At 38.3% G+C, this 72089-nt stretch overlaps 3 protein-coding genes across 3 annotated transcripts; 1 reads left to right on the top strand and 2 right to left on the bottom strand.

Moving 5' to 3' along the window:
* Positions 1-17256: 17256 nt before the first annotated feature.
* On the bottom strand, positions 17257-45503 carry rnf144aa (ring finger protein 144aa). Its single transcript, XM_014992154.2, has 8 exons — positions 45038-45503; positions 29761-29911; positions 28800-28904; positions 26708-26768; positions 25105-25321; positions 24640-24787; positions 23523-23612; positions 17257-20116 (listed from the first exon to the last, which is right to left on the bottom strand). Exons 2-8 carry the CDS (start codon positions 29893-29895, stop codon positions 19985-19987), a joined length of 888 nt encoding a protein of 295 aa, XP_014847640.1. The 5' UTR covers positions 29896-29911; positions 45038-45503; the 3' UTR covers positions 17257-19984.
* A 1411-nt stretch (positions 45504-46914) lies between these two features.
* On the bottom strand, positions 46915-50371 carry rsad2 (radical S-adenosyl methionine domain containing 2). Its single transcript, XM_014992156.2, has 6 exons — positions 49959-50371; positions 49719-49880; positions 48690-48919; positions 48455-48604; positions 47721-47753; positions 46915-47538 (listed from the first exon to the last, which is right to left on the bottom strand). The coding sequence occupies exons 1-6, from the start codon at positions 50269-50271 to the stop codon at positions 47374-47376; spliced, it is 1053 nt and encodes a 350-aa protein (XP_014847642.2). The 5' UTR covers positions 50272-50371; the 3' UTR covers positions 46915-47373.
* A 2078-nt stretch (positions 50372-52449) lies between these two features.
* cmpk2 (cytidine monophosphate (UMP-CMP) kinase 2, mitochondrial) lies at positions 52450-57585 on the top strand. Its single transcript, XM_014992155.2, has 5 exons — positions 52450-53070; positions 53801-53915; positions 54158-54359; positions 55409-55642; positions 56787-57585. The coding sequence occupies exons 1-5, from the start codon at positions 52489-52491 to the stop codon at positions 56905-56907; spliced, it is 1254 nt and encodes a 417-aa protein (XP_014847641.2). The 5' UTR covers positions 52450-52488; the 3' UTR covers positions 56908-57585.
* The last annotated feature ends 14504 nt before the right edge of the window (positions 57586-72089 follow it).

Here is a 72089-nt window from a genome sequence, read left to right as displayed (position 1 = left end):
GCTTGTCAGCACTAAACTTAGTTTGGTTTTCTGCTCTCTGCTGACAGCTGAGGGGTGCTGAGTGGCACTCGTTCTTCTCTGTGTCTGTCTGTCCATCCCCACCTGTCTCTCTCTGCCAAAGCTTTCAGGAGCTTCCCGCACAAATCTGTCAGGCAGATGGGGGGCTGGCTTTTTACATGTCACTTGAGGGACGCCCAGGCAACACAATCTGCGGCCCACAATGCAGCGTGTTTGAACCCTGCGAAATCCAAACAGAGAATCGATGCGGCGACATGCACAGAGCAGATTCTCTGAAGAATGCCTCCATCTCTGCCTGTCTGTGCCTACCTTCTGCCGGGCTCCTTTAGAAGAACTCTGCATCTTTTATTTATCCCTCGAAATAAGGCTGGACTCTGACAAGAGCATAGGCTGCACACAAACACACATACACACGCACAAATGGGCCTCCTTCTGTTACGGAAAAAAAGTCTGCAATTATGGAGAGAGAGGGGAGGGACAGTTGGGATTTGCATATGTCGTTGAGAGAAGAAACTACATCTCCCACAAGGCCCGGCGGTGGAAATGAACCAGCTGTCCATGGTTTGTAGATCAGATCCCATCCTCTTGATTACGAAATCACAGAATAATAAGGACCAAAAAGTTGTGGGCCACGCTGTTTGTTCCTCCTTTGTTGTTCCCTAGAACAGAAGTTATTTTGCTTCCGCTGCCTCCGAGCTGTTCGCCATGTGCCAATGTTTGGTGCACTGTGCTCCACTTGTTCTCCTTCTCACACAGAAAAATCAGAAGGCTCCAGCCCTGCCCCTCCAAAGCTGTCATGTGAACTCCCGCCTTTTGTTTAATTTACATTTTGGAGGCACAGCCCATCAATTCCCCCTCTTCCTGCTGCCCCCTGCCAACACCACACCAACTGGCTCCATCCAAAATGCTCAGTTCAAACTAATTAGTGACATTTGGCCATTTGTGAAACTTTTTCCTCTCCAAACTCAGCTCTGTCAAGCATGGCCTTACAGCTCACAAAGTCATGCAGCCATTTTCATCAGGGTAATGCGTCACAAGCTAGCTGAGACCAAAAGAGATTTATTCTTCTTCTGAAAGTCTGGATTGTAGCGGTCACGACAGGGAGCAAAACGAGCCATTTTCTCGTATGATGGTGTTCAGTGTTTGGCTCCATATGCTGCCACCTACTGGAAATCCAATGCAAGTTCACAAAAACAATACTGACACCACCTAATTTTGCTGCCATTATGCAAACAATTAATTTGTTGGTTTTGCTCTCAAATAGATTTAACAGTAAGGAGAGAATAGTAAAGTTTTGGGAACTACGGTGCAAAAGGAAGCAATCACAAGGTTTTGGGTTAATTGCATCCTCACATTTAATTAAATAATTGTTTATGGATGCATTGCAGCATGATGTCACATGTGCAGCTGGGTGATATCATCACCCAGCTGCTTACTGGCTAGCCAACGATGACTAGCATCAGTTTTAGCTTTCAAGTTGTGCGCTTTGCTAATAATCGTCAACAATACGACAACTACGGCAGATAAAAAGGTCAGTATAGATAGCTACAGAGAGAGAAGTTATGTCAGTTATGCTAGCTTGACTTTGACAATCTTAACATGTAGCTGCTCTGCAGAATTTGGTGTTTCGGTTCAGTTTGAAAATAAAAATGGCGACCCACATCTCTGACAGATCATCAGCAGAGAAGGTGTTTCAATTAGCTGAACAACCATTGTTGTTAGCTTAGCTAATAGCAGCGGTAGCTAATATACCAGTGATCACTTATTAATAATTGCAAAATAAACATCAAGCCTGAATTTATAATACTTTTAACGGACTGAATGTTCTGTGCTTTGACTGGGAAATGTTTGCTTGTTTTCTTAGTCTTAATACATTAGTGGAGCTGTTGTCAGTCAATTGCTATGGCAACGGGTTAGTGTGTAGTGCAGCCAGCACAGAGTGAGATAAAAGAATATGAGTGGTTTTGAATTGTTTATCAATGCCTTTTCTGCGTTATTTTACCCTTTGTTTTGACAAACTACACTAAATTAATACCTACATCTCAAGGTTTCATTTTGCTAGCAGGATTGTTCTAGCACTGTAAACGTGTGAAATTTGGACGTTAACTGAAACATGCAACGTTATGCAGATCTGCATGTCGCTGTGTGAATGGAAGAATATTCTCCTCCCTTAAAGAGCTTTAGGTTTTAATTTACTGTCGCACAAACAAATCATATAAATTTGGGTATTTACCCTGCAACTTGGTGAAATTTAGCAAAACTGGACCCAAGTCTGACTGCGAAATGCCTCCAATATTTTTACGTTGATTTAGAGATTTTACTCAGTAGAATTTTAAATAAGTCGGTGATGAGTTTCAAAGTCTAAAGACTCTGGAAACAGTTGTTAAATGCAGACTTTTAAAGAAACTTTTTAGACATGAGACTGAAAACAAGAGGTTATCATCATTTATGCATGAAATGAATATAAGACTTTATTATCTGCATAATGCAGTGTGAACATAGCTTAACAAAATTACCTTTCACAAGTTTTGCGTCTGTGAACATCTGCTGTTAGCAAATGTAAAGGTTAGCTGTTGTCACTGGGGACGCCGTTCATCATAAAGACAAATAAAAGTTGTTCTCACTAAACATCTGTGGGGTCAAAAATAAACAAGTTATGTGACAAGATTACGTAAAAACTGATGTGAACTGAGCAGCGATGGAGATAAAATACAAACTGTGATGTTTTTTAAATACAGGAACTGAACTATTAATTTAGTTGGTTCAATAATCAATATTGCTGCTAATAAAAGAAAAAGGAAAAAGAAAGTAAACTCTGGATCGAGTGATTAAAGAGTTCTTTTAGTTTTAGAACAAAACAGGAAATAAAACATTTATTTACAGTGATTACCAGTAATATAAAGTAGCAGACAGAAACTGGTGCTAATAAATTTATTTTAGTTTTGGTGTTTTACTTAAAGTTGCTACATAGAGTCTGAAAAAGTCGGAACATTTAAATTTCTCATTTAATTTATCCCCAATCCCGTTTTCTAAACTTCAGGATTCTGAAACTTTTAAAATCCTCCAGAGCCGATTTTGCTCTCAGTTCAGCCAAATACTCATTTAGAGCCACAAATGTTTCATGATCTTGTTATGTTTGATGAATATTTACATTTTATTTTTTTTTTGTTTTTAAATAGAAAAAACATTAAAGAAAAGAAAAAAAGTTTCCCATAACTTCTGGGAGAATTTATCACCCAGCAGAATTTGTTGTTTCTGCTGTTTTTTTTAATTTATTTTGAATATTTAAAATGTCTTCCAGCTCCAGTTAAAGTGTATTCATCTTTATGAACATTTTGTTGCTTTATTTTGTCATTATTTTAACTTCTGGGACAGCAGGCCTGTTGGTGCTGCTTTGTTTTTGGATTTCTAGTCGTGTTTAGTGATTTATTGAAGTGGTTCGCACTGTAAAAAGTAACTAGTTATGATCAGAGGGAGGTAAAGTAGCGAAAAATGTAATCATATAGCAGTAGCACAACTTCAACATATTTTACTAAAGTGAAAGTAAAGAGGATCCATCCAAGAAATTACTCAAGAGTAAAAAAGTATTTGGTAAAAAATCAACTTAAGTACTGAGTAACTTTTAATCATTTAATATTTATAAGTTACATCATTAAACAGACCAAAATATATAATTAAGTGAAAATTTTGGTATTTTAAGGATATGACAATAATTCATGTAACAATATGTAATAAAATCAAACAAAGTTTTTCCAAATGAGTTTCTTTAAATAAAAAACTTATGAAACTTTAACACCTGCAGGTGTGTGTCTGTCTGGTTTTGGTTGAAACACGTTTGTTTTTCATTTAGTGGGTAGAAAATCCAGAAATTTTACTCAAGTAAGAGCAGAAATACTTCATAGTAAAATTACTCAAACTACAGTGTAGTAAAAATACTCCTAACAGAACATTTACTGAGGTAAACGTAGCTTTTATGATCCAAGCTGACCAGAAATGAGCAACATCCAGTTCTTTTAGAGCGATTACTCTGTTTTTTCCAGGAATCTATAAAATTTGGAAAGTTTCTGCCAAACTTTGTTGCATTACGCCTGAAAATGAAGACGGTAAGAAGGGAGGGTTGCAGGTGAAGAGAGGCAAAAAGCTGACAACGTTAATGTGGAACCAGAAGAAGAGCGCAGCCTGGCAGTCACTCAAATCCTGCACCTGCACTTTGATAAAACAAGCTCTCCAGCGAGCCTCTCTGGCTCTCTCTTTGCTTCTCCTGCCTTTCCATGTGCTGTGGCTCGGGGCGTTGTCATTTTCTGCAGCTTTTCTCCTCACTCTGCACTCTGTGTGTGCGCTAATTGCGGCCATCCTCTGAGAAAGGGAAGGCAGAACGATGAAGGAACTGAGAACAGACGAGCCAGCGTCTCTGCTGGAGTTACAGACACCTGGTCTGCCTGAAGGGCAAGAAGAAGAGGAAGGTAGACGCTTTCTCCTCCTCTCACTTTCAGTTTGACCTTTCTCCCTCTCTCACTGATGCTCCTCCATCTTAGAGAAAACAGCTGCTGTACAGCTTTCTGCAGAGGCGGCCCGGGTTTCCAGCCCGGCCCAGATCATCCATCAGAACTCACTGACTGCTGATTTCATGGATGGAAGCTGAACTTTGGAAGTCAATCGCTTCAGAACAGTTTCACTCCAATGCAGCCAAAAGTTGCATCACTTAAAGGGCAATTCTGTCATTTATTTGAATAACAAAAATGCAGAAAACTGAAGGTTTGAAATGTCAGAACACTTTGACGTGTTTTCATGAATGTCATTCAGTAAATAATGACACTTTAAACACAAAGTTGCATCAAAACTTTCATTAAAAGTGACAACTTTGCACAAAGTTGTATTAAAAGTGTCTATTTATAGAATGACTCTTCCTAACAAACATTCATGAAACTCCTTCATGTTTATGACAGTGTTGGGTCAGTTTTATGCTCTGACCTTCAGATAAAGTGTTACTGGAAACTCTAATGGTCCCGTAAACGTTTAAACATTTGTTAAATTTCCAGCTGCTACGTTTCTCCTTCACACAGGACTAAAGCTGAGTCTGTTTATATATGTTTATATGGCTCCAGGAACCATATAATTGTTATAAAAGTATGAAAATATACTTTTATACCAATTATAAAATTGGTATAAAAAAGATACCAATAATAAAAAAGGATTAAAAAAAACAAGCACACTTTTTTGACATAAAGTATAAGGTATTTTTGTAAAACTGCAAGAGACAATTAATCACGAGTCACATGATCAACAGGATGTTACTGCTGGCGAAAATGACAAAGACAGGAAGTGGTTGGAGGATGATGTTTGATTTTCTTTTTTCCATCACAGCTCTCACAGTCCATAAAGAGTTTTGTGTCCAACATGTTGAATCCATAATTCCTCTGTAAAATGGCTGATTACAAAAGTCCTTTACATTCAACGCGACGTCTCCTCTGATTGGCCGAAAGATCAGCGCCAGATCCATCACTGAATTATGAGTATATATCGTTTGTTTACATCCGTTGCTGCCGTGATTTTTAATGACAAACTTATTTATTTAATGGAAACACTAGAATTATATAATTATGTTTGATGATTTGTCATCGCGACAGGTCTATCTGCACTCTTAAATGTATTTTAATCTTCATGTTTTACTTCAGAATTGCTGTATATTGACTGGAAAAAATCTGAAAAATCTAATTTCTCCTTAAATTTATCCCCTGTCATAATCTAAATCAAGATTTTCTAAAATCCTAAAAAAACAAGTTTACTTTCAGTTGAGCAAAATAAAACTAATTCAGAGCCACAAATGTCACATGATCGTATTTTTGATGGACATCTGCATTTCATTTCTATGTTTATGTTTTTAGAGAGACAAAATATTAAAAATAATCAAAAAGTCTCCATTATTTCTGGGACAACTTATTATCCAGTTAATTCGTTACGATGACAGTCTCAGTTTGTTTTAATCTTTATGTTTTACTTCAGAATTGCTGCATATTGTCTGGAAAAATCTGGAAATAATTTAACGAGCTTTGGAAAATGTATCGTCCAGAAAAATGTGTCATTGTGGCAGGCCTCGTTACAACAGCATTTAATTTCTTTTGGGATCAATAAAGTATTTTAAAATGTAATTTAAATATAATCCTTGATTACAGGTACTATTGTAACTGAATCTCTTTGCTTCCTTGGATCATTGGTAAATAATTTTTCTGATTTTAAGAGTTTGCTGATCAGACCTGCTTCATTCTGGCTCCAGCTTTACGTTTGAACAGTATTTTATCACCATTTCACCACATTAAACCTCGGTAAATGTAAAATAACACGAGTCTGATCCGTTCTCAGGATGTAGTGCAGCATGTTGCCACTGTGTGTCTCAGATTTAGTAGATTTGAAGAACCGCTCCCTGGGTTTCCACTCCGTTCTGACATTCACCATGGGCTCTGTGGCCATATGCGCACATGGAGGAAGAGTGATGAAAAAGTTGCCCGTTTTCATATTCAAGTCTGACATATTGAGGAATGGAAAGATGCTCATGGAGTGCTTGTGGGCAAAGACAGTGACATACGGACTCGGCTTCGCTCTCTCTCTGATACACATGCGCACACAACTCTTGGTCAGCAGCACAGATGAGTTCTGGGAAAACAAGCAGCTGCAGGAGGAGGAAAAGACCATAAGGCTGGACGGCTTGCCAAATTTCATCATCTATTATGGATTGCCTGCAATGCACACACTACTGCAACCAGAGCCATCTCTCAGATTCACATGAAATCACAAATTTGAGTGCACTCACATGCATTTCACATGCATAAATTTGCATATACAAATGGTGCTTTGCTTCAAAGTCCGACGTTTTATAAAAAAGCACAACCTGAACGGTGAAATGTCAGCAGACTGGAGCGGTGTGATGCTTCATTTCAGGCTCCAAAAGAGTAAAGATATAAAGAAACTGCAAAGCTGAATACATGGGAGCCGACAGAGTGACGGCTCAGGATGTTTTTAAACTAAATTAGGTTTTATCGCCACTCCAGAAAATAAAAAAAACAATCATCCACTGTCAAATACCTGCACTTCAACTCCCATCTACTGTTAGCTTCATGTCACTGAATCAGCAGCAGCGTTTCCATTGACCATAAAATTATGTAATTTGACATTTAAAAAATAAATTTATTTAAGGGAAACATGCCAATTTAAAAAAAACTCACGTTTCCACTGGGATGAGGTGGTTTTTCATTTATGTAGAAATTGTTTTATTTAGCAAAACAGGAGTAGAAACATTATTTTGCATCACCGGAGTCATGTAATTTACAACAGGATGTTACTACTGGCAGAAACAACGAACAAGACAGAAAGTGGCAGGAGGATGATGGCTCAGCGTGAACGTGATTTATAATGTGAACAAACTTATTCACATATGATTTTAATCCCATTATTTATATGGAAACCCTGCAAAGCACCAAAACTCTGTTTCTTCCACATTAGCAGAAAATTGTTAATGATGATTAGTTGTTTTTTTGTACACGTTTGTAAAGGAAATGCAGCTGGTTTGGACATGGGCTTTGTTTACCAGCCAGTGCTCACTTTAACTGTTGGTTTGTTGTGTGAGCAAACTTATTCCTGTGTGATCTTGATTGCATTTTCTACTTTAAAGGAAAAATCACATTTGTGAAACCGAGTCTTTTTCAGCTACTAATAATCCCTAAAATATCAAATTAATGCAGGGAAAACATTTATATTTTTTCTGATATCAACATCAACCTCCTGGTATTTTTTCCTCACCTTTCCTTTTGTCTACAAAAGAGGTTGAAATCTTACTTTTTCTGGTTTTATTAAAATAGAAACATGTTTCTCAGGCCAATCAATGGGTTCAAGTTCACAAGCTTATGCAATGATTGTCTAGCAGGGTGAGGCATGAACTGAATTATACACAGCACAGGCTCAGACATGAAGAAAGTGCTGCTAGCTGCAGAACAGAGAGCTGAAAAGCTACTGGGACTCCTGTTGTTGTTGGTGGTGTTGAAATATGCAGCAGGTCACATCAGTGGATGGATTTTATGCAGAGGAACATGACAGAGTTCAGAGTTATTACAAAGATCTGGAAGGAGAAAACTGAGTTATTAGAATCAATTCTGCAGCAGGTTATCATGATGGCAGGACTTTGTTCTGATTGGTGGCCTTGTGGCCAATCAGGTGAGGATACAGGATTGAACAGAAGTTTCAGAAAGAGCAGGAGCTTCTTAAAGAGACAGAGACCCAATTTCACAGCGTTAAATCAGGAAGTCAAATTAAGTTATATTTAATACATATAGCATTTTTAGAACACTTGACGTTAGTTACCTGGTTGTGCTATAAAATGTCATTATGAGCCTGTTAAACACACAGTACTGCCCCTTTAAGAGCCGTTTGGGACAGAAAGACCTGAATTTCCAATTAATCACATGAGTTAACTGTAACTTAAGATTTGATCAGGCATTTATGGGAACAGTTTGGTGTGAAGTTGTGGAGCACATACGGTCACCTGGATCAGCCATTTGTTTTCTTCCTGTACATCTCAGACACGGTTCTCACATTCTTGGTCCCGTCTTCAGTAAACGGGACAACTTGTTGTCACACATCTTTTCAGGGGAACACTTTGGCAGACGCCATTACCGCCCAGCACTAAATTGCCTTGTAAATCACAGTGGCCAGGTAATAAAGCCAGATTTGTATATCACCGGGAGTGGAGACTGTGTCTGTCTTGTAAATTTAATTAAACAGCAGGTGCAAAATCAGGTCATATGGCTTTGATGTGCCCCATGTGAGAATGACAACCAGACAAAGATTCAGATACGAGCTGCATTAGCATATTTCTGCATGCGGTGGGCGGCTTGTTGCGACGCAGGCCGAGGCTCGCCCGTCACCTTGTACGGCATTAAGATTGACCAAATTAAAGAGGATTCAAATTAGCCGTCACCTTCAGCTTTAATGGATGGAAAGTAAAAAGAAAAAAAACTACAGTTAATCTCTGAAAAAAATGACTCTTGATTGTGTAAAGTGGGCATAAACACAGTGATTAGTGACGACTGGAACACTTTCAGAATAATTGGCTCACCTCTTTACTGTACGGCAGAGATAATCTGCTCACGACTCCAAATGAAGAATAAATTCACCAGCAGCAGAAACGTTTATTGTAATAAAAACCAGGTGGATCAAAATCTTACCACGTCTTTTTGATGAGTTTTTAGGACAAATATCTTGGTCCACTTGCATTGCTGCAAAAAATAACTGTTCAGTACAATAAGAGAGAATGTTTTAAATGAATAATTATTACATATTGATATGGAAAAAATTTCTGTCTACAAGTAAAAAACAAAAAAAAATCAGCCAATGAAAAACTTTTTCATTTTTAGGTGCAGAATTCAAAAACTGTTGTATTGATTGATTATGTTTACATCGACTGGGTAACGACTACTCATCAGATGAAACCATTTCAAAATACGTTTTTAGTTATTGTTGAAAAACCAACTGACTGGTGTTTTTTCCAACTTTTGCCATAATTTGCTGATGTAAATATCAGTCTGAAAGGCTAATAAACAGATTCATAATAGATTCTCATATTTGTTGAAATTGCCACCATGTTGAGACAGTTTGCTGTCTGAAGAAATGCACCAAAAACAACCAATCAGAGCCAGGAGGCGGGTCTTAGCGCTGTCAATCAACCTGATCTACTTACTGCTAAATGTGCTAATGATAGGGAAACAATTTAGAGTTACAGAAAAACTGCAGTCATCTGTGGCCATGCTAAATAGCTTTAGCATCCATGACGGAGGGTGATTGACAGCGCTAAGACCCGCCTCCTGACTGACTGGCTGTTTCTAAGTAGCACTGGAAGAAGGCAGAGGTGCTCATTCTTTCACAGATTATCTGTCTCATAACATACTGTCACGATATAGTGAATTTTAACCAATATTTAAATATATATTCCATAAAACCTTCATACTGCAGCTGAAATCAAGCTCAGATTTTGCTAAAAAGTTAGTTTTGTCTGATTCCAACTGTACTATATTTGCACTAGAAACCAGATCAAAAGTACTTGGTAGTATTTAGTGTTTTTGCAGTGGGTAGTAATACAGATCTCCCTCAGGCTGATGTGCAGTGAAGCCAGAAATCATCCTGTTATGGCGGTGCTGACCTGTGACTCTGTCAAAGGGCTGTCTGCGCTCCAGAAGGCCCTTCGCCGCACTTCGGTTTGAGCTAACGGCGCGCCAGCGTGTCAGCCACATCAGTTGACCTGTCTGCAACACCTCCACTTGTTCCTTTTCTGTTTTTTTCACTGGGAGGAACTGGTTGATAATTACCACCTAGGATGTAGCCATCTGTGCCGCCCTTTCACGGCCTGTTAAGCTCGCTTTTCAGAAAGTTTACTGTTGACAGAGGGCAACGCGAGAGGAGCGAACGCTGGAGAGCAGCGAACACTCAGGCGGTGTTAAAGGCAGCGGTAAGCAGGTGATTTACAGACTGGAGGAAACGGAGTGGGTGTTGAGTGGGAAACGAGGTCGTGTGCGCTCATTAATGGGCGGGGGACTGTTACAGCCATGGAGGCAAATTAAGGTTTTAGTGATTTCAAAACCACGAAGGTCTTCAGTGAGAACATTCCAGCTGTTTAAAGTCGACTTAATGAGATGCAGTAGGAAAAACCTGGCAACAGAGCAGTGGTGTCCAAATTTTTACCACAAAAAATTCACATTTTGGACATTTTTGTTCTTCCACTTGGGTTTCTACTGCTTCTAAAAGCAGTCCAAGAATTAAAAGAAAAAAAACAAAACAAAACAAAAGACAGGCAAAAAAAACCTAGCAACCAAGAAACCAAATGTCCAAGGTGAGGTCCAGGACATTTACAGGCAGAACTGACCAGACTGAAACCTCATGTAAGAATTATTGTATTATTAACTTTAATAAATGTGTTTTGTTTACCCCGTAGACCTATCTAACCAGTTCAAGAAGCATAACAAGTCACATTTAAACTACCGACTTCATTAAATAAAACAAAAATACAATAAAAGCACAAATTTTTGATTTTTTTTACCAGCTTATCCAACAAAATGTTAAGAAATCTGCAAAATATTAAAAATCCAAAACAAAAAACGGTTTTGGACTCGAGGCTTAATTTCCAAATGACCACTTCTCAAATTAGTCGGAGGCCAAACAAAATCATTTCATGGGCCACAAATAGTCCACACTTTATCCACTGCTGCAATAGAGCATAAATCAATGCAGTCCTGCCCCTCTCCCACTTGTTGCTGCTGATGGTTAGCTTGCTGAAGAAATTTAATTTTTTTTTCTTGACAAAAACCTGATTCGTTTGGATGCTTGTAAATATTTCTAAACAGTCTTCACCTACTTCAAAATAAGAGCATGAATACAAATATCTAACTACTTGAAGAAATCTTTAGATGATAACCAAAACTTCAACAACTTCAACTTTAATCAGCTAAAAGTTTTCAAAACAGCAAAATGAATAAGTGCTTTAAAATTTATTCCGAAAAGCTAAGCTAGTTAGGTGTGCTAGACGCTTTTCAAAGTTAGCACAAACACTAAAGCGGTATCAGGGCATGCCAGTTATCATTTATTTAGGTTTTGTATTTTTAATATTTTTGCATTTTCTGGCTAAAATATGAGCTGCAGGTTTAGCTTCAGCTATAAGCTGAAATGTTTAGCAGATGCTTATTCTTTATTTTCTATGTAATATGTAAAAAATAGCAAATAAATCCCAGAGAAACTTCTAATCACTAATCAAAACCATAATATCTCTGGCACTTCTAATTTTAGCTTAAATGATAAGCAGTAGCTTATTTCTACAAATGGTTACTTCATAATAATCTTATTAATGAGTTAGGAAAATAAATGTACACACTGAACTTTACGTTTGACCTCAGATTAAAGCAAAAGTTCACGACCTCTTATTTTTATCCCAGCATGAACTGTTTCCCTCCTTTTTCCTGATCTGCAACGTTTCATAAAACCTGTCCATCACTCACAGCTGCCTATTGTCATCAGCCACAGGGGACACCTGTGTGTGTGTGTGTGTGTGTGGGTGTGTGTGTGTGTGTGTGTGTGTGTGTGGTAAAGAAGCGGTTTTCAACAAGCTGTCAGATATCTGTCACCTTGGCAGGATCTGTGTGGAAACCCTCACTGTCAAAACCTGTCAGATTTCCCTGAGTCCTTAATGAGGGAAAGAGCCGAGCTGAAACCAGAGGCGCTGACGTGAGTGTGTGTGTGTGTGCGTGCGTGCATGTGTGTGTGTGTGTGTGTGTGTGTGTGTGGGGAGCAGGTTGAGGGAACAGGTGCGTTGCTGGGAGCTGTACTGGTGGAGGGAGCGGCAGGGTGCACAACGTCATCTCTGACAATTTCAGTCCCACTAATCAAACCCACATCAGCTGCCAGCAACTAAACACACACAAACCTGATGTCATATAAAGAGCTCTTTGAAAATAATGCTTAAAAAAACAAAAATAAACAAAGTATTCTTTGCAAAGCTCATCCTGACGCTCAACTGATGACAGAAACGAGTTTTCCTGAGTTTCTCCGCAGCCCTGGGCGAGCGTTACTCCCACAAGGTCGGCGAGATTTCCCAGCAGGCCTTTCAGACGAGGCTCAGGTGAACGACTGCAGGCAGAAAAACTGGGAGAAAGGAGGGAGAGTCAGGGAAAAGAAACACAACCAGGTAGATGAAACCAGCAAGAAAGTAAATAAAAAAGCTGAAGAAGGTTCACCTTCCAGCAGGAGAACTGGAGATATTATGGGATGGATTGAACCAAAGCAAAAACAAATAAAAATGATCTTAACAAAATCACAGAGGAAAAACCAATGGCAGCTTCCATCACCAGTTAGTCTGCTTGGCACAATTACCAGAAAAGATTAAGAAAGTTTCCAGAATAAAGACACTTTGTGCAGGGGGTGAGGGGGGGGGGTTCAGAAAAGCAAAATAAACTGAATTTACTGAGGATGAGCTTTGCTCATCAGCATCCGGTTGGACTGATCTATGAAAGCAAAAGGAGATTTAAAACTTTAGAAAAGATAAATCTTAAGAAACAGGAGCCGGAGAGGTTCACACTTCAAAAGCAAAGTTTTAAGTTTCTAGCACAAATATCTGAGGTCATCTGAAATAAACTAGTTCATAAGAAGCTTTCAGCAACATCTGAAATGAACTTATAAACTTTATTGACTTGTTTTTAGTCAATAATTCCTTAATATTGATGAAAAAAGTATCAGTTCCAGAGGTGGGTTATTTGACATTTTCCATATCAACCTTAATGTTTCTGCTCAACTTGCAGCAGTGAGTGGATGTTGTTGTTGTTGACAGGAAGCTCTAACGGCTCTCTGGTTCCCTCTTCTGGCAGGAAGATCAGTGAATAACAACAATTAAATATTACTTCTGAACGGTGATTGATTGTTAAAACACAAGTTATCGCTTTGTTGTTCTGAGTAGCTGCAAAACTTTAAGTTTCCCCCATGAGAAGAAATTATAAATCAGTGGAAAAATCAGATTAATCATGTTGTGTTGCAACCTGGTCCTCCAACCTAATGGTACTTCACTTTACTGCATGCTAGAGTGACGTTTTATCACATTTTTACATTTCTTATGAAAATCAGCTAAGATTTTGCATGAATTCTAGTTTTGCAGGTTATAAAACACTGACATGTTTCACTGTAAAACAAAATATCACCAGGTATTTTTGGTCCAGTTTCTAATGCAAATTTCAAAGCACTTAAAACAAAACAAAACTAACTTACAGTAACTTTTCAGGAAGACATAGGAGTTTAAGTCATATTAAACTCATATTTAATAATGAAATTTAAACAGCTTTAAGAAAGTATATTCAAGAAAAACAACTGTACTGAATTAATATTTTAATCTTATTCTACATTTTATTATAATTGTGTATTTTTTACAGTTTTTCTTTATGCATCAAACATATTTAAGGCCTTTGGTAAAATGTTATTCATGATAGTATAACTTGTTTATTTTTCATCTGTGGTCTTTTGAGAAAGACAAAGAAAAAATAAAAATTAAAAAGACAGAAAGAAAACCCATAATAAAGAAGAAAAATAGGAAAAACTGCAAAAAAGACAAAGAAAGAAAAAAGAGAAACAGAAGGAAAAACAAACAAAAAACAGACAAAGGACAAAAAATGAAAAGTTACAGAAAGAAAAGGAGAAAAAGAAAAAAGGAAAGAAAAAAAGAAAGTACAACAGAGAGAGACATTTTGTTCCCAAGTGAAAAAAATGGAAATTGAACTTTTTTTCCCATCAATCTTCAACAATTACTGACTTAAAACATTCCTGTTTCTTCCTGAAAAGTTACTGTAAGTCAGTTTTGTCTTATTTAAACTGTACCAGGTATTTCAGAGTGAAACTACGTGGTAATGTTTTGTGTTTTTGCGGTATAGATGATGAGTTTAAAGCATACTCTGTGATAAAAGGGCTGAAAGGCCTGAAGTCTGAGCAGCAGGACGCTCTGGCAGCAGGGTGCAGCAAGGCGGGCCTCCAGCCAGCACACATGTGACGCTCTCATTCTCCACACGGAGCAGGTGCAGCGGCCTCCATCCCTTCCTGTTTCTGCAGACTCGGAGCTTTTATCTGCTCCTCCACCAGGTGATTCAGATCAATCCCCGCGCCTCCTGGCACGCTCTCCCTTCAGATAACGCATCGGCTCCGCTGCACATCCACAAACTCTGTCGCTATGGCGCCCACAGATGGCAACTTCCTGTGGTCTCGCCCGGCGATTGGCGGAGAGACTTCCAAGCGGAGAGCAGCTGGCGAGGGGATGATGTATCGCCGAGCGTTTGCACTTTCATTTTCAGGGTTGTCTTGTTAATGCTCCCGATCCAGCATCTGGCAGGAAGTCGACACAAAGGCAGAGAGGAGAGGGAGAGAACAACCTGTTCTCTGGCAGACCTTAACAAAAGGCTGACACATGTCTGATGAGCACAAAGAGCGGCACAAGAACAGACAGAGCTGCCCAGGATGAAGAGAAGACGCCTGATGCAAGCTAAAGATGTGAACACCGCCTGCTAAAGGTCAATAACCAGAAACGGGAAAAATTACAAATGTTCAATCCATTCTGTTGCTGAAAATTTAAAGCTGCAGAATATAACTTCTATAAAAATATGTTTTTTACGTCTCCCTGTTGACTGTTTATGAGACAAATAATCTGTGGAAAGATTATTTTTCAACTGCTGTCACCATCTGAAGAAATGCACAAAAAACAACCTATCAGAGCCAGGAGGCGGGTCTTACCGCTGTCAATCAACATCATGTAATCGCTACTTAAGGTGCTTTTCCACTGGTACAGATTCATTTTCCATTAGCAGATCCAGTGAAGTTCTGCCCAGCTGTTCTCAGACTTTCAGACCCACTTCAGCGGATGTGCTAGCTGTACCCGAGTCAGCTATTGAAGCAGGTACAGTTAGCTCAGCTGATCAGAGGGTGGTGCCAGTAACGGTGAGGTCATGGGTTCAATCTCCACAATTGGCAAATTAAAACATAAAGTCTTTCAGAAGATCCAGTTCAAAATAGAAAAAGGCTGGAAAATCTAAAATTATGCATTTTGATTTGGAAAAACATTACAATATGAGCACTTTTGTTAAATCTTGGGCTGAGATCTTGTAAGTTGTTCTTAAATCCATGAAAACTCAACATCATGTATGGCTGATTAGCTCAGTTGGTCAGAGCGTGGTGCTGGTAACCCAAGAGTCATGGGTTCAATCCCCTTACTGGCAAATTCCAATCTGAAGTCTTTCAGACATTCAACACTTCAAAATCAAAAATAGCTTGAAATTAAAATATTATTTATGTTGATTTTGAAAAATAGTAAAATATGAGCACCTTTAAGTCTTATTAAGATCATTTAAGTTGTTCTTTAATACATGAAAACTGACCATTATGTATGGCTGGTTAGCTCAGCTGGTCAGGGCATAGTGCTAATAACAACAAGGTCATGGGTTCAATCCCCACATTGGCAAATTAAAACATAAAGTCTTTCAGAAGATCCACACTTCAAAATAGAAAAAGGCTGAAAAATCTAATATTTTGAAAAATAGGAGCACTGTTGTTAAATCTTCAGTGTTAAGATCATGTGACTTGTTGCTAAATCCATGAAAACTCAACATTATGTAATGTAGGTTAGCTCAGCTGGTTAGAGTGTGGTGCTGGTAACACCAAGGTGATGGGTTCCATCCCCATTCTGCCAAAATCAGAATGGGGATTCAAGTTTAAAGTCTTTCAATCAACACCTCAAAATACAAAAGTGTTGGAAAATAAAATCAATAATTCAATATAAAAGAGGGCTGGAGAATAAAATCAACACTTAAAAATGGAATATTCCAGGACAATGAACTATTATGCATATAGATTTTGAAAAGCCTTAGAAAATTAGCATTTTTGTCAAATCTTCAGTTAAGATCATGTAAGTTGTTCTTAAATCGATGGAAACTCAACATTATGTGTGGCCGGTTAGCTCAGCTGTTCAGAGTGTGGTGCTGGTACCACTGAGGTCTTGGGTTCAATAACCACATGGGTAAATTCAACTTTAAAGTCTTTCAGATAATCAACACTTCAAAATAAAAGTTGAATATTATGCATGTTGATTTTGAAAAGCCTTAGAATATGAGCACTTTTAAATCAAGATCATGTAAGTTGTTCTTGAATCCATGAAAACTCACCATAATTTATGGCCCATTAGCTCAGCTGGGCAGAGCATGACGCTAATAACAAGGTCATGGGTTCAATCCCCATAATGCCAAAATCAAATCTAAAGTCTTTCAGACAACAAACACTTCAAATTGCAGTATTGTGGGAAAATGAACTATTATGCATGTTGATTTTGAAAAACATTACAATTTGAGCACTTTTGTTAAATCAGTTAAGATCACGTAAGTTGTTCTTAAATTGATGGAAACTCAACATTATATATGGCTGATTAGCTCAGCTGGTCAGAGCGTGGTGCTGGTACCACTGAGGTCTTGGGTTCAGTCCCCATACTTATTTGGCATTATTCAAGAAATCTGCAGTGGCACATAGTTGAATGTGAGCATAATGATGAAATAATGCAGCATTCTTTAATATTTACACATCAGGCTTCTTCAACGCTAAATGGTAATATCGCTAACTCCTGTAAGTGTGCAGGGTTTCAAAAACAAAGATGGCTTAATGCATGTTGATGTCTCACCTGCTTAAAGAGACTTTTATGGGGTCAGAAAACGTTTTATTTAGGAACCTTTTTCCTTTTTTTACACAATGACAACACACTGATGACATCATAGAATCAACTTACAGTAAAGGGCTTGTCAACGAAGCCTTAGCAACACATGCTCCCTGGGCTGATTAGCATCAGAGGATATTTACCTTCAATGCACCGGGAGGGCTGCCTGATTTAGGCCTTTTAAGGCTTTCACTTTCTATTTGGCTAAACTTTCAACTTAGGCCTAAAATCTTTCCACAATAACGTGGATACAAAGTCCTCTGAGCCGATAAGTTGCTGCTAAACTTAAAGGGGAGCGCCACTCAGTTTCAGGTGATGAGAGCAGGGGCGTAGCCATAAGGTGGCTGGGGGGGGGACCGGCTACCCTCATATTCTACATAGACTCCATGTCAGTAGCAAGGGTGAATCATATTAACCAAATTATTCATGATTAATTATTATCAACTAATTTTAAGCGTTTGTTAGCTGGAGCATAAAAAGGCATTTGCTGAAAGAATAACACAGAACAGTGATTGAACCAAATGCACCTGCTGCATTTAATATATTTTTAAAAATTTTATTTTGCAAAAATGTGTCATTCCCATTAATTAACAAGAAATTATAGCTAAGTGGCTAATTTCCATCTCTAGTCCCATTATCAGTATATGATGTTAAACAATAATAATATGGAAAATCAGCTTCAGCCAACTACACAAAAAATATATATACATAAAGGAGCAAAGAGGGAAATTAAACAGCTATTTGCAATTTGTAGTCAGTAATTTTGACTTTAAGTTGAACAGTTAGCTTAACGGGGCTAAAAACAGAGTTTTATACAGTTAAGCTACGCTAAGCTAAAACAGGCTAATCGTGTGGTTAGCCACTGTAGCCAACAAATCTATGCTAAGCAGATCTATATGTTTTGTTTGGGTAAATAAATAGTTTGAATATTCAAGTTTTGCCCCATTGTCCATGAAATTTCAATTTTACAGTTTGTGCTCCTGCCTGGCCCCCCCCAAGAAAAAAAATCTAGACACACCCCTGCAAGACAGCTGGGGGCAAATTTTATTCTAACCACAAGAAAAAATATATAGATATATATTTATTAGATTTGAGTGGCAATCCTCTTTAATACATCTGCCTAACAACTGGAAAAAAGACTGTAATATACAAGACACACGACTCTCAGCACGGTTCTATTAAAAGCGCAAGATTATAAAACATTGACATCATCGAGAGGACGTGCTGTACAGAGAGCTGACATGCGTGGCGCAGCTCTCCTCTGCTACCGGCTGAATCTGTGGAGCTACATCGAGTGAGGCGGTAAGGCAGGGGTGTCCAAAGCGCGGCCCGGGGGCCATTCACAGCCCTTGAAATGTTTTCAGTGGCCCTTTCAAGAGTAACCTGAATTTGGTTTGCTAGTTCAGGCGGTGGATACGGATTTAAAAACTATTTTAGAGTGAAATCTTAAAATGTAAATGTATTAAAAGATTTTTGCTTTTAATTTATTTACTATTAACTGGGGTTAAAAACGTCTTTATTACTGTGTAATAAACTCTTCAAAATGAAGCAAGAGCCATAAAATCTTCTTGTTGCTAAAAAGATTGGGCCTCTCGCAATAAATAAATTCATAGCAACAAACTCAATAATTTCCATTTGCATTATTTATCATTTTTTCATTATTTTTTTCTACTAAAAACTGGATGAAAAAAGTGTTTAGACACAACTAGCCCTTTTTCTAAAGGATAATTTTATCTGTTGTTTGTATTTATTTTTCTTATATATTTTTGGATTTTTTTTTTAAATATTCCAGTGATAAAGATGAATTAGAATTTAAAGTTTATTCATATTAGAGAAAGCGCTGCCTTGTTTTTGATACTTGAAAATGGTCTCAAAGCAACAATATTATCATTTATTTCGATAACTTCTCAGACAATTTATCGCCCAGCAAAATCTAATAATATTTAATAAAGTATTTTAGAATTTGAATAAATATAATCCTTGATTACAGGTGATAATTTTAACTGAAGTTTCTTTTATTTTAGAATAAAAATTGCTCCTTTAGATAGGTAAACAATTAATCATTAACATCATAATTATTGTTTATCGTGATAAATTCTGGGAAATTTTTTTTACCTCGAAAACAACAAAAGATTTTAGAAAAATATCAACTTGAAAAATTTACAATGTTTATTTTTTTTATCTTTCAAACCTGCAAAACCGTTTTATGTTTTTAATATACAGTAATTTAAAACTCTGACTGCTATCATCATGATATTTTATCAACATAAAATATTTTTTGCAATAATAATGAAATACAAAAATACTAAAAAGTATTTCCAACGTGGCGTTTCTGGCCCCCCTGCCGACCGTTTGGACACCGCTGCAGTGAGGGAAAGCTTTAGTGTTTACAGAGCAGAAAGGTAAAAGTCCTTCTACGGGCGGCGAAGGCGTCCGTTCAGCAGACCAGGAAGTGTTCGCATCCGCCCAAAATAATTACACCAAAAAAAAAAAAGAAGAGCAGACGTTCTTCACATTCCCAAACCGTCCAAAGTTTTCCCAACGTCTCAGCGGAGGAACAGCGTCTTTTCTGTCCTCCTCATGCAGAGCGGCGGCTGCTTCAGGCCAGCTTGGAAAAATGAAGCTCTCTCAAAGCTGGTGGGAGGAAAACAGAATGGAAAAGTGGTGAAACTCGACAGGAAGAGGATGCGACGCGTCGCTGCGGGGCGTTTAGGTCGGCAGCGGGTCGTCGTCGCCTTTGCTGCATTTGCACTTGCAGCAGAGGACGATGGGCGTGGCCAGCAGGAGGAAGGGCGAGGCGACCAGCAGGAGCAGGCCGAACCCGGCGAAGATCCCCACAACCTGGCAGGGAAACAAACGTTTTAAAAGCGGCACTGAAACATACATTTAAAATGTCTGTAGAAAGTGTCTGTTTATCAAGAATTAGACTCAAAAGGTGATTTTTTTTAGAATAAAGTCCGTTAGTAAAATAAAGATGCACTATTACCAGATAAAGCCGTTTCTAATGAGTAAAGCTTCGTTATTCAGATCTGTTGTGATTTGCCCGTCTAGTTTCAGATTCTTTCTTCTAAAATAAATTGTTGTTCAATCATTTCAAAGTTCTGCTGCTGATGTTTTTTTTTTTTTTTTGAAGTATAACTTCACAGGACGCTCAAGTTTTTACATTTTTGTGTAGGACAAAAATGACTTTTCTCGTATTGTTGCGTCTTATTTAATTAATTCTCATAATATTCCGACTTCATTCTCGTAAATGAATGTTTTCTTTCTCATCTTATAAATGTTCCTCACAGGATTAAGATTTGTTAATCTGTTTAATTCTGTTCAGAAAATTATCTTGGATCCGTGGTTTACAATCTTTACAATTTAGAGTCATTTTTATTCTAATATAAACCAAATAAAACTTGTTTAGAGCTGCAAATATTACACAACTTCTTGAAAAAAAGAATTTATAATAATAAATAAAGACCTGTTTTAGGAAATTTGTTGCCATTTTTAAAAAATTTTTCTTAAATCTTTTTTAAAATAAATATATACATAAAATATGCTTTTTTTCTGGGTCAGAAAATTATGTAAAAAAACAAAATAAAACACAGATCCAACCTAACAATAAGAAAAACGCATCTAAAAACGTGTTCTTAGTGTCACTCTGTGTGAAAATTCAATGCAAAGATCGTTGGATTAAACGGAAATATTTCAGCAGAACTACAAACTGATGCAGGAATTAATGCAAAAGGAGCCCCAACCAAGTACTGACTGGATTTAATGAAGTCTGCTAACATTTTTATGCTTAAATAACTCTTTTTGGTCTGATGAAATATTTAAATTCACTGAGACTCTGAGTTCATTACCTTCAATAACCCCCTGAATTATATTACTGTCTGTAGAGTTTATGAGATTCACTTTTTGAATTTAATCATGGAAATAAATTACATTTTCAAAGATATTCTATAGATGTTCAGTTGCTAGCATTGGACAGCAGGGGGCAGCAAAGGGACGTTAGAACCAAATCCTTGTTCATTTTCTCATTTCCTCACAAAATAACATGAAATAAAGATGGACGCAAAAGAAAGAAAAGAAAAGGAAGAAAGGAAAAAACAAATAAAATGGAAAAAGGAAGGAAATTAATGTTCACAATGTCTCTTAATAATCTTTGGCTAAAATGATAACAAATTAACAAAAGTTTAATAAACTAAGGTTTAGCATTTTTCCATTTTTTGTTGCATGTCCACCACAGAATGACACAAAAAAAATCTACCAGTAATGTTTTTAGATCCATTTTTTCTTTATCTGATTGGAAACTTTATGCTTCCTAAATACATTTCAAAACCTAAAGATAGAAATAAAATGGCGGTTTTGCACAAATAATACATTTCACTGTAGATCTTCATAAAAATGACAAGATCTTGTAACAGCTGTGGCTTTAAGTGAGTTTTATTTTGCTGAACTGAGGAAAAATATGATTTTTAGGATTTTAGCAATTGCAGAATGTTGATGTAGATAAAAGAATAGAGGATAAATTTAGTAAGAAATTAAAATTTCCAGATCTTCTTCGGACTACATATGAGAATTTTACAGCAAATGTTAATGTGATAAACGATAACATTGTTGTTTTGAGAACATTTTCACTGGAGTAATAATCCAAGAACACATTCTCAAAGATCAGCAAACTTTGGAACTGGAAGACAATTTAAATATCCAACATAAATAAAAAAACAAAAGAAACAACAAGTAATAATGAATTATGAAGTCTCTGTAAACAAAACTGTTCTTCAATAAAAAAAGACCAAAACACCAGACTGAAGACATTTCTCAGGTAGAAAACAGAAAAGAGAAAAACAATAAATCATGCAGATGGAAATTATTGAGCTTGTTTTAATTTATCAAGCAGTTATTTTTTTAGCGCTTTAGTGTAACTTATTTAATTCACCACTAGGGGGAACTAAAGCACAACAAAATGAACAACTTGGGGAGTAAGAAGAAAAGACGACTTGGAACTGAAACATGTTTTCCCTGCCGGTTGGGAGAGAGGAGGACATATTTAGGATTGTTAATCATTTTTCAGTGTTTTATTTGTGTTTCTGGTAAACAAACTGTTTCTTCCTGTGAAGCACAGGTTGAACCAGTTAGCTGGTCTAGACGCTGTTCTCTGGTTTAGATTATTCAGAGGCTGCTGTCCTACAAACACGCTCATCCTGGAACATTTCTCGTTTCTGGGGAGATGAGAAGCAGCCGACGAAGGGAGAAAGCTGCAGCCAGATGAAGTGCAATCACATGACTCAGCCTGGCCCGCTCAGAACAGATGCCAACGTGTATGCTAATGCCGGAAAATAGCAAGTACGTCGGACACAGTGACGCACCGCGCTCTGAATAGACAACGCCGAACTCCGAAGGTGAAACTTCAGAAATAAAACTATCTGTGGGAGACGAAGCACATTCTTTCTCCTGAGTTTACTTTATGCTACTCTCTGAAAGTCAACAAAACTTTAAAGTTGGAGGAAGTTAGCAGGATCCACAGATGTGTGATAATTAAAGCCAGATTGATGAGTCAAAGGAAACCGTCTGCTGGATGCTTCACCAGGACAACCACTGAAAACAAAACCAGTGATACTGGAGAAGAAGTCCTGGGTCTAGTCAAAGCCCATCTTGATCTCATTTAGATTCAGTCTGATGACTTAAACACTGCAAAAAACAAAATCTTACCAAGTATTTTGGTCTAGTTCTAGTGCAAATATCTTCGGAAGTAATTAAATAAGACAAAACTAACTTTTCAGCAGGATATGAGTTTGTTTTAAAGTCAATAATTCTTTACTATTTATAAAAGTACTTGTTCCAGTCTTCAGCTGGAGCGCCACATGGAAATAAATAAACAAATTAACTGCAGATTTTTAGCCAACTTCACCAAGTTTTTAGCAGTTCAGTCATCCAGCCACCAGGGGTGCTGGAGGAAAGCCATCTCTCTTTTCCATCCCAAAAAAGTATAAAAACTTGATCTGGAGCCACCAGATTTAATTTGGAATCAGGTTGTTTGGATCTTTTTGTTCAGGGTTGTTAATTTTACGGCTAAAATGTTTACAGCTTACAATTTTACAGCTCTTAAGTACATTTTTGCAATTTAAATGAAGTTTATTGTTTTGCCTGTTCATTCACCACAAGTTACTAAAACGTGTCTAAATCAGATAAACTCCACAACATCAGAGAAACACATAAGAAAAGAACATCAAGAGTAGGAACAGGAAAACGTTCTCACCTGTGTTCTGTGCCAGATCACCGACGCCCTGGAGTGACCCAGTTTGTTCCGACACGGCCCTTTGTCATAGTGGATCAGCAGGAAGTCATCCTGGTACACACACACACACACACACACAGAGTTAAATAGCAACCATTAGCAGCCTTAAACACGTCTAGATGTCTCCTCATGCAACCAGCTGATGAATCCACAATCAAATTTATCTCTTCCAATGAACCGAAATGAAAATTTAAATCTTCTCTGACCAGTTCATTTATTTTCTCCAATTGTAGTTTTTAAAGGTGACCCATAATTCAAAAACACAAAACCTAACTAAGTATTTTTTGTCTACTTTCAAATGCAAACATCTTACTTCACTTGAAATAAGACAAAACTAACTTATAAGTTTTCATCTACATATACGAGCTTGTTTTAAGTAAAACTAAATCCTTAATATTGATGAGAAAGTTCTAATTCCATGCCAGATTATTTGATTTATATGTATTATAGCCGGGGGCCCAAAGTGGGTCCTGGAGGCCCGGCATCCTGCATGTTTTAGTTCTCTCCCTGGTTTAACGCACCTGGATCAGATGATGGCTCATTAGAGACCTAAGAGGAACATTGACAAGCTGAAAAGGTTACCACCAGCACCAGGGAGGAACTAAAACGTGCAGGATGCCGGGCCGACTTTGGGCCCCCCTGCATTACAGGATGTTATAGGTGTAATAATCTAATAGAACTAGAACTTTTTCATCAATATTAAGGATTTTTTTAAAACTTGAAAACAAGCTCATATATGTAGATTAAGACTTACTTATAAGTTAGTTTTGTGTAAATAAACAGACTGGAATTTCGCTTGGGTTGCTAGGCAACGGGCAGAAGTTTCCTGGGTTTCCTAGGTAATGGGCGGAGTTCCGCTGGGGTTGCTAAGTAACGGCAGAGAGCCAGTCAATAACTAGTAGATTTTCAAAGACACCAAAAGGCATCAACTTATTGTCAAAAACAGCTGGGTGTTTTTTTTTAATCTTGTCTCTTTAAGTGCTTTGTATTTTTTGAGACCCACATGGAAAAACAAAAACATGAAAAATGTGAATTTTTATTAGTAGTTTCCCTTTAAGGTAAAACGAGGCCAACTCACATCCAAGGACTCCAGGCAGTACCAGCAGAAGGCGTGTTTGCAGTTCTTGCACATCATCTGGGCGCAGCCCTCGTCTCTCTCGATGTAGACTTTACACTTGGGGCAGCGCTTGATGGGGGCGTCGTCCTCTTCGTTCTTATAGAAAGAGCTGGAAACCAGCAGGAACCCAGTTACATTACGTCTGACTCGCTTTTAAAATAAAAGCACATTATTTTAAGATGTGCTTCAAAATAATGTGAATTATTATTTGCAGATCATAATGCAAATAATTGTGTCATTTTTATAAAATAAAAAGAATTATTTTAAAGTCATAATATTACAAAAAAAGTTTCAAGATGTGGAACTTTTTTTGCAAAAGTTCCACAAAAACTTTTAAGTGGACAGATATTTATTTCTATCCACGCATTTTTACAGAGCTTTAGACAGTTAGTTGTTGTTTTCCTGGTGTTTCGGGGCTCCTGGTACCTGTTTTCCCCGGGGAGGAAGGAAGCGATGGGCGGGTTGCTCTCCTGGCAGGCCTGCCCCGGGTGCCAGGCGGCCTTGCAGGCGGAGCAGAACTCCAGGGCGCAGACGGCGCACTGGACCAGCTGAGGCAGAGCCGGGGAGTCGGTTTCTTTCAGCTGGCAGACGGCCTGGCAGCTGGAGGACGGGCACCACGTCCTGCACGGGTCCAACAGAACCTCTGGAGCCACAGCAGTAAATACATCACTGTTTAAAAAACTAAATTATGTCTAAACAGAAATTAATATTGTTTTAATCACTGCAAAAAAGAAAAACGAAACAGTTTCCTAATGAAGGAGAAAGTTAGGAGGTTGGCCCACCAACCAGCCGAGGTAAAGGCTTCAACTTTCAGGTTCTTTATTTCAGTCGATCTTTAGAGGATTTCATGAAACGTCTGGGTCGTCATCAGGTTTTATTCTCAAAACAACTTTACTCTATTGTGACTTTTCTCGTATTATTACAACTTTTCTCGCAGTAAGATGAGAAAAGTCGTAATTATTAAAACAGTAATAAGACTTTTTTCACATTATTGTGATTATTCTAACATTATTATAAGATTATCCAAGCATTATTACTATTCATTATTATGGCTTTTCCTCTAGTGCTACAAGAGAAGTAACGGTAATATTACTTTTTTCGCATCATTAAGACTTTTTTTGTGTTTTTTGACTTTACGTAATATGACTTCATTCTCGCAAACTTACGACTTTATTTTTGTATCGTAAAACTTTATTCACGTAATATTACTTTATTGTAATATTAAATAATATTGCTTTTCTTAAATATTACTTTCTCAGCTTTGCCCTAATCCTCCATCGTACGGCAAACCTTCAAACTGCAGAATAATTAATTATAATTATATTATATTATATAATTATGTGATGCAATCATTTGTGATTTTATTTTACAGCTGAATAAATATTTAGGTGACTTAATCAGCTGAAAATGCTTTTTAAACTGTATTTAAAGAATGTTTCTGTCACTTCTCATTATTTATATTACCCTTGTTTATTTTTCATTACACTTTAATATTAAATATCTAAATGTCCAAATATGTTAGTAAAACACAGAAACACTATTTAGTTATTCTGTTGGCCGATAAATAAACTGTCTTCCACTCCTTCTACAAACTATTTCAATTATTTGCATCTGCCTCCAAAGACAATTTTCTTTTCCTACTGGGTCAAAGTTCACGGATTGTTGTTCTTCCATTTTATTGCTTCTTCCCCTGTTTTCTCTGCCAAGAACCCCGAGAACACCAGAAGCACGTCCAACTCGTCTGAGACAGAAAAATGTTCTGGCTGTTCTGATCCAAACCAAATTAAACAAGAAAAATGTTCATCTGATTTAACTTCAGACACTGAGAAAAAAAATTATCTGTCTTTTTATAAAGCGTATGGAAATATCTGGTTTTAGCTCTAAATAATAGTTTCCAAATTCAAGCCTTTAATCAAACATCGGATTACACTTCATTACTAAACTGTCCAGTTTTGTAATACACACGTGACTGAAATTCAAGCATTTTCAAGGTTTTCAAGGCCCTGTCTGAATCCAGGAATAAACTCACCGCGTTCGAACTGAAGCTTCTTGTACCTCTGCATCATCTCCGTCGCCACCATGCACTCGATCTGCAGACACACGAGGAAATTATTCAGCTAACAGAAATACATCCATCATTTCAGGAATATCATCTTATTAAGCTCCAGTTTTGTTATTTTTCTTGCTTCTGAAATCAAGAGAAAGTTTAGTTACTGATGCCAAATAATGAAAAAATCTGATGGTATGATTGGAAATTTTATTTTTGCCGTTTTCTTCCCTTTTTGTTCAATGAGAGCTTCAATTAAAAAAAACAGTAAATTAGAAAATAAGATTAAGTGACGTGACTGTGTGCAGCTTAGTGATGTTATTCACTGTTTTATATCGGAGGCGTCCTGAAGAAGATTATTTCCACAAATTTCTTAGTTTAAAAAGGTGAAAATTTTAGACTTTTGAACATTTTCTGAGCTTCATAAAAGGGAAAACTCAAATTTCCAAGTTTTCTCTAGAAAATTTCTCAAAGTTCCAGTTTTTTTCTAGCAAATCTTTTGACTTTTTAAACTCAGAAATGTTGAGATTAATTTCAGAAATTTTCTAGAAAATAATTTGGAAATTTCAGATTTTTTATTGTAAATACTTTTGGAGCTCAAAAATCTCAATGCTTTTTCTAGAAAATTTATCACAGCAGTACCACCAAATCAAATTGTAAGTCCATCCCTGGATCTGATTCTTATTTTGTGGGAGGAAATAGAGAGAGGAGCAAACAGGGTTAGCCTCATTTAGTGGTCGATGCATCGAACGTTCAGGCTTTGTAAAGAAGAATCAATTTCACAGCGAAGGACCTGCTGAGAGAAGAGAAAGACAGGCAGGAGTAGCTGGGGTTTCATCAGCAGCAAGTCGATCAGATGCTAATTGATCAGAAACATAATGCTGCGGTGGCAGAACCACGATGAGCCTGTCAGTAAAGAACCGAACGGATCCGACCCACACAGAACGGGCGGAGCTGAGCGGCAGCTTTAGAAGGATGTAACAGGTTGCAGAAAGGATTTCTTTGACTTATAAACATGTTGCAATGTGACGACACGCCCCCAGCCGCCTGCTGGAGGGCAAAAAGCAGCTAGCTGACGATGACTAGCCATCAGGTTGTCAACACAACGCGCTAAATCTTAAATATACGCATGACAAAGAAAAAAAAGGATTCAGTGCTTTGCAGCTAATTAGACAACCAGATATGAAGGTCAGGAAAAATTTAATAAAAAATAAAACAAATAGCGAGGGAAGTAGGTCAGCTATGCTAGCTTGACTTTGACAACCTTAACATGGAGATGTGCTGCAGAATCTGATAATTTATTAATCATAAAATAAACATCAAGCCTGAAAAAATGTAACTGTAATGGACTGAATGATCAGTTCCTTGCGCGGGGAACTGCAGGTTTTTGAATCCTGATATGCTAGCAAAGCTGTTGTAAGTCGGTTGCTATGGCAATGGGCTTACCACAAAGAGTGAGAAAAGAGGATAATACAGGTGGTTTTCAGTTATGCTTCACTGGTTTTTCTGCATTATTTTCCCTTTACTGCCCAGCACAAAATCATGAATAATATCTACATCCCAAAAATATCAGGAAATATATATTTAAGTCATATAATACAGATAAATATCAGCTTTTGGCCATAACATAGTTTGCATTAAAACAGGATATCTTTATTTGGTACTAAAATAATTATCTTAAATAATTTAAACGCAACAACAAAAAACACTTAGTGAGATGAAATTGTTGAGGCTCATTTTCAAATTAAACCAATAACTAATAATTTATATGAATGAGTGTGTTACCATCAGGTTTCCCCATTATGTGAAAAGCAAAGGACTGAGAACACAGCCGTGAGGTACACCAGAAGTTTTCCAACTCGATCAAACTGTACTCAGCAATCACACAACTCACAACAACCCACCTTTTCTCATTGACCCAACATAAACACAATTTATCACTTTATGTTATGGATTAAAACCAGGGCCGGACCAAAATCAAAATTAGCTGGTCAGGCTGCTTAGTTTGCTTATGCTTTGGGCCGGCTCTGACTAAAATAAAAACATTTTTGGTGATGACAGTTTTGATTTTTACCTCATTTTCCTGCAAATGTCCTCTTTTAGGGCAGGCAGAGTCAGGACAGCTAATTGCAGTTTCAAGGCCTTCTTTAATCAGGAGCTCCACATACTGCTTCAGGCACTGGAAATCAAAAACCACAGGTCAGAGCTGCATAGAAAGTATTCACACCTCACAAACCTTTTCTCCTCATGTTTCCAGTGGAAATCCTCCAAAATGCTCCGGCTGTGAAACCAGAGCGTCCACAGCCAGGAAAAGTTTAACTTCAGCCTCTATTTAACTTCTTTCAGATTAGAAAAAATTGCAAAGTAAATAGTAGATATCAAGTATCAGATAGCAGCTCAGACGTGTTTACAGGGTCTCTGCCCTCTGTCATAATCTGTGGTGAGTGAACTCTGGTAACCGCTGCCGCCAGCCGGTTTGAGGAAATGGCAACTAAATTTAGAGCTTATTCTTGGTTAGGCTGTAAAAACCAACGGATGCCACTTTCTTTCTGTAACATCAAATGATAAACCAGAGTTTACTGAAACTATTTTGGTGGTTTTCACTGTGTTAAAATGTCACATTGCTTCATTGAATATACAGAAATATGTCTGGATAAGCCAGAAGTGATCATAAACCAAGATCTTTTTCACATTTACCTTTTTATCATTAATATATTTTATTAGGATGTTATGTGATAAACCACAAATGTGCTAATAGCAGAGCTAATTTTTGGTTTAGAATTTTAGCATTTTGGTAACTTTGTAAACTATTAGCACACTCAGTTTCCCTTAAGTTATTTTTTCCAGTTAGATTTGAATGCTCTAATAGTATAACTCATTTTTCACTTTTAGTAGCTTCACCTAAATCAATGTTTTGGATAAATTCTAATGTGCATGTAACCAAACTAAATTTAGCTTAGCGCTTTAATGCTTTAGCTAACTTTGTAAACAATTAGCACACTTAGCTTCAAAGTGACAGAATCTGTAAAACTCACCAGTGTGCAGAAAACACATTGGCACTGCGTGATGGTGGTCATCTGCTCCAGTGGAAACTCTCCAAGGCACAGTTTACAGGAAACCAGGGGGTCAACGGCCAACTCCCAGGTGGGCCGGTACCGTGCTGTGGTCATCTTCACCTCCACACAGCTGAGACAGGACAGAGGAGAGCCGCCGTCAATGTAAACACAGAATTCACATTATGTTGTTTATGCTGCAGTACATCCAGGGTCGCTGATGTCCAGCCAGTAAAGTCATTTTTGCACATTGAGTATCAATCATCCATTTAAATGTGAGGCAGAGCGTGATGAAAAGGAAGGCAAAATGTAGAAATAAGAGAAAACAGAAGGATAAAATGGAGAGAACGCAGAAAAAAAGCTGGTGTTTATTTTGGAAATGCTAACCTAGAAATAGAGCTAGAATTTCTAACTCCAGATGTTTACAGTTAGCATCGGGACCAAAACTTTTCTCTCAAGAATCGTGTTTCAAAATTAAAAGATGCTTCATTGTCAATTTATACGTCCATTCATCATCTTCCAATTTGTTTTATTTCTATAGCTAATGGTGCTAGCCTCTGCTAATGTTGTCAGCCTCTGCTAATGTCATTAGCTCTAGCTAACGGTGTAAGATCCTGCTAATGGCATAAGCTCAAGCTAATGGCCTCCGCTATACATAATGTAAGCTCTAGCTGGCTTTAAATCCAATTAACGTTAGATATAGCTAAAGGCACTAGCTCCAGCTAAAGGTGTTAGCTCTACTTGATAGCACTAGTTCCTGCTAGTTTCATTAGCTCTGGTTAATGGTGTAAGCGCCTGCTGATGGCTTTGCCAATGGCGTTCAACTCTGCTAATGTTGGTGCTCTAGCTAATGGCATTATCTCCATTAGCTAGATTTATTAGCTAATGGCGTTAGCTCCTGCTAGTTTTATTAGCTCTAGCTAATCGTATTAGCTCCAGTTTACATAATAAACCATAGATTACAAGCCGATCATGTTAGTTTGGTTCAACAGATGTCTTGTGTCTAAATGAAAGGATGTTTGCGGCCTGACCACATGGACCTGCATGACCTTCACATAAAACGGTATTTTTAACATTTTTGATATTTTTGAAGTAACTTATGAGTTTTTTCGTATCCCAAACACCAACTTTTAGGTTAATATGAAAACTACGACATATTCAGGCCAACATGTTCCAGTGGTCATGGATCGCTTTAAGGAAATAAGGGAAAAGCAGAGGACAGAGGCAGCTCATTTATGTTTGTCTCCACTTAATCCGTAAGTTAAAGATGTGCTTTGTCAGATTAAGCCTCATGGACTAATAAATGCACTCTGGAGTGAGTGAGCGCGCACACAAACCGGCCCTTTATATGCAGAGTGACACCAGTTTTCCTGCATAAACACCCAACGTCAGCCATGTTCCGCTTCATTTCAAACAACACACTTTGTGGCATTAAAGAAGAAAACAGCTCAAAGGCTTTGGAAAATCCTGTGGTCATCTACAACAGCCATCTAAGCCCACTGTGAAAATTCACTTTGCATTAAGTAACATGGCTGCCCCTCTTTCTGAGAGCCGGAACGGGTTATTTTGGGCCGTCTCGTCTCAGCCTGCAGCTGAGCGCAAACAGCTCCCACTCTGCTGTTTACAGGAAGTGGTCCTGCGCTCCCAGCGTCAGCACTATCAACCTCTCCCCTTGCTGCCTAGCAACCAGCCGGAGGAGGATTTCAGAGATGGAGGAGGCAACGAAGAAAGATGAAAAACCACAGATCAGTCTGCGTCAGCTTGCTGGTTGGCAGCAGAGGACAAAGAACGGGAGGAGAACGAGGTTCAAGAGTTCACAGCACCGATCTGTGGGCTCGTGCTGCGTCCATGTGCGACCCGGTAAGGCAGGAGGAAACGAGGAAACGGGCCGGATGTCGTCCAGAACCGATCCTCTACTTCAGTCACCACAAAAGATTCATATTTTAATATCTATTAATTAAAAATGGAAGAAAAAGAAAAGCTAAATGTACAAGCCTAAATTAAATTTGAGCTTATTCAGACCTTTGTAAATTAAGTTTATATTTCTTATGATGATTTAAGATTATCAGGATAAAACTAAAAACTTTTTAATGAGTTGCAATGCGTTTTCTTCATCAGTGGAGTGTTGTGCAATAAGCACACACAGAAGCACTCTAAATCTGGTTCTCTGCATACCAACATCTAAACAAATATCACTTTGGCCTCATCTGGATGATTCAGATACTCTGTAGGAAACTTAATGAGTTACAGTACATTGTTCTTCAGCAGTGGAGTATTGTGAAGTTACTATGGCCCCAAATGGTTCTCAAAGAAACACTGATCAGTTCATAAAGGTAAATCTAGGTTTTGCAGCATTAGAGGCCTTTAATAGGCCATTTATTAGGACTAAATCAACTGTGAAACCGCACTGATAGGCAATGCTAACAGATTTCTGCTTTTTTCCCCGTTGTTTTCAATTCTCTAAAGCAATCTGATAACATGATAAAATCTGACTGATACCTATTTCTATGTTTTTAAACAAAACCTCGATGTTTTTTTGGATTACTTGTCATCTTCTGTGTGCAGTATAACCGAGTAGAGATGCAGCAACTTTTCTCCGTTGGGCAACTTTCCACCCGTCACTCTAAGCAGTGAGTCAGTTCCTTGACTCTGCAACATATCTCATTTAATAATGAACTCTTCCTCCTTCACATTTCTTCATCATGTGGTCTGTGGGAGGACTGCGGAGAAAACTCCACACCTCGGCTCTGACTCATTCAGATCCTCATCCGTTCGTTCGTTTCCAGACTTCGTGTTGATCAACATGAAGCAGCCAGCAGTGGGGATGCTCCGCTATGAGTTTATAAAAACTTAACGACCAATCAGGGCGGAGAAGTGAACCGAAGAGGGAAGAGTGTCGTTTAGAAAGGAAATGACATCAGATTACATCATTTATTTAAAATAGAGATTCGCAACCAGACATTAAGTAAGCAAGTCATTTTATTTACGCAGCAACAGGGGCTGAACTAGACTGTGTGACTTGGGGCCCAACTTCCTGTTCAGACCAACACTGAAAACGTTTCAATATGGATTCTGGGAAACGGAGTCAAACTTGACTAGCTAAGCTTAAAAACAATCAATGATATATCAATATCAATATCAATAGATAATACATCTGACAGAATATTCACTGAACTCTGATCCAGAACCGCATAGCATTCTGGGAGATGCAGGCAGAGGAAAAGCCTCATCCTGGCCTTTCATTATAGGTTAGTTTTATTTCCTCATGACTTTTTGTTTGTCTAATTCAGTTAGTTTTAAGTAGGTCTTAAGAGTGAGATTTCTAAAAACAAAGGAATCTAACGTTGCGTTTCATTTTTACGTTTGGAAGCTCATTCCCTGTCACATAACCGGAAAAGCTGGTTTTTGACATTTCTCTGACATTCGGAAAAACTTACTTAATTTACCATAACTCCGGTTTTACTTGGCCTATTAACACAATTTAAAAACTGGTGTGTAGTTTATAATGTGCACTTTAAGCACAAGTTGAAAGTGAGACTGAGGGAGGCGGAGTCCTGCTGCTACGCCATCACAAACCAGACATGTAAAAAAGATGCTATAAGGCTATGGACCACTATGTTTTAATGGATCGATACTCGTGGATGAAAAATCGATACATTCCGAGGGGGAAAATATCGATACATATCGTAGAATCGATTTAATTATGCAACCCTTATTGATATTGACTAATAATGCAGCCATATCGTCCAGCCCTGAAAAAAACAAAAACAATAAATAAACAAAAACAAGATTAATACATCAGAAAACAGGTAGTTTCCCTCAACAGGGAGCAGCCTGTGGGTCTCTGTGTCGGATGAATGGGCAGGTCGGGGTAAAAAGTAATAAAAAATAATCAATAAGGTAAGAGCTGGGAGTCAAATGCAATCCTAAGTGGTTGTCCCCATGTGTCGGTCATCACTCTGAAAGGCTGCTCTTATATTAACAAGCTGCAGCATAATTTATGACCTAACGACTTAATGGCCCAGAGAGAAACCCACAAACATGCATTAAAACATGCGGCGGGTCGGGTTATGGAGGCCTGGAGGGCACCAAGACGGACAAAATAAATTAATTTATATACATTAGCAAAAGCTAAACTGCTGTCAGTTCTAAGAAATGTGACTGTTTTTGTATTTATTTTATATTGGAACAAAAAATATTACTTAAAGGTTTTGGGTTAAATGTTTAACCCAAAACATTTTTTTAAGTAAAAATCAAGTTTATTTGCATACAAACCAATTCAAAAATAAAAATAATGTTGCTGTAACTCATATCAATTCTTCAGAGTTATTGTAGATGGTGATGGTTATTATCAGGAAAAATCTCTGTAGCAGTCTGTGTTACAGTGAATGCGAAGAAGCCTCTGACTGAAGACACTGTTCAGAGAGTTTTACAGGAAACTAAGGGAGAAGTTAGGAATTAAATATACCAGAAGTTCACTGCAGATTTAGTTAAAAATATTCCTGATTTTCATCTCCTCATCTTTCCAGATAACTTTTAACAAACAAAAGTTTGTAAACAGATTTTTTTATTGGTTCATATAAATTAAGCTGTGGTGGAACAAAAGGTTGACTGAATATTAACTGTGCATAAAGATTTCATTTCTACATCCTGCAAACCAAAAACTTTCCCAATTTACTGCATTTTAAAAATAATATTGCTTTTGTTTACTGCTGTGGGAAACATTAAAGAATATTGAACATTTTCAGCTGAGTTGACGGTTTCCAGAGTGAAATTATATAACAGGACATCACAGTATTGTGTAAGACTCTGTTTTCTCACTGAATGTGGAAGCAAACTGCAGAGAGAGAGAGAAAGAAAGGGATCAGTCCATTTCCCTCCTGCACAAAACAGACGCCACTCAGCTGCCGCCATGTTGGACAGGGCATGGAGCGCGAGACAACGAGGAAACATTCCTGACAATAATCTATGAGAAGTTCATCAACAAGCTTTCTTTATTTCTAACCAGAATGAAAATGAGTATTAAATAAGTTAATTAAATTATCTAAATGACATATTGAACGTAAATGAGACCCAGATCGGCGGGTCGCTCGGAGAGGAGGCCATTATTCTGTAATAAGCAGCTCCTCCCTTGCCACTTCCTTCCTGCTTTTCCGTCCCTTTGGAACGCTACGTTTCATCTGCGCATTTCCTCCTGCTGGCGAGATTTCTAAGACTGTTGGCTCACCAGGAGGACATTTATTATAAACGAAATGAAAAATTCAATGTTTTTATGTAGGGGTGTCCAACGTGTGGCCCAGGGGCCATTTGTGACCCTTTGACGAATTTTGTGTGGGCGCTGACTGTAATTCAGGAATGGCACAAACGTGGCCTTCCTGCACTTCTTGTAATTTTCTTTTATGACGGCAAATTTTTAACTTCAAAAGCTGAAAATATTAAGTACAACACAAAGATTTTTTCTTCATGTTGGCCCCTAAACTCTTCCACCTTGGGGATTTTGGCCCTTCATGCAAAAAGTTTGACCACCCCTGCGTTAGGATGCGTTCACTCCAGTCCTGTTCAGTCCGTTTCCAATGAAGTCCGGTTCGGTCGGGGCGGTGTGAACGCGTAGTCAACCAGACAAAAATAAAACCTGGTTCAGTTAAGCTGAACTCTGGTTTGAGTTCATATGTGAAAGCCAAGCGGACCAAAGCAGGAAGTGGACTACAACGCACAGCATTCTGGGTAAATACAACGAAACAAGCGTGCTAGCTAGTGGTTTTTACCAAGGTAAACAGAAAAAAGCTTAACAAAGTTTGACGTCCGTTTTGAAGTTACGCTTATCGGCTGTTAAAAACTAAGCAGTTTAGATGTTTATTATTCATGCTCTTATTTTGAAGTCCGTTTACATAGCAGCTCCGTTTCCTCCCCTCAGGATCGCCACACGTAAAGCAAATGATACTTATTTGGTATCCAGAATGTGCCGCGTTTCGTTGAACAGTAAACTGTTTAAAATCTATTCTGGCAAAATCGGCCACAGTTTGCAAAACTATAAAACTGAAAGTGTGAGTTAAATCTCCGTTCCAAAGAATCACTTCCTGAAGCAAACAGGCAGATGTCTAATTAGTCCTGTCACAATAAGTCAATTCATCACATGACAAATTAAAATGAGATCAATAATTTCCATTTGAATGATTTATCGTTTTTCTCCTTCTACAAAATTGGATAATAAAAATCTTCAGTCTGGAGTTTTTGTCTTTTTTCGAAGGACAATTTTGTTTACAGACTTCAAAATACATTCTAATTGTTTTGTTTATTTATGTTGCATATTTAAAATATCTTCCAGTTCCAGGGTTACATGTTCATAATAAATGAACGTTTATTGCATTATTTTGCCATTAGCTTTATATCATTTATCGCAATAACTTCTGTGACAATTTATTGGCCAAATTATAACATTTAGAGGGAGATATACCATGTTGTGACACGTTCTGTATTACGGAGACCTAATTATAACTGGACACAGCCTGTTAAAAACCTAATAAAATAACAGGAAGCGAATGCCTAAATGAGACAAAGCAGATAAATATATTTCCACCAGTTTGGCTCAGAAAGTTAAATGTGAAGAGCCAGCGGTGAAATCAGCTGGGCTGTCGTTATGTTTGCCACCTGCCACAGAGAAAACAACCAAACAGGTTAATTATCATGTTAATGGCTGTTTGCCCAGTTTGGCCCACGCAGGCAGCAGGATTACAGGATTCACCCGACTCAGCAGCGGCTTTCTGCAGAAACCCGAGAAACGGGCTTTCCTCTCCTAAAAACTGACATGGATTTAAGGTTTTATGACAACATTTTGTGGTATAATTGTCACAAAGATAAAAGTGAATGCATGCACCGCATCCGTTTTAAAACTCACTTAAAACATTTATTTTTACCACTAAGCTGCACACACTAACTTTACATTAATTATATTTGAACTGTATCTATTTTTAATGATATTTTCAGTGAACAAACAGTGGAGAAAGTAGTCAAACGAAGAATGCTGATGATATGGACATAAATAACTGGAATTTATTGTGACAAAAACAAATCAGAATTCTTATAATTAGAAATTAATTAAGATAAATTTAATTTTAACAAATTAAAAAAATAAAAAGTTTCTCAAACTGTTGTTCTTGATGTTATGCAAAATAAACTTGACATCTTTAACTTTATTTGGTGGCACTATTGTGATAAAGATTATGATAAGGCACCATATGTTACTTATTTTTTAGGTAATCACTAGTGGTGCCGACATTTATTGATGTTCTCGTTGAACAAGAAGTGGAGAAAAATACAAAATTCAGGACCTGAGTAGAGATTAAGAAAATGACATCAGACAAATAAAAAAGTGATTTTTAAAAAGGAAAAAATAAAGATTTTTGATGCAGAATAAGACAGAAACTGCCAACTTTCTTAAGATTTCTGTCTTAAATACTCATTTAAATTGGTCTTATTTAATTTTTGGGCTACAATTAGCAAAAATAACAGATTAAAGTTGCAGCTAATGACTATTTTATTAATTTATTATTCTGGCAATTAATAAGAGTTGACAAATTCTGCAGATTTTTCTTTTAACCAACTTATCTTATACAATATACAAGAAAATCCAAATCATCAAATAATTCAGCTCCTATTTTAAACAACAAAATAAGAATTTTCCCCCTAAATGCAATAACAGAATTTGCTTAGTGAACAATTGATTAATTGCAGCAAAAGATGAATCTGCAGCTAATAATATGAAAAGCTCAGCCCTTTCTGTTTGACTTTACATCAGTTATTTTTCAGATTAACCAATTAATAATGAAATAAAACAAGATTTTATTAGTTTTATTTTTTACTGAATTTGATACAGGTGAAAGTAAAGCTGCCCGTTTGTTTCTGGGTAGGACACATTTACAGACAAAAAAAGGTTTTTCCTCATATATGTCTATATTGTTGTCCAGTTTTGGCCTAGTTAAAGCTCTGAAGACGTTGTTCTGACATCAAAACGTCACATTTTAGAGTCTGCATTCTCCAGTTAGCGATTAATCGCTCTCTAAATTAGCTGACGATTATTGCACTAATCGATTAATCGCAATTAATCGTTTCAGGACTATTTGAAAAACATCGCTCTGCTTCTAAGGACTCTAAGGAGCTTGAATTTTGAAATTGAATGACGAAGTGAATTGGTAGAGCTTAAACGTTGCTAAACGTGCGTCACATCTCCCGGTTGTGTTACGCAACTCCACACAGGAAGTCCAGAACGAGCGCACTTCCTTCAGAGATGCGTCGCTGCTCATGCAGTTGTCTCCTCGGCTAAGTGGAGACGACAGGAAGTCCACACTCGGCCAGCTCCTACTGACGGACGCAGAGAGCAAAGGGTCGACTCTGCTGCCAGCCTGGAGTCCCTGCAGCTTCAGCTATCGGCACGCTGCAGCCGAAACTAAACCTTCTGCTCTCATCTGGGAGAGCTGGGCGATACGAACCTGACATTTATCACCGTACTTTACTGTGCTATGTCTTTTTAGGCTGCATATCCATTGACCATATTATTTACGTCTCGCATGAACAAACTTATTTAAGCTCAATTTTAATTGCCTTTCTTATTTCATGGAAACAGCAGTTGGAAAATTTTTATTTCGACAAAAGTTTGACATATTTGTAATGGAAACGCAGTTTGTGCATCACCACAAACACAAATATTAGTTTTAAAATGTTTCTTTAAGACACCAGTCACATAAAGACGTGAGATTTTATCACTAAACTTCACATTTATGTTAAAACTTATTGGTATTTATTTATGTTTTTTTGAACAAACAGTGGAAAGTCGTAAAACTATAAATCCTGACAATAAGGCGTCATTAATTAGGATTAGTCGACAATGATAAATCAAAATTCTTATAAGAAATGTATCACGATAAATGACAAACGATACAATAAGTATAGAAATCATGATGATATAGGAGACAAAAATAAGCAGTTTGGTTTCATGAAGGAATAAAGACTAATAATTTATCTTCATAAAAGTGTGACTGTAATCTGTATCTGTGACACTGTGTTTTTCTCCCAGGCTCTGACATTTGGTTCCTGTTGTGAGACATAATATGGGATCATTTGCAAACAGCAGAAGGAAATGAGATCTGCTCAGAAATATTCAGTAAAGGCTGATTTTAATCAGCGGAGTGAGCCGGGTCGTCTTGCTCCAGGAAACGGAGGAAAGATGCAACAAGAAGCTTGTTCAAGTATAAAAGGTTTGATCCTGAAACTGCATCAAACCTTCTGGAAAAATAAGTCTAGAACTACCAAAATGTAGAAAAAAACGACGTGCAGGGAGTAAGAGGTTTAACTAAAACATGACATAAGATTCAGACATGCATAAAATAAAAACAGGCGTGCACCAAGGCACAGTTCTTGGTCCATCTCTTTTCAGATTTTAGTGTAATAAACAATTTGCCATATTCAGGCTTGTGTTTAGATTTAGAACCAAAGCCTGATCAGAACTAAAATTCAGACTGGGTCAGAATTTCATGTATTAAGCCTGCATACAGCACAGAAAAAACTAACCGAAAATGAAAGAATATAAAGTTGGGTTAGTTTATTTAGTCTAAATAGAAGAAGAGACGTTTTGTCCTCAGGTGCAGAAGTTAAACTATAACGCATGTTACAGCACATGTGGCTCCGCTCCCATCAGTCACACATCCCAGATTTCCTCTCGACTCATCCTGCGGTTACAACAAGCGACAAAATGGAGTAAAAAACTGAAACGTTTACAAAACTAAGGTCTGGAAACATTTCCAACTCTAAGAGCAAAAAGGCTGGAACGTCAAAGATCGGTTGGAAAAGTAAAGAACTGAAAATAATGTCCAATTATTTTGTCATATTTTCACATTTTCTGTCAACATTTTACGTTTTTTAACACAAAAGCACAGTTAGCTGCTGCCCCAACAACCAGGCTTAACAAGTTTTCAGAGGGAAACCCTGAGGTCACTAATGTGTTTAATAAAAAACTGAAACAATAAGAGTGTGTGCCGCAGAGCGCCGTCATTCTGCGGGACAATAGAGTCTTCATGGTAAGCAGAGGGGAGAGCGCCACTCCAACAGAGAGACACTCACAGGCTAATCCGTGGCGCAGCGTCCAGCGCTCACACACACTAATGCTCACACACACTAATGCTCACACACACGGCCTGAACTGTCCCAGGAATCACCCACCCAGGATTTTCAGACAAAACAAGAGTCTGCAGTCAGCCTGACCCCAGATTCTCATTCACAGAGAGCACAGCGAAGAGTTCACGACGATGGACGAGATACTGTGTGGAACGACTGTGATAACGATAAAGATTTTGATTAAAAATAATATCTGTTACTTATTTTTAGGTAATAAATAGTTTTGCAGGACAGCGGCAGCATTTATACCACCATACACACAAATATTGTTAATGAAATAATGTAACGTATTCGAAACATGTTTCAAATACGCTACATTATATGAACAGAAAAAAGGAGTACATTTCCGTCAAGTTTCAGAAATTTTCTAGAAAAAAAACAATGCAATCTTTCCTCCAAATGACAAAACTCAGAAATTTTCTAGAAAATCTACAAATTTGAAAACTTAAAAATTTGCTAGAATAAAGTGAGAATTTTTTAGAATAATCTCAGAAATTTTGAAGCACAAATTTTGAATTTCTGAATTCGAAACATTAAAGTTATAAAGCTATAAAAAATAAACTTTTGAAAAATTATAGAAAAATTCTAGAGAAAACAGAAATGTTGGAGCTTGAAAAGTCAAAAGTTTCTCAAAAAATTTCGGAAGTTTTGACCTTAATTGCAAAAAACTTATAGACAAATCTCTAAATGTACTAAGTTCAAAAAGTTGAAAAATTGCTAGCTCAGAAATTTTCTAGAAAAAATGTGGAAATTTCTGGTTTCAACAGTCAAAAATTTTCCACTTTTGAAACTCAGAAATTTCAAATTTTTTTCCAAATTTTCTTCTAGAAAGTTTATCAGATTAATCTCAAAATTTCTAATATTTTCGTTGTTTATTTACTCTGTTTTTATCTCTCTCTCACTGTTACAGAAATAAGCTTCTTCAGGAAACCACTTAAAAAAACTAAAACTGGTATTTTAACATTGACTGATGATTAATATCACTAAGCTGCATTTAAATCTCATTTTCTGATTTACCAATTTATCATTGAACAAAATGGGAGAAAATATCAAACACTTCCAATCATGGTGTCATTTTTTAAATTTAACATCCATAACAGAAATTTTGCAAGACAATGATAAATCAAAATGAAGAAATCAGGACATATTTTACGGGTCTCAGGGAAACCGTGGGAGGAGGAAGCTTCGACCTGACGTAGGAAAGGGTTCGACTTCCTGCTGGGTTCGCCGCAGACACACAAAGGATGTGAACCCATCAAACGAGAGGAAAGGAAACCCCTTCAAAGGTCGACGGAGAGCCGAAAACAGCACCCGAAACTTAAATCAGAGCAGGGAGCTGCGGTGTGAGAAGACACTGAGCCTCCCTTTGAGGCCTTTTGTTCCAAATCACAGCGGCATTTAGCCGAACACAAACTGGACCGTCCAGGTTTGATCCAATTTCCATCCGGTTTACTGGAAAACCGAGAATTCAAATGCTCAAAGATTTAGAATATTGGTATTTTGGTTTAAAGTTGAGTAAGATGCCAGGGTCAGGTCTGTCATAATAAGCAATAAATCAGTTCATCCAGTAAAATTTGTGATTGTGACAAATTTTTAGTAGTTTCAAAATGCCAAAATACTGAAAAAAACAAAAAAACGACTTTAACCCGCGTAAATTCACATTTAAAACACTGACTGAGAACCTGAATGAATGATGTGAGTTTATGTTTTATACATTTTCAAAGCTGAAATTATGGGATGGTCTCATAAAAGGGAGGGACTGATTTAAATGTGAAGATGCTTCAGTTCACATGACTAATGTACAGAGGCCATTAACACGATGATTTATTCATGTTTTGGCCAACATGTGATCCGTCCCAGATGAGAATCCAGTCCTGGACCAGCAGGTTGCCATGTTTGTATGTTGGGACACAGAAAACATTTATGATATTAATTATCCGACATCGGCCCAAATTTTCATATCAATGCAAATCTAGCTGCAATATTTAACTTTTTTCCTCTTTCTCCTCTGTTCTTCCATACTTTAAATCGGGGTGTCCAAAGTGTGGTCAGGGGGCCCCAAATGCCCTTACCACCAATTTTTGGTGGTCGCTTGTCTGCATTTCAAAAATGCTACCGATTTGGCCCTGCAGTGGGTAGCACAAGAATTTCATTGACAAATTTAATTCTTCTTCAACGGAAACTGTTAAGCACAGAGAACTTTTAGTTTAATTTCAATTTTAAAGTAAATTACTTTTTGTTATAAAAAGAATTACTAAATAAATGATTAGAGTACATTATTTTTTTCTATTAAAGTTGGGTAGCAGTTGTTTTTTTAATTGTGATTTATTAATTTTAAAAAAAGTAATTAGAAAAGTAAACACGAACCAGTAAAAGTCTAAACAAAACCCAGAATAAAACAAAAGACACAAAAAAACGACATCAAATATTTCCTCACTGAAGCAGGTGGTAAATAAAAAAAATAACAGAAAAGAACAAACAAACAAAAAATAAATTAATTAAACACAAAACAAATAAAATGGGGCAGTTAAAGGGATTAATATATAAACTAAATGTTTTTCTTGGGTTTTTTTTTTTTTTTTTTTTTGTAAAAAGTTAGGAAACTGTTTTTATTAAGACCAAAATAAAACCACTTTGTTGCTTAATTAAATTATTGCGTGTTTAATTTATTACCGAGCAGATAAAAGTAATCCAGAGAAAAATTATTTTGGTTTTTAAGTTGGAAAAACTATAAATTTTAAGCAGTTTTGGCTTGATTGCTCCATTTCTTGAGTTTGCATACTCTGTTTCTAAATTAGTTGATTACTTCAATGACCGATTAATCATGATTAATCCGATTAATCGTTTCAGCCCTGCTGCTCGTCCTGCTCTCAGGAAGCCATTAGGTGTGTTCTCCTCGTGTTTGTGTGACTCACTGAACTCTGCAGGCTCCCAGCCACGCAGCATTACTGAAATGCTAAATCTTGGAAAGTGTCAGCCGGTCAGCAGATTCCAAGGAGCGTTGCATAACGGCCGTCTCATTTTACCTGCGAGAGCCGCTGCCGGGCAAAAAGCACGCATGCATCCCATGTTGCTTCACCTGGAACCCGGCGCCACCCTCATCATTTCAAACCCCCAACAACAGCAACACACCGGAACGTTGCATAAGCAGACAGACAGACGGACCCTGAAGACGGACTGCACCCAAACGGTCCGTTCCACCTTTGGGTTGAATCCACGGCGGAAGAAAGGAGCGATTGAGTGAGAGGGGAGGCGTTAGCCTCGTTACCTAACCAGGTAACATCAGACATGCAGAGCTGGGAAGCTACTCAACTACATCTACTGAATGACTTCTTTGAACAAATGTACTTTTAGGAATATTTCTACTACGCTGTGATTTGAGTAATTTTATTATGAAGTATCTCTAATCTTATTTAGGTAAAATTTCTGTGTTTTTTTACCCACTGAATAACAAACAAACATGTTTTAACCAGAAACTCATCAGACACACACTGGCAGTTCCTGTTAAAGTTTAAAAAGTTTTTATTGACAGAAACTGATTTAGAAAAATGTTGTTACTTTTTGTTAGTTATATGAATTATTGACATTTTCTCCTTAAAATAGCAAAATTTCCACTTAACTTTACATTTTGGTCTGTTTGATGATTTAATTCTTAAATAGTAAATGATTTATAATTTGATCAATTAGTCAGAACTTGAGTAGATTTTTAACAAATACTTTTTACTTTAACTTGAGTAAAAATATGTTGAAGTAGTTGTACTCTGTCGATGGTGTAATTGTTGGGTACTCTGCCCTCCTCTGCACCAGACAGGCCGTGAACTGGGAGTAATTGGGTCCCAGTTTCCAATCTGCTTAACGCTGAGATTGCTCTCCAGGCCAAAACTTATTATCAATACCTGTGAAGGTGGCAGCTACACATTTTGTTTCTAGCGGTTTGGAGGCTGATCAACGATCTTTATAGAAGCGGTATTATGTGTTTACAGGCACATGGTGCCATTTTATAGCACAATCAACCAATTATCTTAGCTTCAGTTGTTATAAATATGCTACAAATATGAGTCAAAAGAAATTTGACTTTGTAGTTTGAAATTGGGCCTCTGTCTCTTTAAGAAGCTCCTGCTCTTTCTGAATCTCTGCCTTCAGGAAGTCATCACAACATGGCTCCTCTATTAACGTTTTTTCCAGCGTTGCTCTTAGAAGTACCTCCTATAAGGACAGCAGTTCCACCAGGTGTTTGCTAATTGCTGTTGGCTAGTCTGAAGGAGCTGACAGGGGGCGGAGCTCCACCTCGAAGGCGAGGCGGGGTCCAACCAGGCACAACTGAACGGTTGCCATGGATAAAAGACTCAAAGCAACAACTGCAGGTCTATGTTTGATGAGGGAAAAGCACTGTGATGGAAAGAAAACCAAAAATCTATTTTACTTCATTCGGCCCCTTACAACCTGCTGACGCTGATTATGCCCAATATTTTTGTGTGAAGAGTTGCTAAATGTAGTAACAAGTCAGCAGGAAAGAGCCTTTTTCCCCCTGTCCTACCAACACAAACGTAAACAGAGAATCTCACTTTAATATCAAAATGAAAGGTAGCATCAAAATGTTAAGTGGAATAAAAATGTTTTTTTGATTGTGCAAAGTGTGGTGACTATGGCTGCCACGATAATAAAAAATATTGGCTGGACGATAAATTGTCCAGAAGTTGTTGCAATAATCGATCACATCATCATAGATCAAAAAAAGCTAGTATGAAAATTAATCGATTATTTGTTTCAGCCCTAGTTGGTTTTTAATCACATATTTTGCTAAAGTCCGCAGAACCAGAGAACCAGTTCAGCTGGTAATGACAGCATGGATGTCGCCTGCTCTTCAGAATGGAAATGTCAGGGAACTGAACGACCTTTCAGATCCATTCCGTGTCCCATGATGCTCCCAAAACCTCCGGAATGATTCTTTCTGGGGTCATTATAAACACCGAAGAACAGCAGATTTCAGGGAGGGAAAGTGGAGGATTGGAGAAAACGCAGAGCTCTATAAATAAAACCAAATTAGCAGCTCGAAGAGCTCCCGCTGCGCTACGGTGGATGAGAGCCTTACCTGGTCTCAATAGTTTGACCTCAGGAGGGTTGAAAAGATGATCTCCTGAATTGGATTAACGCCGCCGAGCCGTCAGTCAGTCAGTCAGGCGGAGGGGGAGGGCAGCCGCGGAGGGGTGATGCCCATCCTCACGTATCCGAGTCCGGGCCCTGACGAGGAGCAACAACCTCCGAAAACAAGCAGAAGCAGCGGGGAGGGGAGTCCGGGCTGCAGCTGACCCTCTCCTCTCCGGCGGGGAAGGGGGTTGTTTTCACACCGCGGAGGCTCCAAACTCTCGATTTCCGGGGAGGAAGAAAGCGACGTCCAGCCGTCAGGATGCGACGCAGATCCCGCAGAAAACAACGGACTATCCTACTGCAAGGAAATCCGGGGGCGGCGTGTTTACCTCCCCTCCGTTCCTGCTGCCGTTCTCGGTGGGGAATCAGCTGCTGCTCGCTGAAGAGACGCCATTTGTCTACAAGGAAAGGCTTCCAGTGCGCAACACTGCCGCCCACAGGCGAAGTCAGGACCTGCAGCTCTTTACATTCCGGACAGCTCCCTCTACTGGCTGAATGGTCCCATTACACCAGTTTAAGGCTCAGATCATTTTGGTACCTTTTTGCAGTTTTGTTTCGGAAATTGAATTATTTTTATTCACCATTTCCAAGAGTACAAACAACAAAGCTGTAAACATATAAATCACGGAATATTTCTGTCATCATGTCTGTAATATCTGATTTTTTTCATATTGATGTATTTACTGTAGAAAAAAAGGGATAATTTCGGAAAATAAAATAAGATAATCCTTTATTATTCCGACATTTTAAAAAATTTAAGTTGATATTCCAAAAAAAGAGCGGCAGAATTGAAAACAGCAGGTAGAAAAAACACAATGCAAGCTATCTGACAATATAAATATGAAAAAATATATAAATATATATGCATAATAATACATACAAATTATATTTATATTGATCAGATATTAAATAAAACTGAAAGTAACTAAATAATTGTAAACAAAATAAATAGAACAAAAATAATATGTTTAAATCAAGGATAATTATTTCTGTATTTGTTTATTTAATTTCCCACTCCAGTTCATCATGAACTTTGTGACTCTTCCCTCCATTAAACTCATATCTGGCCTGCTGGTGTGGCGTATGTTTGAGTTTGATAAACAAAACTGGCAGTAAATTATCTTATGATGGGCGGTAACACTATGGACAGCTGGGAAACATAAATTATTTAAACATGGAGAGAGTTACATATGACCTACATGGTATTAACACCTGAATAATTCGAGGTGTAAATAATTTTATCATTTAATTATTTGAGATTTACTAAAAATATCTTCATATCAGACTGTCACAATTTTTCAACATTTAGCATATTTCTAATAGCATGACATTTAGTCAGCAGTGCTAAAAAGTATTAAACATGCATCACATTTGGAGCTGATGTTTAGTGAATGCAAATTATGTTTTTACTTCTACTTGATAAGATAAAAAAGTGAAAAACGACTCACATTATGAATTTAAAACAAAAATTTAGTTTGGAACTAGATATTCAACCTGCTAACTAAATATTTAATTTTTGCAAAACTATTTATTTAAATATTTTGTTTGAAAATGTGACATTTATAAATGAATATCATGGTGAAAACATGACTTTGAAAAATGAACTCCAAGCTAAATAACCCAAATTATTGACAGTATAACTAAAAGCATGTTAAATCAATCGTCTTTCTTTAATACTTATTACCAATGTTTTATAAAATTTTGATTTGAACTGCATTTTTCTTTATTTTGACTTGGGTTGTTCATAAAATAACTAATAAGTGAATTTGGACAAAGTTACTAACTATATGAGTAAAAACCTTTCGATGAAATCTGTTGTAATTTAGTGTCATATAAATAAATTTAATGAATCAATATGAGGTATGACACAAAGTTTACAGAGGTTACAAACAGAAATACAGACATTAAACCACAAGAGAAACACAAGGAAAAGATTACATGAAATAATTATTGGTAATAAGAAAATGTAGGACTTAATTAAAAGAAGAGAAACTATGAAAATGCATGAAACTGAGTAGATAAGGGGAACATTTACACAGAGAAATATGAAATAAAGAAGTTTATAAAATTGTTAAAGTTGAAACATTGAATCCAGTCAGCAAAACTAAAACTTTAATTTAAACTTTACATCAACAATACAAAAAACTTTACAACACACTCAAAGCTTATCTTAATCTTAAGACATTTACAAAAATCACACCTGAACATGGTAACACTTCTAAAACAAGCTGCAAAGTGAAATAAGTGCATAAAAGCCGAGAAGTTTCCGATTTGTAAATTTCACCAGTCCAGCTTCATGTCAGCTTTGCTCCAAACGTATTTCCCGCCTCTCTTCAGAAACATTTTCTCATCGAAGCCGCTGAAGCTGATGGCGTCCTTCACGCCGACGTCCAGGATGGATTTGGACGGGTCCTTCCTTCCCTCCCGACAGTCCAGGAAACGCATCTGGAAAAACAGAAAACAAACTTTGAGTCTGACTTCATGGAGCGAAAGAAAACACATTTAAAACAAATCAAACAAAAGAAGACAGAAGAACCCATGGTAAGACTAAACAACACTCTTAATATTTTAACCTGAACATATGCAATGCTGCAAAGCTAACAGTGTTAGCAATAGAAAGTACTTACATATTCGTCCAGGATCAGGTACGAGTTCCTCATCTGTTAAAGCAACAAACAGATTTTAATATCACATTCTGGAATGAAAAGAATCAAAACTACAACAGAAAGTTATGTATGTTTTAAAAACTGACTGCAATGTGAATATAATGATTTTTATTTCCAAGCAGTTATGAGGCATGGAGGGAAAAAAAGTGCAGCAAGTTGCCAGGTAGCAACTTGTAGCAACTTGTTACCTAGCAACAACAAGTTGTTACTAGGTAACAACAAGTTGTTACAAGTTGCTAGGTAACAACTTGTAACAACTTGTTACCTAGCAACAACAAGTTGTTACTAGGTAACAACAAGTTGTTACAAGTTGCTAGGTAACAACTTGTAACAACTTGTTACCTAGCAACAACAAGTTGTTACTAGGTAACAACAAGTTGTTACAAGTTGCTAGGTAACAACTTGTAACAACTTGTTACCTAGCAACGACAAGTTGTTTTTGAAACAACTCATTAAGAGAATTCATTTTCAAAATGTTTAACAGCACAGTTACATGGGCAGTGGAAATGCAGCTAATGTCAGAGCTAAACACCTAAAAAAGAAGAAATAAATAAAAGCACTTTTATTGTGATCACAACAGTACGGCAAAATATCGTGTTCTATGAACTACCTATGAGAGTGAAAAACAACTGTTGCAGTCAGAGTTAGCTAAAGCGTGTCAGTGATCAGATGCGTAACGAGGTTCAGTCTCTTACCTTCTCGTTGGACTCTGGAACGAGACAGGAAACGGCACTGTGGTGGTCCAGGAAGTCCTGGAACTGCTTGTCAGTGATGACGAACCTCTCCGCCTCCCTCAGCGCCTCCTCTCCAGCGTTCTCTCCATCGATCAGCAGACACTGGAACACCTGAGCAAAAACCAGGAGAAAACAGCAACCCAATCAGCTTTCCTTCTAGCTGTGACACGTTTTAAAACATATAAACTGTTTTTACCTTCCAGCGGACCGGATTGAGCTGGTTGATCTGTTCGGTCATGTCTTCGTGAACGTTAAAGGTGTTGATAACCGAGTTGATCTTGAACGCCACTTTGTATTGCTGACACCAGCTGCGGATCTTGAAGAGGTTCTCGATGTGACTCTTGTTGCCCTGACATCTGCCGATCATCTGGTTGGTTTCTTCATCAAAACTGTCACAGGAGATTGCCAGGATGTCCAAAAAGTCTCCTGCACAAAGCAAATGATGAGAGTTTATTTACGGTGGCCCAGAAGGGTCAACAAAATGCAAAGAAACAACAAAACCTAAAATGCACGTTATGCTAACACACAACAGACGTTATGCTAGAAGTTGTGCTAGTATAACTACTTGTAGCATAACTTTATCGTGTCTGTCCTTTCTTTATTTACTTTGGTCATAAAAAAAACAGTCGACCAACATATTTTTACCTTCCACTAAACTTCCCACCAATAGCTGTGTTTCCATTACAAATGTGCACAAAACTTTGCTGATATTCTGCTAATGTAAAAAAAAAAAACAATTTCATAATTGCGGTGTGTCCATTAAATAAGAAATGCAATTAAAATCACGTGATTTCACGTGAATCATGTGAATAAGTTGTTCAAACAATGTCATTAAAAAACATGTAGCACCATCACCCTCCAACCACTTCCTGTATTCTTCGTATTTTCCCAGTGGTAACAGCCAGTTGTTAATCATGTGATTAAAAAAGTTTCAATTGGAATTTTGCTGGATAAACCCATTTCAATAGGTCCGCAAAAACGACCTCATCAAAACTTTTCATAAAAAAGAGAGATTTTAAGAAATTGGTCTTTTTCAATTAAACTTATTTTTGTAATACCAATTTGCGCAATTGGTGAATGGAAACGCATCACTGAGTTTTCATCACTGAAAATACTAAATTATATCCGTCTGTGCCATAAATATATAAGTTTCACTTTTTAAACTACTCAAATAATTGAACTTTTCATTCATGTCCTGACTTCCTGAGCTGAAGCTGGACCTCACCATATTTCTGGAACCATTTCTCTTTAATCATGCTGCCATTGCTGACGATGCTGACGCTGGGGAGCTGCAGCTCCGCCTTGCAGTACTGAACCATCTTCCCCAGGAAGTCTCCCCGTTCATGCAGAAACGGCTCCCCTCCGGAGAAATTGATCTTTTCCATCCCTTTAAACCACAAATGTTACTTTCATTTAGTTTTGACCAATAAAACAGAATTTTATGCTTTTAATCCGTAAATATTACCTGCTTCTTTTAGAAGTCTGAGCCCCTTCTTGGCCTCCTCCAAAGGAAGGACGAAAGAAGTTTTTGCGGTGTGAAAACAAAACCCGCATTTATAGTTGCATTTGCGGGTAAAGTGATAGTTGACGCTGGTTGGGGTCGTCACATCCAAGTCTTTGCTTTGCTCCGACTGGCTGTTCGCGTCTGAAAGCAGGGAGTTTGTGGCCCCGCAGGCTCCTTTGGACCAGGTAAAAACTTTGGAAAAGACTCCCGAAAAAATGCTGAGGATGGTGTTGATGCAGAGCTCCAGCAGGGCGCCGGCAGAAACTCCAGGCATCTTGAAATCAGAAGTTATTATCCGGTTGTTGAACCTGCAGACTGCGTGATCCTGCAGGGCGGCTGTTTAAATAGAGGCTTGGCCCCGGAGGCAGTCAGCTGAGTAAGTTTCTGTTTACAAACATCGAAAACGAAACCAGATCAGGAGCCGACGACGGAAAAATGTGACTGTCCTGGTTTGGGTTTCTGAGAAGAAATGATTAAGATGCATAAAATGTTTTTCATTAAGTGCTTCAGATGGCTCTTGATAACAACTGCAAAACAAGAAATGTAACTGAAATGTTGGCAAAAGTCGCTCTATTGATAACCAGTGGCGCCAGTAAGGGGGGGCATATGGGGACCCTGACCCAACCTGCTATAATATGTTTATGAATGGATTTTAGAGAGAAAAGTATGAAAATGTGTATTAATATTAATATGTTTTCATTTTTAATGCCTGTCCCTGTTACTCACCTTGCCCTCAAACCACCATAATCACATATTAGAGTGAAAAATTAGGCGCATTACAGTACTTTAAAATTATTGTCAGTTAATTTTGCTTCACTTAAAAACATGTTTCATGAACAGAAAGACTCTCACACTCGTTCTTATTTGCAAAGCCCACAAATAAAAACACCTTTTACGTGACTTTTAAAGAGTTAGTATTGTGTAAAATCAACTTTTTAAAATCTTTACATCATGGTATAATGTTATTCCTTCATCAAAAACAAACATGGAGTGATGCTTTGATTTTTTGAGAAATGCTTTAATCACCATGGTAACCACTCAGATGGCTGACACACCTGGGTGGATCTAGCTCCGCCTTCACAACAACGCTCCTTCTCAGAGCTGAAGTTCCTACACTTCCGCCTCACAGAGCAGCTCCTACAGACTAGCCAGCAGCAATTAGCGAACACCTGGTGGAACTGTGCATCTTATGATCTCATTATGCGATCTATTTCTCAGTGAGACAATGGTAGAAATGTTGTTAAAGGCTTAACAGAGGAGCTGTGTTGTAAAGACTTTTGGGAGATGGAGTTCAGAAAGAGCAGGAGCTTCTTAAAGAGACAAAGGCCCAATATCAAGGCATTAAATTAAATCTTTTTATGTCATATTTGATATATGTGGGATTATTAGAGTATCGGTGCAGAAATAGCTGCAAACCAAAGTCTGCTTTGCTGCTTACAAAACCGATTTTGTAAATAGCTTTCAGTTTCTATGCACCACAAATCTGGAATAAACTTCCAGAAAATTGCAAAACAGCTGAAACACTGAGATCCTTTAAGTAAGGCTAAGGCCTTACCTGCTTATAGTTACCTTTGATTAGTAGCCAATAGGACATTGATCATCATATTTCATGTGTATCGATGATTTTTGATAAAATTTAATATTTATTGTTTGATTTCATAGCTGATGACTGAATGATGTTTTATGAAGTAAATAACTTTGAACTGCCTTGTTGCTGAACACAAATAAACCTGAACTTGAACTTTGTAACAAACAATAATTCATCATTGTGGTGAAGCTGGGCTTTTAAAACTCTGGGTAGGGTGCCAGTTTGCTACGTATCCAAGCTCCTGCACAGAGAACACATTCGCCTGATTTTCTTCTAAAGCTACTTTTGTTTTATCATATCTTGAGTTTGCTTTTCTAGAGGGAACATCATCACTCTTCAGCAGCTTACAGACATGGTTTGGTTGCCTTGAATTTTTTTATATTTCTTTAGTTTTCAAAATTTCCAACATGAAATAAGTAAAATTTTGAAGTTGAAAAAAGTGGTAAAAACCAGCATATGTTCACCCTAAATACATGAACTGGCAGGAAAATGTTAAATTATTTCCAATGTTTTTTTTGTTTTTGTACTGGAATGATCACATGCATATTTAGTCATGCATATATTTTATCACTCTGTATTTTTGTATTTTTAATGTAAAGCACTTTAACTGCCTTATTGCTGGAATGTGCTACATAAATAAACTTGGTTGATTGGTTTATTTCAGACTGATATGCAAACTTTTATGCTGACTTTAATCAGTGTCGACGTGCAGAGCCAAAGGTCTGAAAACATTTTCAAACTCGAGTTTAACTTTTGGATTCAGAGGAAACGTTTATTTGCTGCACCCTAGAGGCGTCGCCTGTAAGTTTCGTTTTTCCTTCTCCGCTCGGTAACTTTCGTTTTCCTGACCACAGCCCAGCCGACTGCAGCTACACTGAAACCCGCCGACACCAGAACCGGAACATGGCCCGGCACCTGAAGCTTCTCGTCCAGCGGTGGTCGTCCCGTGTTTTCTCCGTGGAAGTGGACGGAGCGCCGCGGTACTTTGGGGTCAGAGAGCAGCTCCGTGGGGAACCGGTGCCGCCTGATGTGTTCAGTGAGGTCCAGAAGCAGGACAGATGTTACTCCCTGCTGGTCTGCAGCGGGGACCGGGTCACAGGAGACAGGTTTCACTGGGAGCTGAGAGACCGGCTGAAGACTCAGCTGCCACCGGGCTCCGGGCTCCGGTCCATGTCCTCCTTCATCCCGGACCAGAAGGGCTCGCTGCTCAAAGGGTATTTCCTCCAAAGCCGGGCTGGGAATTCATCGCTGATTGAGGACATTTTAACAGATTTGGAGCAGAGAAACCCCGTGTTGGTGTGTTCATACTCCCAAAGTGAAGACGGCCAGCAGTGGACTCAGTGTCTCTGGTACCAGTCTGAGGAGAACCCGGTCAGGTTCTGCGTGGTGCCTTCAGAAACACCAAAACATCATCCATCAGTTCTCAACATGATCAACTCTGATGTCTTCTACAGCCTGGAGGAGGCCTGCGACGTGCTGAAACAGGTACACTTCAACAATATCAAGCTAAGTTGCAACATTTTGCACAATGGCGCACTCATGCGGCAGAGAATGGTACTGCAGGGTCTCCAGATCCTGAAGATTTAAGTTCAGCGTTTAAGTCAAACATTTTGACGTCTTTTATGAAAACAATGTAGGAACGGGATGTAATTCATTGTAAAAATGATTTTTATGTGTGCAAATGTGGCTCATTTGCTGTATTAAAAGAAAAGTTTTTATTTTCTCGATTATTTAACACATTTTATTCTAAGTTTTAAGAACAACATTTGGGTCACTTTCTGTTAAAAATGATCTCAGCCGGCTGGTGAGAGAAAAAGTAGTTTGGGCACCCCTGGTTTAGAAGAAAGTATATTTTTATTGATTTATTCATTTTATTTTGAAGGGTCATAGCAACTTTGCTCAGATAGTGCAAAGGCAAAAATGAGTTTTAGGGTTGTAAAGTGTCCTAGTCAAAATCCAGACCTACGTCCAGACCTACGTCCAATTGAGGATCTGTAGCCAGACTTTAAATTTGACAGATTTCACAGCTGTTCTCCATCCAGTCTCACTGGCGTTGAGGTATTTTGTCTTTACGTGTTCAAATACTCACTAAAGTCTCAGATTATTACCTCTAAAAAACTAGATTTTTCAAGCGTTCAAAGAGGAGCAGATGCAGCAGTCTTTCTGTCTCCCTCCTGATCCACAGTGAACTGATTTTTTCCCCCATTTTCTGCAGTGTGGTGACATCATCCCAGAGACCCGGTCTGTACTGGGGATGCTTCCCAGCAGCCTAGATGCCAGAAGAAAGCCAGACTTCCCAGTGATTGTCATAGAGGGCCTGGATGCCACAGGTTAATGCCATTACCTCATAAATAAACACAGGATCAGCCTGATGGGTGGCTGTTCTCTGCTAAAAACATTACCTGTCAGAGCGCTCTGCCTAATGGAATATCACGTATCATGACCTCAGAAAAGTTACATCACTTTGGAAATGGTTTATTGAATCGTCTGATGCTCTTAGAGACTCCACTGTGTCAGGTAGACTCTCTTTAATGAAGAGAGAGTAACAAATGTTTTCACTTTCATTTTGTAGGAAAGACGACGCTGACAGAGTCTCTGCGGGACTCTCTGGGGGCCACGCTTCTGCAGTCGCCTCCCCAGTGCCTGTCCGCCTGGAGAGGGCGCTTCGATCGAGAACCGCCCCTCATCCGCAGGGCTTTCTATGCAGTGGGCAACTACATCACCGCTGAGCAGATAAACCAAGAGGCCAGCAAGTCTCCTGTTATCGTTGACAGGCAAGATGTTGTACTGTCATGTTAGAGCAGTGATGAACTCTTAACGGCCACCAAATTCACTCATTCTGTATGTTTTTGTTCTTCCTTTTGGGTTTATACTGCTTCTAAAACGCTTTAAAAACCACCAGGTGTTTATTGGCTTAGTTCATGTTTTTTGGTGTCTGTTTCAAAAACAAACCAAATGTAACATCACAAATCAGCAGGCACTGACCTTTCACCTACGCAGCCCGTTACCTAGCAACCCAGGTGGAGTTCCAGGACATTTGCCCAGCTGGTTTTAAGGCAGCATGCCTTGGATGATAAATTGTCTCAGTTATTCTGATAAACAATAATATTGTTCTTGTATATTACTTGAAAATTATATAATGGCAATGGCAAAACAGTGCAACAACATATTCTCAAAGAACCAATGAACATTTAACATTGGAACTGGAAGACATTTTCAATATCCAAAATACTAAACAAAACAACCGAAACAACAAATAAAACGATTCATAAAGTCTCTGTAAATAATTAGTCCTCAACTGCTTTGGCTAGTTGAGGCCAAAGCAGCAGACTGAAGACTGTTAGCGCCCAGTTTTTGGTAGAAAGAGAGAAAAGAGAAAAACGCTAATCATACAAATGGAAATTATTGACCTCATTTGAATTAATCATTCGATTAACTGATTTATTGTTTATTGCAACAGGCCTATGCATGCACTGTACAATGGCTGCTGGAAAAAAAACAAGTGTTTCAAGTCCCTCCAGGATGTTATGATGTTTTTTGTGATTGTTGCGGCATCTTTTCACAAAGTTATGATTTTTTTCTTTTGCCATAATGCGGCTTTGCAAAAAAAGTTGAAATTGCTGTACCTTCCTGAAATAACACATTGAAAAAAAGAGCACACAGATCAACTTAAAACAAATTGAAAAAGTATAATGAACATGGTTTGGATAGGCCGTAGACTTACCCTAAGCTGTTCAAGGACGCACCTTTAATGTTTCAGCCTTATTGTCAGGTGGTGCAGGAAGTCTTCACTCACCTTCAGTCAGCCATCTTTGATCTCCAGGTTCTGGCACAGCACAGCAGCATACGCCATCGCCACCGCAGTAACCGGCCCAGTGAGTAACCTTCCACACGAGGGCGCCGAGGTGTACCGTTGGCCCGGTGACCTCCTGCAGCCCAGCCTGGTGATCTTACTCACCCTGGACCCGGAGGAGAGGAAGAGGCGGCTGAGGAGCAGAGGTCTGATGAAGACCGACGAGGAGGAGGAGCTGGATCACAACAAACTTTTCAGACTCAGGTTAGACAAGAATGCTTGACACAGATATGTCTGAGAATCGGATCAAAGGTCCAACTCCAGTCCATTTACCTAGAAAGTCCGGTGTCTTCTTCAGAGGTTTTAGTGTCGTTTCCTTCAGTGATTCTTGGTGCAGCGCCCCCACAGGCCAGGAGGGGAACAGGTTGATTTGACCCAGAGCAAGAGAGAGAGAACCACAGCAGCTGGAGACAGAGCAGATGATAAAGTTCTGGCCCTAATAGAACCGAGTCTACCGGACTATCAGATGTGAAAATACCCATAGAGTGATTTTATTTTCACTTTTATTCACTTTTCAATGATTATTAGATTAGTTTATCATAAAAGCTGCCTCACACATTCTTAATTAGTTCTTAATAGCAGATTACTTCACTTATAGCAAAACATTTTGCCCGTGATGTAAATGAAACAATCTGCCAGTGGAACTAGTACTTTTTAAAATGAACATTAAAGAATTATTGACTTATAAGAAGCTCATTATCTTGCTGAAAAGTTACTTTTCAGTTAGTTTTATCTTATTCTAAATGTACTAAGAGAATAGAGGAAAAAATACTTAAGATTTTGTGTATTTGCAGTGATATTAAGTCCATTAATAGTTTTTGATGCCAGATTGTCACATATGAACAAATGTTTTTTTGTTTAGTTTAAGGTAGATGTCTGTGTTTGAAGTCACAGATGGCTGCAAACTGCGCAGCTCTTTCCCAGTCAGGCCACCTCAGTCTTCGTCTTATCCATCAAACACTTAACAATCAATTACCGTCCCGCGGGGGAAGCGGCTGATGAGAAGAAGCAGGTGATTAGTTGCCGAGCTGCTGTGCTCCATTAAGCCGGTCCAAACTCGCAGCCGCTGCCGGCCCAGTTAGTCGCTGCTCAGACAGGTCGATTGCTGCTTTCATTCATCTTCTGCGCTGACGTAATGGCCTGTCCACATGGGACGGCCAGATGTTGGACCAGCAGAATTAGAAAACAGACGGAGCTAGGAAGACGCTTTTTATTGGACTGAAGAGAAAAGCTGCACTCTCAGCCATCTGGGTTGTTTCTTTTCCTTGAAATAAAAAGCAGCAAAACCATCCTGTTTATATCCTCACACTGCTCACTTGTTGGTTGATGTGTTTGTGTTTTGCTGCAGAGTAGAGGAAGCTTATCGGCGGATCGTCGGCCCAGCCTGCACCGCCCTGGATGCGAGCCCCTCTGCAGACCTGGTGCTCCAACAAGCGCTGCTTTTAATTAGGGCCAAATGCCACTTGTAAACAGTCCTCCCTGCCTCCCCCTGCAGCTGGCTGCTGCAGTACCGGCTGCCGCCGCTGGGTGGCAGTAAGGTGTCGCCGATGAGGCGGCGGGAGGGCAGGCGCCCAGATTGGAGTGTGGAAAAGAGATTCTGCTCACAATGAGTAAAGGTTGAGTGGCCAGGAGCCAGAACGACATGCTGCAGAAAAAAATACATATTAATGGAGAACACAAACATTCTCTCACAGGAGGATTGTCTAAAAGAAAAAAGTCTGTTTCACTTCACAGCGATGAGAATCACACCTAAGCTGTAAATGATGCATGCAGCTTTCTAACTTAATAGGTTAAATTGTCTTAAATTTTCAAAACGAAACTGTAAATTTGAACACATCTTATTAAAGTAAAAAATACTCACAGTTTGTGTTGCTAACTTTGGCTAGGTTTCACTAAAAATAACTTTATTTAAAGCAGAGCTCTGCTGTAAATTTAAATATGCAAGAAGTGTAAATAAAATGATTTTGTATATTTATAAATGTGCAGAGTAAGTGAAATGTATAAAGTTAAAATATTATTTGTTTTTGAAAAGAAATACAACTAAAGAGTTTGAGCTGCAATGGAGACATAACATGCATTTAGAAAGATTATTATTTAATTTATTCATTTTGTTCAAGGAATTTTAAATAAAGTGGATTAAAGTTTAACAGGTCAGATATATCTGTAAAATTCAACTTTATGTTCTGCTGATTTTCTACAGAGCAACAGTTTGCACAACCTGTGAATATGAATGAACTTTTTGTTTTGTTGTGTTGCTAAAAATATATCAGTACTATAAGTGACAAGCAGTAAAACCTCATTTATTATCGAGTTTTACCCAATGCCTTCACTGAAAAATTCACAAAGTAACTTCTAGTCAAATTGGATAAAATTTTTCTCTAAAAAAGAAATTTTTTACCCACTTTAAATAAAGTTTACTCTACTAGCAGAGTTGAACTTTAAGAGTTAAATGTACTCTTTTTTGTGCAAATATTTAATTAACATTATTATAAAGCATACAGTATTGATGCTGAGGTTGTAATACCATAGATGCAAACTCATTTACCATCAATAAATACAATGGTTATCACTATTTAATGTCTGCCTACTATTAGCTTGTATTGCTAACATTAATTAGCATAAATATCTTCTTAATTCACTGAAATATTTCCCTCTTTGCTCCAAGTTGGGAAAATGAACAGGAATGTTTTCTGAAGCCAGAACGTTAAATGTAAAAATCAGATTTTTCACCAATCCTAAGCTCAGAATTTGAACAATAACTCTGAGGTTCTAACCTCAGAAAAATGTGGCAGCCATTTTGATGTGGCAGCTAAATCACATGTTTTAAAGGTAGTAATAAAAGGTAAATAAAAGGTAGTAATAAAACTTCACCTTAGAGAACTTCTTTCTCATTAAATCTTTACATGTTATATATGTTCATATATTATAATAGTACTAAATACGATGAAGTAATAATTCAATAGTAAGAAAAAAAATTATGCGAGTAAATTTATAATATTACAAGAATAGTGGTATGAGAATAAAGTTGCAGTATTACAAAAAGAACAAATATGAGAAAAAAGTATATATATATATTTTGACTTTATTCTCTTATTCTTTCAACTGTGTTCTTGAAATACAAGCCTTTATTCTTGTAATTTTATGACTTCATTCCTGTTTTTTTAAAATATTTTTATTTTCCTAATACTCCATCGTACTTCAATGTTTGAATTTGTAAAATACAAAGACACGTATTGCTATTATCTAGACTTACAACTTGCTAGTCTTGCTAATAGCTAAAAACAAACTATCAGCAAGACTAGCTAGTAGCATTTAGCATTTTAGTTAGCATATCCCACTGGTTTTCTGAAATATGGTTAAAATTGGTTTTAATGTAATTCCCAAACTTACATTTTGACTTCAGAGGTAAAAAGTTTCCAACATCAGTTTAGTTTAACAGCCCAGGCACCACCTGATACCCTGATCCGTGGTATATAGTACATATTATTCCCCCGCAGGATAATTCATACCATTTACACTTGATGTCTTCATGAACAGAAGCACTAAATACACACACTAGTACGCGTATTTGCTAAGAGTATATGCTGTAAGTCATTTCTACGAGCAGGAAGCGTGTATTTGGCCTTCGTGATGGGAAGATTAATTGGGGGTTTTAGTAATTATGAGCTTGGCAAAGCTGCGGGCTGCAGAAGACAGAGTGACCCATCTCTTTTACTGTGATGCATCAGCGCCGCGCCAACAAATGCAGACCCCATTCATATGGCAATTAATGGAGCGCTGTATATCACTGTCACTGCTACGGTCCCGCACAGGAGCGCGGCTTCTCGTACATTGAACCACCACGTAACGTACGTTCATAAGGATCTCTCTGTTTACAGCTTACTGTATTCATAATGCTTTAACTGCCTGGTGGCTCAACAGATGTGTCACGAACACAAAGAGTGTGAGTGAAGCCACCAGGCCTCGAGCCAGAGATCAGACGTTACCGCAAAGTTGTGTTTGCTTTGTGAGTTTCACGCTGATTTTCTTGGCAACAATGAGTAGTGATAGCGCCCCATTACTGTCCTTCAAAACAGCTAATGTAGCACTGATGGCCCATAATCACACAGGAAAACAAACTATGTTCATAAACTAATACTTCTTCAAAGTTACCTTAGATTTAATTTCAGCAACTTGATTTGGTACTCAACCGCAACCTTCCAAAAGTTAGTTTTAGTCAGTTTTCCAGCTGACACCTAAAAGCTAGTTGGGTCAAACAGTCCACTGTTTGACCCAACTAGCTTAGTTAGACCCAACTAACTAGCTTAGTTAGTTTGCTAACTAAGCTAAATGCTTAGTTAGCAAACTAAAATATTTAACTTCAAATGTAATTTGAAAATCTTCAGTCAGATTTAGAAATGAAAATAAAACTTTTGAGTTTTTATTAAATACTAACTAAATATTTAGTTAACAAACTACAACATTTGGCTCCAAACTTAATATTTAGTTAGCTAGCAAAATACAAATAATGGCTGTTAATTTTTACCTGCTACCCTATGAACCCCATATGGTAACTAAATTACCAATCACTCAGATTCACTAACCAATCAGAAGTGTGAACTCCAGAAAACTGAATAATGAAAGTTTTTTTTTTTTTTTTTTTGCAAATTGTTTTTCAGGATAAGTTACATTAAAACTGTAAAAAGTTTGCAATTGATCTAAAATGGTGGCTTTTTGATACGCTGCAGTATCTTTGCCTTTGAACAGCATTTAGAGAGCCGAGTTACTGACTGTAGTAAATTTAGTAGATAATTAGTCTGTGACTCGATTCGTCTTTGAAACGTGGCTTCTCGATTTATTCTGACAAGAGCAACAAACTCCAAAACAAAAGCATAGCAAAAGTTATGGAATGGATTCAAATATTACAATGGTGACGATAACAAAAACTAACTTAAACAATCCTGAAATAAACTGGATGAATTTAGATTTTAAAAAATAATGACACCAAGGGGAGGTATAACAATTTAGCAACAATACCACAGAAGAAGAGATAAAGGAGGTCCTGGTCTTAAAGTCACATGACGGAGTTTTCAAAGGTGTTCCAGTCGGGTAAGGAACATCCAAATGACCAAAAGAAAAATAAATTTAGTGTAATTATAACAAAAGAGGAAAACATCCTGGTTACTCCTGCATATAGACAGTAAATCCAGCATACAGTAGCGAATCAGGCGAGAGAAAGCTCGCCCGGCATGACGCCACTTTGCACTACACTCCTCTACTTCAATATTTCATCTGCACAACAGAGACGGAGCCGCGGTGAGGAGGAAAGCCCTCCATGAAATAATTAAAGATCCAGCGGGGATGCAGCCGCTGTCCCATCCTAACTAATAGATCAAATGAAAGCTGTCCCTCAGATCATTAATAATGACTGCGGTGTGGAGACTCAAGGCGTGGGGGGCGGGAGCGCAGTGGACGGGTTCAGGTTTGGAGGCAGGGCGCAGTGAAGAACACGCTCTTTTTAATGGTGGGGGGTTCGTATTGTAGTCCGATTCCCTTGGTAAAAGCCTCACTTGGCTGCCACATGGAGCGGAAAGGAGTCATGCATATGATTTGGCACAGAGAGTCTGAAACCCTTCAGCTACGTCTGTATACAACTCTCGTCAAATAAACGGTGACAGGGCAGGTTAGCAGGGGCTAATAACGCTGCCTTCAATCAGAGCTGGCTTTGGAGAGCCAGAGACAAGCTAACGAACGAGGAGGACGAGAAGAGGAGGGGAAGTAGTGGAAGAGAGAGTGGGGGTTGTGAAAGTGTGGAAATGTTGTCATCTGGAAACCCGGGTCCCTCTAGATTCCTCTGGCTGTCAGGTTTCCTCAGACTGTCCTCCATCTGCCGCCTCCCATAACCGCCATCACATGTTGGTCTGTTCACATTCACAAATATCAGCATCAGCCGCAGAAAGAGAAGGTTATAAATAAAACCGGATTAAAAACACAGCTGGGGAAATATGCCTTGGACCCATCAATGCTTTCTTTCCTCTGTAAATATGTTTCTAACGGGTTCCTGACAAGAAATTCACAACAGCTGTCTAAAACAACCCAAGTTTCACACAAAGAAAGCAACACAAGTAAGCCACATTATAACAGCTTTTATTGAAATTCAATCAGCATTTCATAAAAAAGCAGTTTTTGTTAGTAAATTATAATTGGACGTTGCAGCATGACGTCACGGTCGCAGGATCCCGCCCCCATCTCCCTGCTGGAGGGCAAAAAGCTGCTAGCTGACGATGACTAGCATTGGTTTAGCTGTTAATATAGCATGCAAAATCGTAAATGTACACCTCATAGAAATATCTATCTATCTATCTATCTATCTATCTATCTATCTATCTATCTATCTATCTATCTATCTATCTATCTATCTATCTATCTATCTATCTATCTTTAAAAGTCAGGAAAAAGTTTTAATTAGGAAAAACAATAGTGAGGGAGAGGGAAGTAGTTCAGTTATGCTAGCTTGACTATGACAATTGTAGCATGTAGATGTGACGTGGAACTCTGTGTTTCAACTAAACTCCAACTCTGACTGATCATCAGTAGAGCAGGTGTTTAAATTATCTAATCCACCGCCACTGCGTTAGCTTAGCTAATAGCAACAATTACTTATTAATGATCACAAAATAAACATCAAGACTGAAAACATTAAACTGTAACAGACTTAGCGTTCTATTCTTGGTGTGGGAAATTTTCAGTTGCTATGGCAACGAGTCTACGTGTAGCGTAGCTGCTACAGAGAGAAAAACGTGGTTTTGAGTTGTTCTGTAATGGATTTTCTGTTATTTTTTCCTCTGCTGTGACACACTGCACCTCCAGGTTTCAGTTAGTTCATGGTTCTACGTTGGCAGCGCAGCTACCAATGGCATGTAAAATAATTGTGTTTTTGCTCTCAGGCGTTTTGCACATGCGTGACATTTACGGATGTAAACAATAACATGCAGTTAGCAGGTGTTTGGACCTGCGGCTAACTGCAAGGGGTCCAAACGTTTGGGATCATTTCCCATTTTTTTATTCTTCATATCCTTCCTCATAATGTTTTTTCAGTCCAGTACCACATAAATGCACTAAACACTTTGATTACACTTGTTCTGGTGTCAATATCACCCAGTAATGGGTTTGCACTGTAAGTGTAATCACATTCAAATGAACTGTGTTCTCCTATTTTAGTGGTTTGTCCAATAGGGTTATAATAGGGTAATAAACTCCAGTGTTTTCTTTCTTCACCAGTGGAGTCTTGTGCAGTGACTTTAGAGAAATATCAACAAATATTATATTGCATGAAAAGATTTTAATGAAAAACATTCCAATATGATTTTCTTTCGTCTGATCTTAACTTAAAAACAATTTTCAGTTTTCCTTTAGGTTATTGTTTTAGTGGGAAAAAGTTTCTCTTCTGTCACAAATCCAACAAAGTCATGAAATAATTTTCTTCTTACTTTTAAGTTATGATGCCAACAGTGCTCATTGGAAAGGTTTTGAAAAATCTTTATAACTGGTGTTTTGCATCAATAAGCTAACAAAATGGTCGAATCTTTGCTTTTTCCTGGTGATAGGTTGAAGTTTCTTGGCACAGATAGAGGGCAGGATTGTTTCCATAAAATTTCTGTCAACCACAGCTGCAGGTATTTACCGTAAATAACGGACGTTTTTTTTTTTTTGCTGCAGTGTAATAAAGTAGCAGGTGAGCTTCTGCTTATCTTTATCTTTTTTTTTGCTTAAAATCAATGTGTAAAAACTGAGCATACCGTGAAAATTACACATCACAGGTTGTCCATCCAGTCAGTCCATGAAGAAGAGCACAGTTAAGGGTTCTCGTCTTGCTTCACTCTTCAGCACATAAAAGCAGCACACACACACACACACACACACACACACGCAGCAGCATCCCTGTGAACACAGCAGGTGGTGGCAGACACCCCGGCTCCGCTCTCTGTGAATGATGGGTGGTGGGATGGAAAAACATGAAGGCTGCAGGAGTCGAACAGATCGTTGGTGAAACGCTGCTCAAAAGTGAACAGCAAAAGCTCAAAATGAGGAAGAAAAAGCAGAAGAAAGGCAACGACGGGGGAAGAGAAAAGTTTTGAAAATATCCCATTAAAACACAGATGTATAATTCAGGAGCTTTTTAAACTTCCTGCTCAGCCTTTGTCACGGTGTTGGGGCGCAGAGACAGGATTCCTGTCGATAGGTGAAGGAATTACGCTCAGCATGCTGTGTGTTCGCAGCGCCATTATGCATTCAGGTTTGGCGTTTTTTCCGATGTTTTCAGGGGTTGGATCCTGTATTGTCTGCCATGATTGCGTTGAAACCTCACCGGTTTGCCTGGCGGCTGTTAGAGAGGCTTCACCGAGAACGGTTAAATATTTAAACACTGCTGAGAGATCTCATTAAAAACGGGGGGAAAGGGACCCTTCAGCACCCAAAAAAACCAGAAATAACTTAGTGGGGTGTGACAAAACATTTATTGTGTATTTACTGAGCAGAAGTGGTGATAAATCATCATATACTGTCAGAGGAGACAGCTGGCGGTGGTGTTGACGTGTGATTGAGACTCAGTTCTGTTTGACAGCAGCAGACAAGCAGAAGTATACCGAAAACAAAAGAGGCTGACAGCTAGACCAGACTAATGCTGCCGCATCTCCTCCACGAAAACAAGACAACAGAGGAAACTTTGGATCTCTGGAGTCTCCGCGCCTTCCCTCCGATTCACAACAATTAATTCCTGCGCTGTTGTTCGGGGCTTCCCTATTTTTAGGCTGGCTGCCCTCTCTAATAAATTGATTTCCGGTGGCAAACTTGGAATCTTCCTTCTGTTTTTGTTGTTTTTCTCTCCTCCCTCTTCAAAATGCACGAATGCGGTCCTTCTTCCCCCCCAGAGGAATAAATCAAAGGCAACACAGGCAGCCCCACATAGCTGTGCATCGCTTTCTGTCTAAACTTGAAAATGGTTTATTTTGGTTTCACTTCCATTAATGCTCTGGCATCTCTCGCACTTCATCAGGCATCAGCAGACAGTTGAGAGGCTGCGCGCCTGGGTGACTGAAAATACCGAAACCAACCGACTCTTCTTCCGTCTCAGGTCTCTGGTTCCGACTCCTCAGGGATCGGCGGTAACCGGTTATGTTTACTTTAGTAACTTTATTGACAAAATGCACTTTTCGGAGTATTTTTACTAATTTCTGGATTTTCTACTAAATGAAAAACATGTTTCAATCAGAAATTCACCAGAAACAGACGTTTTTGTTAAAGTTTCAGAAGTTTTTTTTATTAAAATAAACTGATATGGAAATTTTTTTGTTACTTATGCAAATTCTTGTCATTTCCGTCCTTAAAATTTCCACTTAACTTTATATTTTGGGCCGTCTGATGATTTTAAATATTAAATCATTGGTGTTTAAACTCTTTAACTACTTGTGAGCCCAAAATTAATGAAATTAAAAAAGAAATTTGTGATTTTTTAAATGTTATATTTACCTGCTTGAAAATAACAGTTTTATAAAGTCTATAAATCCTTAAAAATACAAAACATAAAAAAGACAATTTCCACATCTTGGGGGTCATCAGTTGTTTTTTACTTTGTGGGTCAAATCTTTACTGTTTTTGACTTGTGGTCATGGGGCCGATCAGAATCATTTCAAGGGCCAGAAATGGCCCCCGGGCCTCAGTTTGGACACCCTTCTATTAAATGATTGATAATTTGATAAATGACTCAATTCTTGTTACTCTGCTCACCTCTGGTCAAAACAAATTCAACTTTATTAGAGTCAGAGTCTCTGTGGAGAACCACCAGGCTCCGTCCTGGGAATCCTTCTGTTTCACATCCATGACTAGAAATAAGTTTAGTAGATTATACACAGAGCTGCACTGTGATGTCACCAGGTGACCTTTGAACCCATCAAACCACAAATCAATGCACAAGGGTGCCAATACTTTAACAAGATAACTTCTGTTTGTTTCTGGAAGTTATAGCTCTAGAGTCAACACATAGCTTAATATTTTACAGCTGGAAACCAGCGATCAGGCTGACCTCTGACCTGAACCTTCAGAGCCACATAAAGACGGTTACAAAGTCAGCCTTCTATCTATCTATCTATCTATCTATCTATCTATCTATCTATCTATCTATCTATCTATCTATCTATCTATCTATCTATCTATCTATCTATCTATCTATCTATCTATCTATCTATCTATCTATCTATCTATCCATCCATCCATCCATCCATCCATCCATCCATCCATCCATCCATCCATCCATCCATCCATCCATCCATCCATCCATCCATCCATCCATCCATCCATCCATCCATCCATCCATCCATCTATCTATCTGCTGAACGGTGTTTGCTGTGAGTCTAGAAAGAGAAGAGAAGGAAGCAGAGACAGAAATCAGGAGAAGATCCCAGCAGAAGCCGGAGCCTCATCCACACTAAGCCGCCTGAATCCCCCTTACAGCCTTTAGTTTGTTCACTGCGCCTCTCCGAGGGCTCGGCCGCTTCTCACTGCACCTTGGAAAACATCGAGTTTTTAGCCGCTCATCTCCATAATCAACCCGCTGTATGTACTTAGCGGACCTGCAGAGGAGACGTGGGAAAAGGATTCAGAGGAGAATCAGTCACTTTGTAAACAGTTTGTAAACAGCAGCTCCGAAGAAATAAAGAAAAATACATGAAATCACATGATTACTTTGAAGTATTTTCAAAGACGTCCATCTGGGGTGAAAGAAAACGTAAAATATGATGTGGAAAATTTCCTTAAAGGGAAAGTAGACCTCATATTTCAAAGGGCAAGTATTCTGTTTCCAAGCATAAAACTCTATAAGCAGTTAAAGTATCATCAATAAATACATCATTTTCTTGTCAAGCAGAAACGTCCAAACTGCTTTGGAAATACGACTGCAGCTTTTTTGTTCGTACAAAAGAATAAAGAAACTTCTCGTTAAAACGGACAGAAGTTAGATGAGGGGTAACCCAGGGCTCAGTCCTAGGACCTTTTTAATTCTGCTTCCATTAGTTCAGGTTATAACAGGAAATAAGATTAGCTACCATAGCTACACAGATGATACCCAGCTCTGCATTACGATGCCACAAGGTGACCTTTGAACCCAACAAATCAATGCTTAGGGGCGCCAAAACTTTCTCCAGCTGAACAGAAACAAACTGAAGTTATTATCTTTAGACCTTTAGAATGATCCAGAGTCAGCTTCAGTTTTTACAGCTGGAAACCAGAGATCAGGCTGACCTCTGATCTGAACATTCAGAGCAACATAAAGACGGTTACAAAGTCGCCCTTCTGTCAGCTGAAGAACATTTCCAGGATTAAAAGACGGATGTCTCAGCAAGATCCAGAGAACCTCCTCCACTAGTCGCATTGATTACTGCAGCAGCGTCTTCACAGGTCTGTCTAAAAAATTCACCAGATCCAGAAGGCTGCTGCTGGAGTTCTGACTAGAACCAGGCAGATAGAGCATCACCCAGTACTACAGTCCCTACACTGAGAGAAGAGACTTTAAAATGAAGCTGGTAGTTCATAAATCACTGAACGGCTCAAAGATCTGCTGCTGTTGTTGGATTAAAAATCCTTAATATTGATGAAAACAAATTATAGTTTCATTTTCAGATTATTTTACTTAAAACATGACTCTTTGCTCATGTTATTAATCTGCATGTGAAGCTTGTATGTTTCCATCAACATTAAGGATTTGTTTTTTACTTAAAGCAAGTTGAACATTTACTAAGTTAGTTTTGTCTTATTTCTAGTGTACTAAGATATTTGCACTAGAAATTAGACCAAAATTACTTCAGAGAGAATCCAGAAATTTTACTCAGGTAAAAGTAGCGGTACTTCATAATAAAACTACTCAAATAGGGTAGTAAAAATACTCCTAAAGGTGCATTTTAAAAAAATGTTACTTAAGTAAAATGTAGTAATGATGACCAAACTCTGCCTGATGCTAATAAAAGCAGCGTCTTAGCGCCGCTCACAGAGCCAGGTGATGATGCGTCTGGAGCGGGAGCAATTATCCATCTGAGGCGGCGCTGCAGCTCCGGTGGCGGCTGTAATCAATATGGAGTCCGCAGAGAGCCGCACTACCAGAGGCCAGCCTCCGCTCTCCAAACCTCTGCGTCTCTCCAGGGGAAACAGTAGGCAGGCGGGCGCGGAGAGCACGTCTGATGGAGCGGCTCACTGCGGATCCAACATGGAGATGATTAATCCTGCTGACTGGAAGCAAGTTGGGAACTGGTTTATCTGGGCAGGACGTGCAGAGCTGGGTAGTAACTGGTGGTTACTACCTACCAAAACCAACATGGCCGCCCATTAACAAGCAGGGAGGCGGAGTGTGTGAATAAATAAGCCCCGCCTATTTTTTTAATCAGCACTCCCACACCTGCAGCTGATTGGTAGAGAGAAAACGGGAAGGAATATTTTAAAATCAATATTACGGAATTATTTATTAGAACAAAAGCTTATATGCTGCTGAAAAGTTACTTGTAATTTAGTTTTGTATCAGATAAATGTCCCAATATGGAGGAATTTGAAATTATGTATTTCTGTCTAATACTTTCATAAATACATGTTTATGTACATTTATAGAGTTTGTAATTGGATGTGAATTGGAGATACTTTTCTGACTTTATATTAAAAATGGGTTGAATTGAGGTGAAGTTCATATTTATCATCTACTGATTGATTTAGTTTTGATTTCAGTAAAGAGTTGAACATTTTTCTCTCCAGCAGGATGTTTGAGTGTTTCTGTTTAGATTTGCCTGAGCTGAATACATCTGGTGTCATCCTAGAAGCAACAGTAGGATCCTCTTTAAACACTTTGGGTTGAGAGTTTTACATATTTCTTGAAAAACGTGTCGGATTCAGACTCTGTCTCTCTCCATCACTTTTACTCCTGTCAATCCTCTCTCTCTCTCTGACCTCAATTTTCTGCCCCCTTCTAAGCGCCTGATCTTCTCTTTCCTCAGACCTCAAGCGCGTCAGGCTGCTCTCAGAGTGATGGATCGGTGAAACCCGATGGCCCATTTAAAGTTAACTCCTCCACTTTACGCCGCGCCTGACGCAATGAAATGCTACGCCTTGATGTAAGCAGCCACAGGGTGCAGAGAGCAGCCGGTTTATTCAGAGCAACGTGTTGCTGCAGCCTGTAGCTGGATTTTAAACTTGTTGTCTGTTTTGTTGTTGAAACGCAGAACAGCAGTGGTCACACCTGTTGTCACGGTAACTGGAGGGTTTGTTCTGGTTTCAGTGTTTATACCAGTCCCCCATTAAAGCCACACCATACAGGCGATGTTTCACAGGGCTGTACAGAGGTGGCAGGCTACAGTTTCATTACCACTTTACGGTTTAAAGCTGTCAAAGTTTTCTTACTTCTGAAAAAATACAGAAAATACCAGAGCATGGCTCCTAATCTTACAGAAAGCTGTGGTTTAATGTTACAAACCGATAGAAAGTTATGGTTTCTAATGTTTTTCAGGAGGAAAATGTGAAAAGTTTTACTTTTATCCTAAATAAATCATAATCCAACCATAGACCCGTTATCCAGACTCCACTGGGAAAACCTCAAAGGTTTGCTTGAGAACATTAGAAAATATCTAGAATCAAGAAAATAAAGGAACAACACAAAGGTGGTGCACCTCACTAGAAGGTTAGCTGTGCTAACACTAAAGCGCTAATCATAGCCACTAAGCCCACTTATGCTAAACGCTGTACAAACACAGAAATGATCACAAGCTACACTAACATGATATTTAGAAGGTACTGATGCGCTATACAAACATTGTATTTAGCAGAAGTTAAAGCTAAGCCGCTAAATTCACCCACCTTTGATTAACCTCCTATACTTTATTTTGTACCATTTATTAAATAAATAAAGAGGAAATGAAACCCAACTGCTGCATAAACAGTCTTCACTCAAACTCTTAAAAATGATATTCCTTTTCCAAATCATAATCATAATTTGTGTTGGTTTACCCATTAAAATCCTGATAAAATATATTTGAAGGATTTAGTTATAATGTGACACAATGTGAAGCTTTTCATTGCAAGGCTTTGTGTACAAAGATCTACTAAATATTTCAGGTTAAGCAGCAAAACAACCTTTTTTTGCACACAGATTGTCTGGAAATTGTTTTGGTTTATGGTGTAATTGCAGAGATTTGCTGCAGCATTGATATGCTGCTCTTCTGTTTTGGTTCGTAACGATGAAGCCGTTCGGCCTGAGAGTCGGGCAGACGGCTCTGACGCTTCGGGCGCTGCCAGATCTCATATAGCAACCACAAGTCATACACAGGCATGTTATATTACACTGCAGTCTCCAGCATGTCTGCGCATCCGGGCCGAGAGAGTAATCAGATAAGATAATGTAGTCAGCAGAGAAAGAGGCAGTGAGACAGAAAGAAGAAGCAATGACTACAACGCCGAGCCTTCCAGGGAGGATCCATCACTCCGGGCCTCGCCTCATCACACGCTCACTCCCACACGCTGAAAACACAAAAGCCGTTGCAGGCAGGAAGGATGTTCACCGAGCGTTCAGGTCGCGTTACGGCTGCTCCTAACTGGAGGAGGAGGATGAGGAGGCGGGACTTGCTGGAGGTTCAACCTGAGGATGGGAGTCTCTCTGCGTCCCAGCTGCTCGTGTTTCACTGCATTCAGCATGATGGAGAGGCCACACACACACAAATACACTTATGATCAATCATTCACACCTAGCCCAAAAGCTACGACGCAGCATCAGGGTCATTGTAGATAGAAAAGAAGGAGTAAATATCCATCAAAAATCTCAGAAATTCTGAGATTAAATTCAAGAAAACAAGGAAATTCTGTGAGTTGCTAAAGTCGTAAATTTGCTTTAAAAAAACTACAAAATTTTGTGGATCTACTGATCCTTATGAAGCTCAGATCCTGGGAAGAAGGCCTTACAGGATGAGAAACACTCAACACACACACACACACACACACACACACACACACACACACACACACACATACACACACACACACACACACACACACACTCCCAGACATGTAAGTTAGTTTTGTCTAATTTCAAGAGAACCAAGGTATTTTCAGTGAAAACTAGACAGAAATACTTGTTAAGATTTTATGTTTTTTATTTACCAGACCTGCTGGGTGTGGCCGGGGTTGCTAGGTAACGGGTTAGGTGTGGCTGGGGTTGCTAGGTAACGGACTGGGCATGGCATGGGGGGTTGCTAGGTAACGGCACTGCCCATGGAATGTGACACAACACTGAGGAGGTTTTTCTAATGAGTCGTTTTCCAGACACCAGAAAACATGAACTGATTGGGTGTGTTTTTTTTTAAGTGCTTGCGCGTCTTTTAGAAGCAGCAGAGACCCAAATGGAAGCATAAAAATGCCCAAAAAGTGAAATTTGTGTAATATCTGCCATTAAATGTCCAGTAAAAAGTTTTATTTTTATGTTATTTTGTGGAAAAAACTAAGGTGCCATATTTGTTTAAAGTCCAATGCAAACTCTTAAAAATGCACTTAGGAACTATTTTCAAAGCCAGATCCAAAGTAAAAAGCATTATAAAGAGACAAAGGAGATAAAGTGTGTTTAAAAGTGAAGCCTGGCAGCAACAATAACTCACATCCTGAATTTTGAACCTCATTTACAGTAACTTCTCCTCGATACGCCAAAGTTTCCATCTCCTCTGAGCTCTCTGTTCCCTGCTCTCTCTAGCAGCTAGTACTGTGGTTCAGTGCAAAGTGGCGAGCCCTGTCTGATCATTGGACTGAGCAGATCCCACTGTGAGGGAGACGGGGGCTCGACTGTGTGATTAAGCAAGCCTGGGTTCCACCAGAGGGCCACCGGAGCAGATGTTCTCATTAAAAATGCAGGCTCTGTGAGCGAAGGAGATTGCCTTGTTCCAAGAAAAACCTGGCCGGAGGTTTAAAGCTCTCATTCCTCTCACTTGTTAGGCCAGCCAAGTTTTCAATGCCTGTACACCCTTTAAGCAATGTGGCAAACACAAAAAAGATGAATTATTCCAACATCATCCTGCAATCCCCTTAATTCACAGCTAAAAGGAAAACGGATCGGCTCAGCTTCTGCGCTAAAAAATTAATTTGAACTGTGAGCTTGTGGTTTTCCAGTGTCTCTGGTTTCCTCAGTAGCTGCTGAACATTTCAACTAGGCCTGCAATGATTAATCAAATTAATCGTGATTAATCAAGTATTGACATAACAGTTAATTAATCTGGTAATTGATCAATCGTTAAGTGGAGAATACAAACTCTAAGAATGAGCTTTTGCTGAAAGAACACAGAGCAGAAATTAAGCCAAAACTGTACAGAGTATATATCTGTAAATATGTTCAACCTCAAACTCCTCAAGAAACAATTTTAACTTCACCTGGTTCAAATTATGTAAAAAGTAAAAATCTCTTATTAAGCAAATTTTTCTGTCCATTTATTAATCCAAAAAATAATCAGATCAGTAGGCAGGTATTTTTTCAGCTGCAGATGCAACTTTTGTGACAAATGATCCAACGTTCATTAAAGGAATGCTACTTAGTATGGACAGAAAAGAAGGGAGTAAATTTCTGCCAAAATTTCAGAAATGTTGGGGTTAATCTAAAAAATTTTCTAGA

The sequence above is a fragment of the Poecilia mexicana genome, unplaced genomic scaffold (assembly GCF_051168715.1).
Source record: "Poecilia mexicana isolate PSO_F unplaced genomic scaffold, ASM5116871v1 scaffold_22, whole genome shotgun sequence".
NCBI classification, from domain to species: domain Eukaryota; kingdom Metazoa; phylum Chordata; class Actinopteri; order Cyprinodontiformes; family Poeciliidae; genus Poecilia; species Poecilia mexicana.
This window is presented reverse-complemented; position numbering and strand designations above follow the sequence as displayed.

Excerpts from the sequence above, each read along its gene's own strand:
- rsad2 (XM_014992156.2), bottom strand. The coding sequence starts at position 50,271 with ATGCCTGGAGTTTCTGCCGGCGCCCTGCTGGAGCTCTGCATCAACACC. Across the intron at positions 49,881-49,958 it reads CAGACTTCTAAAAGAAGCAG|GGATGGAAAAGATCAATTTC; the intron begins GTAATATTTACG and ends TGTGGTTTAAAG. Across the intron at positions 48,605-48,689 it reads TCAATCCGGTCCGCTGGAAG|GTGTTCCAGTGTCTGCTGAT; the intron begins GTAAAAACAGTT and ends GTTTTTGCTCAG.
- cmpk2 (XM_014992155.2), top strand. The coding sequence starts at position 52,489 with ATGGCCCGGCACCTGAAGCTTCTCGTCCAGCGGTGGTCGTCCCGTGTT. Across the intron at positions 53,071-53,800 it reads CCTGCGACGTGCTGAAACAG|TGTGGTGACATCATCCCAGA; the intron begins GTACACTTCAAC and ends CATTTTCTGCAG. Across the intron at positions 55,643-56,786 it reads AACAAACTTTTCAGACTCAG|AGTAGAGGAAGCTTATCGGC; the intron begins GTTAGACAAGAA and ends GTTTTGCTGCAG.
- rnf144aa (XM_014992154.2), bottom strand. The coding sequence starts at position 29,895 with ATGACCACAGCACGGTACCGGCCCACCTGGGAGTTGGCCGTTGACCCC. Across the intron at positions 26,769-28,799 it reads GACATTTGCAGGAAAATGAG|ATCGAGTGCATGGTGGCGAC; the intron begins GTAAAAATCAAA and ends GTGTGTCTGCAG. Across the intron at positions 20,117-23,522 it reads TGATCTGGCACAGAACACAG|GTTGTGGGGATCTTCGCCGG; the intron begins GTGAGAACGTTT and ends TTTCCCTGCCAG.